Source organism: Henckelia pumila, unplaced genomic scaffold (assembly GCF_033568475.1).
Source record: "Henckelia pumila isolate YLH828 unplaced genomic scaffold, ASM3356847v2 CTG_461:::fragment_3, whole genome shotgun sequence".
NCBI classification, from domain to species: Eukaryota; Viridiplantae; Streptophyta; class Magnoliopsida; order Lamiales; family Gesneriaceae; genus Henckelia; species Henckelia pumila.
The window spans coordinates 9,349,415-9,421,503 of NW_027331831.1; the positions used below are offsets into that span (position 1 = coordinate 9,349,415).

Here is a 72,089-nt window from a genome sequence, read left to right on the forward strand (position 1 = left end):
AGATATTGAATGCTATAGATGTCATAAAACAGGTCATACAGCAAATTATTGTAGATTAAACAAAAAACTAAATGAATTAAAATTAAGTGAAGAAATTTTAGATAAAATATCTAATCTTTTAATAGATTCCTCTGATAAAGATACAGAATTTGAAAATTCTAATCATGATGAATGTTTACAAATTGATGATTTAATCACAACTAGTGAAGAATCTGAAAATCAAATTAATATGCTTTCAAAAGATCAAGTACTTCTTCTAGATGTTTTAAAAAATATTGATGATCCAAATATTCAAAAAGACTATTTAGAAAAAATTCTAAAAACATTAAAAGGAAAAGAAGAAAATAAAATTTTACCAAGTACTACTAAGAAAGCTTACGACTTAACTAATATTTTAGATAAGAAAATTAAAAATAAAAATGTGTCCATTCAAGATATACAAAGAGAGATAAAAGAAATTAAATTAGAAATAAAAGAATTAAAAGAAAATCAAGTTCAAAATACTGATGCAATAAAATTAATTCTTCAAAATATTAATACCGACAATATTTCTGAAACTGAAGAAGAAACACAAGATATTCAAAACATTGAAAAAGTTCCAGAGGATTTTCTTTTTGTATTAAGAGAAATAACTTCTAAAAAATATTTCTTAAAAATAAAAATCGTTTTCTCAGAAAAATTTGAAATTAATACTATAGCTCTTTTTGATACTGGTGCAGATTTAAATTGCATAAAATCAGAAATTGTGCCTAAAAAATTCCATAAAAAAACTCATGAAAAATTATCTACTGCTAATAATTCAAGATTAAATGTAAATTCTAAAACAGAAGCTTCGATAGTAAAAAATGGTGTTTATATAAAAACTGCTTTCATTCTTGTTAATGATATCCACCACACTGTAATCTTAGGAACACCTTTTATTAATTTAATTACCCCGTATATAGTAAATAATGATTCCATAGCTTTTGAAATTAATCATAAAAAATTAAATTTTGATTTCTTAGAAAAACCTAAACTTAGAAATGTAAATCTGATTAAAGCTTGTTCAATTTATAAAAATAGTATTAATGTAATTAGAAATAACAAAAATATTGAAACCAGCAATGATCATTTGAAAAATGATTTACAGATGAAAGACCAGCACAGCAATCCAAAAAATTGGATTCCTTCAAAAAAGCAAAAACCTTACACAGCTCCTTTCCAAGGAATTATGAGATCATTGGAAACTGCCGAACCTTACCAACCAGGTAGAAGAGGTAATTTCATTCAATTCTGCGATATTAGATTACCTATTTTTCAGCAAAATAAATTTAATTTACGTCTTGGACAACACGTAAATCATTTTCAGCAAAATATATTGGATAATATTTGGAATTTGGATAACCAAAGAACAGCAAAACTCCAAGTTTGTAATGCTTTGACAAATTATTTTATGATTGGAGAAAATTGTGGAATTAGTAACAATCCTCCAAGAATAAATTTCAGCCATTATGTAATTTTTTCTGGAAATATTCTAGGAATGTTTCATGAATGGAAAGCAATAGCCAAAAATATAAAAAATTACCCTAATCCTTTATATAAAGGATATTATTCTTACAGCGAAGCATTAGCTGCTTGCAGAAAAACCATTGGTTTAAATTTTTATATCCAGCCAGGATGTAAAGAAAAAATTTGTGAAAATCCTTTAGCCAGCACAGATTGTGCATCCACATCACACACTCAAGATACTTCCCAAAAGGTATCGACTCTTGAAAAAGAGATTGAATCATTGAGTGAAGAACTTGAAATTTTGAACCAAAAATATTCTGAACTCAATGAAAAGAACCAATACTTAAAATCCCAAAATAATTCCCTTTTTGCCCAAGGAAATTATGAAAAACAAATCATCCCTGAAAAACATCTAAAAACCAGATTGATATTAAAAACCCAAGATACCCTAAACCCACTTTTTTCTTTCGAACCTGAATTAAAAACTGTTATACAATATAAACTTGTTGATAGCTTCTTTTCAGATATAATTGAGATCCAAGATTTCATAGCCTCAGCAGCCACAAGTCCTATTCCCGGACTTTCCATTTGGCAAGATCTCAATGAATATTATTTTGAAAACAGTGAAAAAATCGAGACTATGGGACTATTAACAGTCGAGCTTGATTTAACTATTTATGACCATTCAAAAATGACTATTGGTCGTCTTATGGACTTCGGAGTAGTCCGTACTTTTAGATTTAGTAATATCTCTCAACTAGAATCATTGGGAGATAGAACTAAATTGGTTTTAAATGAATATCACAAAGCAACATATTTAAAAAACCAAAAAACTCAACTTTTCCAAGTGTTTTCTTCAGTTCCTAAAATAAAAGGGTTTGCAATAAAACCAGCGAGACACAGAATATTTATGGATAGTGCTGTTGGAGGAAGATACAAATTCCCAATAGAAAATCTGAGATACAATCATATTGAATGCCATGAATTTTATGAAATGCTCGGAGCACGCCCATACAATTACCTAGTCAACTGGTCAGATTACAGATTAATCTCGGAAACATACCTAACCCAAATTTTTGGGCCAAACAAATTCAAGATCTTGATACCACACGTACAAGATAAAGAAGATGTCTGTTACGAGGCAAATCCCTATAACAGTGATGAACATGAAGAGGTGGATTCCGATTTAGAAGAATTCATACAAGAAATGCTTGATCGATGACCAAGGCGAAGACAGTGAAAAATAAATTTTGCTTTATGAATTGTATATTTTTATTTCTTGTATTAGAAGTTGTAAATATTGTATTTTTTTTAAAAAAAAAAAAAAAAAAAAAAACGAAAATAATATAAAATAATATAATATAATATATTATATTATTCCACCTCTTTACTTTGCCTATAAATAACCACTCATCACCCCATTCTAAACCACTTGAAAAAATTGGAGATACTTAAAAACACTCCAACACTTCTAAATTCCTCTCAAACCTCTCTTCCAAATTCCCTCAACCTTTCTTCAAAACCTTTTCTTTTCTTCTCTTTCTTTCTTCATCCTTGTTCTTCATAAAACCTTTTTGATCCCTTCAACCTTCTAAATACCTTTAAAAACTTGTTTATATTATGCATCAAGTTCTTCAAGAATCTTGAAGAAAGTTGTAAATATTTGAAGATTCCAAGTGTTGTACAAATTCCAAGGTTTGTAATGAAGTTTTAATTATTATTATTCTTGTGTTATTTATATTATTTATTAAAATACCTATATAAATATATTACATGGACGGTTCTACCGCCTAAACACTATATAAATATATTATATATCTATATATATATATATATTTATGTATACTTATATCTATAAATATTATATGGTCGGTTCTACCGCCTAACGAGTCCGTTAATATTCGTGGTGTTCTTTGCAAAAGTATGCTCTGCATATAATCTTTGATTATATGTATCAGAAACTGGAGGAACCATAATATTATCTGAGACGTTTAAATTCCAGCTTTTAATTTCTGCAATTTAAATTCCAGCAATATATACATATATGTATATATCAGTGGTGTTATAAAACCCACTATATTTAAATTCCAGCATTTAAATTCCGCACTATATATATATATATATAATCATTGGATTCCTTTCATTAGGAACCATTTTAAGCTTTAATATATATATTTCTAGCTTTGTGGTGTCCTTTCAAAGGAACCATCATATTATTTTTAAAGAACTTTAAAAAGTAAACAAATAATGGAAAATACAAAGAAATAACAAATAATATGGAAGAAATAACAAATAATATGATGGTTCCTTTGAAAGGACACCACAAACTTAGAAATATATATTAAAACTTAAAATGGTTCCTAATGAAAGGAATCCAAGCATAATATATATATATCATAAAATAATATGATGGTTCCTTTGAAAGGACACGACAAAGCTAGAAATATATATATTAAAGCTTAAAATGGTTCCTAATGAAAGGAATCCAATGATTATATATATATATATATAGTGCGGAATTTAAATGCTGGAATTTAAATATAGTGGGTTTTATAACACCACTGATATATACATATATGTATATATTGCTGGAATTTAAATTGCAGAAATTAAAAGCTGGAATTTAAACGTCTCAGATAATATTATGGTTCCTCCAGTTTCTGATACATATAATCAAAGATTATATGCAGAGCATACTTTTGCAAAGAACACCACGAATATTAACGGACTCGTTAGGCGGTAGAACCGACCATATAATATTTATAGATATAAGTATACATAAATATATATATATATATATAGATATATAATATATTTATATAGTGCTTAGGCGGTAGAACCGTCCATGTAATATATTTATATAGGTATTTTAATAAATAATATAAATAACACAAGAATAATAATAATTAAAACTTCATTACAAACCTTGGAATTTGTACAACACTTGGAATCTTCAAATATTTACAACTTTCTTCAAGATTCTTGAAGAACTTGATGCATAATATAAACAAGTTTTTAAAGGTATTTAGAAGGTTGAAGGGATCAAAAAGGTTTTATGAAGAACAAGGATGAAGAAAGAAAGAGAAGAAAAGAAAAGGTTTTGAAGAAAGGTTGAGGGAATTTGGAAGAGAGGTTTGAGAGGAATTTAGAAGTGTTGGAGTGTTTTTAAGTATCTCCAATTTTTTCAAGTGGTTTAGAATGGGGTGATGAGTGGTTATTTATAGGCAAAGTAAAGAGGTGGAATAATATAATATATTATATTATATTATTTTATATTATTTTCGTTTTTTTTTTTATTTACAATTACAGGAAATTAAAAATACATAATATACAAATTTTTATACTCCACTATTTCCAAAGATCTTTTCATCTTCAAGATCGTCTTCATCGTCCAGATTGATTGAATGTTCTGGAGATTGTGGTTCTTTGGATGTTCCTGCTGAAAATTTTTCCATTACTGCTAAAACTTCTTCACGAGTATTTGCTGATGCAAGTAGTGCTGCCATCTGAGATTTTTGTGAGGAGAAAGATGTTTTTTGTAATGGCTGTAGTAATGGTTTTTTATAGATGTTTTGGATAGGAATTCTCATTTTCTTGTTATTTTGAATCCAAATTTGTATGTTAGGTGTTGAAAGGCTTTGGGGAATTTTGAACTTGTCCCACCATTTGATTCTGAACCTTCTTCTGATTTGAGAAGCATTATCATCTGAGTATTCCACTGTCCAAGAAAGTACCCATGGAAGGTAGAATTTTGTACAAAATAAAGCTAGAGGTTGGAAACGTTTTTCTTCTTCTGAGGGTTTATACTGGGATTTAAAAACCTTGAAAGAATGCTGGACTGAGTGTTGGAGAATCTCATAAGCTGAACCGAAAAATTCCCACCAAAGGTTCCACCAATTTGGGAATTGTCTAAGATCACAGGTTTTGTTATCAAAATAGAATAACCATGTGTGCTTATGCTTTTGGTTTTGTATCAAAAAGGCATTGTACCAGGCTTGTTGGTAGTCCCAATAATTAAAAGGAATATCAAAGAACGAGGCTTCTTTATATTTTTCAGTGAAAAGAATGGCTTCTGATAGATGGTGACCCCAATCAATGGGTGCTATAACTTTTAAAATTTTGCATGTAGAGTAAGCTGGATCTTCATGCTTTGCATCAATGAAGAAATGTTTGAATATTGCTGAATCCGTGGATTCTAATATTGCTTGGTAATAGACAGGATTTTTCATTTCATCCCAAGGTTTATAATATCTTCCTTTTCCAAAATAATTTTGAAGAGTATGAAAAGGATCTTGCTCAAGAAATCCTTTTTCAGTTTGTATAATTGTTTGACACATTTGTTTTTCAAAAAATTCGGAAGGGGATTTCAAAGACCTTTGGGTAAGGGCAAGCTGGGAATTTGTAGTATTTTCGGTATTTGAAATAAAGGAATCTTTGATAGAAACCTCGGTTTTGCTAGAAGTTTCTTTTTTATGAGCTTGATCTATAGCAGTTTTTACTTCCGAATTTTCCAGAAGGCTTTCCAGGAATTTAAGTCTGTTTTCGATATCACTGTTTACCTGTGGTCTTGATTGAGCAGTGTCCTTTAGTTCTTCTTCTTCTTCCTGTTTAACAATTTCATACCAAGTCTTTTTCTTGACTTGATCTGTAGAGGATTGGACAGGCTTTTTATCTTTTTTGGATGTCATTGCTGTTTTGCAAAAATTCTCGAGTAAGAAAATCAGGTAAAGAATTTGTATCTCCTTTAATAAATTCAATATTAAAATCAAATATGCTTAATATTGCTTGCCATCTTGCAAAAATTTGTTTTGAAGCTAGATTTTTTGAACGTCCTTTTGTAAAACTTCTTTTGCACTTTTACAATCTATTCTTAATAAAAAATTTTGATTTAAAAGATCGCTCTGAAATTTTTGTATACATAAAACAATGCTTAGAATTTCCTTTTTAATAGTAGAATAATTTTTCTGAGTATTATTCCAATGAGCTGATATATATATATATATATATATATATATATATATATCATGCACTGTCTTTGGATTAATCAAGAATATGGAAAATATTTCGCAATACTTCAATAGTTGAAATAATGGGAAAATATTCAATTACACAAACCTAGTTATAACCAAACTAAACAACCAAAAATATTTTGAATCAAAATGAGACAACCTTAATTAATCAGATCAACTCATGACATTCATGGTTTCTTCTCTGCAACAGCCAAGAGAGTGCTGCTCAGCTCTGTATCTCATCAGAAAACTGATCAACTTCAGTCGACGAAACCCCGAATTCATTTAGCCCATCTTTGCACTCGGAGAACGAAATGGCGGAGAGGTAAAATTTCAGCGAAGATTCGGGATCATCCTTAACAAATCCCATGCAAGATTCCACGTTGTAGATGATGTTTTCATATATCTCATCGCATGTGCTGTCCATGGATTCCTTCGACTGTGGCTGCAAATCCAAGGGCAGATTGGATCCGATGCGGTCGACTATTGGTTTGATGGATTTGGCCTTGTCTAGTGTGGCTTTGAGCACATTTGTCATGGCTTCCTCCCAGGTTTTGGCATCTTTGGCCATGGATGTGCAGAGGGATTTGTCGTCGGCCGTGTCGCAGAATGGGTTGATGGCGGCGGAGGAGAGGGTGAGGGAGGTGGCTATTATGGTCATGGCCACTGAGAAAGATATTGTGGTTCTAGTAAAATTAGCCATGTAATTCTTGAGAATTTTATAGATTTATTTGTTCTAATTGCTATAAGGATTCTTTACTTTTGTAATATATATCTGTCTTTTTTAGGTTATTTACCACTATTTCCGCTGTTTGCAATCTGTTCTTTGAGGTCGATTCAAATATTCCAAGAACGCATGCAATATCAAAAGGGGTCGTTACATTGTGTTTGTGGTATGGTTAAATAAGTTACAAGTGAATGGAGGCGCCGATATTTTCTCGTTTATCTTTGGTACTACTCTTGTCCCCAAAACAACGTATGGTACTCTTGTATTTGTTTTAAACTATAAGAATGATTATGTATAATATCCTTTGTTAAGCTTGAATCATGATAAGCCCTTCGTTTCATTGGATTAATGGAGTTGAAGGTTCCTCTTTTTTTTTTTTTTGGTAATTAAACATAATTAACTATTGGTGGGGAAAAAAAGAAGAAGTACTGAATGTGCTACATTAGTTATACTAAATACAATGTCAGCAATCCGGCGAAATAAGACAAAGCGAAAAAAAAAAAATCAAATTTGGTGCATAAAAATAAACTTTAAAAATTTAGTGAATCAAAACTCAAACAAAATAGTATAGGAACTATATAGTCTGAAAAAAAATTATTTTCTTATGATAATTTGGTTGAATGATATCATATATATTGATGCAATCCCAAAATTCCTCCCACTGCTCGTGAATTTCTCTACCTGTTTTGCTTGAAAATCTTGAAAAACCGGTTAGGGGGCGCCAGGATTTCTTCATACGTGATCCCTCCGATGCCTAAGTCAGACAGAAAAAACATGGGAGAAAGAAGAAAACGATGAGAGACATCATGAGAAAGAAAGGGCAGAAACTCTCTTCCCACGTTGTATGTGTAATCCAGAAGAAACATTATATATGGTAAAAACTTCCCTGTGATGTAGATCGTGGAAGACGTGTACCCCTAATGTCAGTCCATAACTAAGAGGGGCAAGACCCATGATTTGATAATATTGATCACAAGTCCAAGCCAAGTGTAGATCGTGAATATATATTTTGACAGACACATCCATTAATAATCACAAGACACCAACTATCATCAATAACCTGTTTATTATCACAATATTGGTCTAAATTCATACGAAAAAATATATATATCTCGAAATATCATTAGATGATATCTTGGAATATATCCCATGACATCATATATGTTCAGTATAAAACAATGGATCCATGGAGTGCAGCAAGTGGATATGGAATTCGTCATATATATCTTTCCAATTAATTTCTTCTCACACTTAGAACAAATATGAAGTATATTAAAGTCTTAAGATTTCATATCAAGTAAGAGTAGACCTTGTCATTGATGCAAGTTTTTTTTTCCTTGTAAGTTCATGCTCCGATCAGATGGATTTGTCTTATAACCCCATAAAAATAGATTGTTATAAGATCTTTACATATGGTATGATCATTTAATCATTTCGTGTATAGTTGTTGGAAAAATTGCAATTTTAATTAGTCCTTTATGGGTGTCGATTTGCAATTTTAATGATTATGGCACACATGTGCTAGTTCATTGGCACGTGCACACCTTCACGAGAAATGACTAAAATTTCAAAATTAATTAGCAAAATTAGCAAAAAAAAAATGAAACAGACATGACCAAAACTTACTTTGATAATATAACTGACCACAATCATAGAGAAAACGAACAGTTTTCTCCTTATAGTTGTATTATATAGACCGCCAAAGCCTACAATATATATATATCTATCATGAGTTCTTTTATGATGCCCAACAAGTATGCCTAACTCCGTGCCCACCATGTATAAGTCAACTCACCAATTGTGCTGGTCAACTCACCTATTGTACATGGTGGGCACGAAGTTGGGCATAGTTATTGGGCACCATTAAAAAACTCTATATATCATATATTTAAGTTAAACCTCCTATATTAATTATTTTGATGTGTTACTGAAACATTCTATAAATGTCCTTATACCTTCCAATTTTCATCAGAATTATTCTCCCTTATTTTCTATCTTTAATCTCTTCTTATATACAAATTAATTAAAGTACTCAATATATTTAGGGCATGATTGATACATTAGAATAAGATAATTAAGGAAGAAATGAAATCAAATTTAATTGGAATAGAATAATAATAGGAATGAAATGATACTTTTATTTCATTCCAATTAATGGTATCAAAAAAAATGAATAAAAAAAACGGAATGAAATTATTTTAATAATAAATATTTTTAAGCAAAAAGAAAAAAAATAATTACTACTCATATGTGTTGTTGTTGTTGTTGTTGTTGTTGTTATTATTATTATTATTATTAAATAATAAATTAATAATATTATAAAACTATTCTATTTAATTTAATTTAACTTATATATTATAAAACTATTCTATGAATAATTTATAAATTTTTTTAATACTATAATATTTTTTAAGTAATAAAAATAAATAATTATTATAATAATAAAAATAATAATAATAATATTATTTTATTAATATTAGTTATAAAAATAATAATAAATAATAGAATATATTTTTATTATAATGATAATAAATAAATAAATATTTTTTAATTAATATTTTATAAATAATAATAATAGATACATAAATAAATCATAATAGTAATAAGGATTTATACGAGATAATAATTATTATACATAATAGTAAAATAATTATATAATAATTTGTTGTTTTATATATAATATTAATTATTATTGTTATTGTTGTTATTATATATATATATATATATATATATATGTATATATATATATATATGTGTGTGTGTGGTTAGATTGTTAGAAATAAACTAAAATATTTTACAAAAATAAAAAGAGAGAGTGTGAATTATCATTCCATCCATGAACATGAGAATAGCCATACCCATGGGAATGGTCATTACCATTTCAAAGTTCATACCAAACATAACATAGGTACGAGGAATGAGATGTGAATGCTCATTCCATTCTCATTTCATTCCTTCATATTAATCATGTCCTTATAGTTATTTTTTATTTATATCATTTTGATTTATTAATTTCAAATTGAATTGCTTATATACAATTAAAAATTATAATAATATAGTATTATTTTATGTATATAAATATTATGCTTACATAACACATGTGCATTGATGTCTAGCTAGTATACATAAGTTGTATGTGTGGGTCATGCATATATGTGTATTAAATCGAGCAATATATCATTTGTAGGCTTTTGATTTTTTATTTTTTTTTGAAAACATTTGTAGGCTTTTGAATTTTGATTGAGTAGCTGATTCAAGGTAGCTAACCTCCTAAAAATGCAGGGTGATCAGATTCAGAGAGAATGCAAGATACGGAGAGAAATTGAGAGTTCATATATATTGTCAAGTATGCTTGTACAATATGAGTAATTGTTCCTTTATACCCAGTAACCATCACTAACTTTTATAACTAACTATCTCGTAATGCTAATTATCTTATCGGATTTGGTGATATATTATAATTTTTAAACTCGAACCTATTGTGAAAATCATGCATGTTAAATATCTCTAATAATTTAACTTATAAAGTTATCAGTGCACAATTTATACGGGTTCGAAGTTATTATTAATGAAAAAATAGTTCTGAAAATGTGATAATTAATCTGAACAATATGATATGCATGCATTATATATATACACACGTGTAATTCGAACGATATTTAGCCTTCAAGAAAAACCAAAAAAAAAAAAGTTCCTGGCCACGATATTTAAAACCTTCGATAACTAAACTTAAATGATGTTTATTAAGATCATAATTTATAACAAACAATTACAAATGACACGATCAAATATGACACGACTCAATAGAACAAACCCTAAAAAGACATGAAACAGAGAAAAGAAACGGCATTCAATTCTCTCCGGACATATAAATAAACCCTAACATCCATGCAGCAAACACACGAACGTATACTTAAAAGTATATATAATAATAATAGCATATCTTTTGGTTGAAACTTGATCATATTTGCTGCACAACAGCCAAACAATTATCAACCTCTTTGGCCAAGTACCCCGCGATTTTGCTCATGGGGAAGTCGGCCCCGAACTCGTTTAGCGCGTCTTCGCAGTCGCTGTTATAAGCCGCGCTCAAGTGTACTAGAAGTGTGCCCTTGTCATTCTCATCGAGAGCTTTTATGCTTACTTCGAGATCCGAAACAATGGAGTCGAAATCTTCGATGCAAGTGTCCATGATCGAGTCTCGGCTAATCTTCTGAAGGCCGGCTACGGCCGGCTTCAAGAGAGGAGCCATGGACTGGAGCCGTTTAGCCACGGCGAGAGTCGACTTCATGGCGTTGGCTGAGGCGTCGTGCCAGTTTTTGGCGCCGTTGACCATTTTTGTGCAGAGTTGGGGGTGGCTGGATGTGCGGCAGAAGGCGTTGACTTCGAAGAGTCTCCGAGCCTCCGCGGAGGGGGTCTGGGTCACACAGAGGAGAAGGGCTGCTGCAGCTAGGAAGAGATGCTTGATCTGAGCCATTTGAATTGTTTTTTTTTTGGGAGTCTTGGTCTCTGTCTCTCTTTTCTTCTCCTTGTGTTTAATGTATAAAGGGAAAAAAAGAGAAAAGAATGAATTTCTGACTAATTTTTGGATTATATATGGAGGAGGAGTTGAAGAATGAGTGGTGTTTCTTATTTCATGCAAATTTTTGTGGTGTGACGCTAGATATAAAACAAGGGCTTCCCCTTGGTTTCAGAGAAATTAGAGATGTACGTAATTTCATAGATATAGATTTAATTTATCGGGAAATAAAAATTAAAATAGGAAAACTACAATTTTTGGTAAGGTATATATATATGTTGTTTGCAAGTTTGATTCTTCCAAATTTCAATCTCAATATCCCTATAACTTTCGGTCTTTGGCAATTTGTGTTGATATGATATAGCGTATGTATGTTATTATCATGACAATGGCATCACGTTATCGTAACGTTGAAAAATGGTTAAAATTATAAAACTTAATAAATAAATAAATAAATAAATAAATAAATAAATAAATAAATAAATAAATAAAGATAACATATAGATTAAAACTGAAACTCAACAATACTAAAAACAAACAAGTATGAAAAATCACAATTATCCATTAAAATAAATAATAATACAAGCAGAAAAAAAGAAAATAAAAGAGAAAAAAGGATAGACCCGTAACGTGTTTGAATTTCGCTCAAGAGAAGTGGAACGGTAATCAAATAAATTGTCGCAAGCGATTTAGCTAAACTATTAGCAAGCAGTCTAGCTAGTTTTTAATTTTTATGCAGCATGCATGCAGCTAGGAATAAAATTATCGCGATTTTAATTTGTTTTTATGAAAACAAAGATATTATCATAATATCATTCCAATTAATTAACATATATATAACACTTCTATACAACTCATCTTAACTGATATCACATACCCGGGATGACGATACCCCGGGTGGATTGGACCCGAAAAGATGGTATTAGTCTCTCGGGACAGCGGAGCAGGTCCTAGCCCGACTATCTTTAGGAAGTGTGATGATATCACATACCCGGGATGACGATACCCCGGGTGGATTGGACCCAAAAAGATTGTATTAGTCTCTCGGGACAGCGGAGCAGGTCCTAACCCGACTATCTTTAGAAAGTGTGATGATATCATATACCCGGGATGACGATACCCCGGGTGAATTGGACTCGAGAGGATGGTGTAACTACGACATATTATAGAACCCAGGACTGGGGGGCAGTAACCTGGGATCTGCAAGAAAGGCTTAACCTGGGAGGTCTTAGCATCCGGACCGATACAGGAGATCGAAAGGAACCCGGGTAAGGGGCATGGGAGCTAGAACCTCCCGGAGTAAGCCTTCGGAAGTTAGGAAAGGAAAGGAAAACCAGTGGGGCCCCGGCCTTTCTATTTTTAGGGCCAGAAAACGGCCACGTTTATTTGAAGTATGTCAGGATCAAATCACAAATCCAATCATTACTAAACACGATCCAAAGGAATGGGCTCTGTCCGGAAATTATGGGGGTCTAAATCACACGTGATAACCATCTTATCACCCTAAAAGTTGTCAGTAAGGTCATACCCAGTAATCATTGAGGACCCGGGTGGGTGAGTATAAAAGCCCATTTTGGGGGGCAAGGTGAGGGAGAGGACGAACTCTCTAAAAAGAATGTGGGTAGAACTTCGTCTAAAAACGGATAAGATATTCATATATTTTGTATCTTCACTTACCTTTTCCGCTCGGAAATTTACCCATCCCCAAATAGTCATTTTGTGATAAACACATCATTAACCTTTTGAAATATATAGATATAGCGAGACTGCAAAGTGAAAAGGTGTTATAATTCTGATTTTATTATTTAATTTCTAATTAAATATCGCTTCAATATATATATACCAAAATCGACAGCCACCTCAACATTAAAGTTATGTAGTGCTGGGACAAGTACATATTGCTTTTATTTGGAACGTCAAATTACAATTTTTACCACCTGACTTTTTATCGTAATCAGCCAGGAAACCATTAATTAAGGAATAAAGTATGCAAATTTTTTATATTCTAGAACTTTTAGTTATAATTAATACACACAATTCTGCTGCTCTTCCTCAAATTTCTGGGACCATTCATAATTTCGTACGAAACGTATAGATGTTGAAATTCTATAATTAACTTGTTTACGTACGAGAAACTTACAATCTATTTGGACATGTGCAAGTACTTTAAAAATATTTTTAATATTTTATATATAAATGAAAAAAATTAAAATGTGTATATGGATAAGATTTTATGTAAAAAATCAAAAGTTTTTTTTAGATGTTATCCAACTATCCAAGTATAATTTTAAAAAATTTGGGTGGAATTTTTTTAATATTTTTAGAATAACCCAAAACTTTTTAAACTGGTTTTTATATAGTAGTCATTCAATACATATTTATTTTTAAAACCTTTTAAATACAAAAAAATTATAAACAAATAGTTTTATAAAACATCCTATAAGTAAGTTGTCCATATGGGAACCTAGCTAGGAGGTCTTAACGTATGAGAAAATTCTGGGGTTTTGTTTGAGTTATTAATTATACGATATATTTTTTTTAAGTCAAAATAAAATTTTATATTTTAAAAGAACGAGCAACAAAACTAAGACAGCTGTAATCAGGTTTGTTTTCAGTAATAACAATTGTATAATTTTGGTAATAAGCAAATATATATTTTGTTTTCTTGCATCGAAAGGTTATAATGAAAATTTGAGTCATGCATCGTACATGTACACTTAACTTGGGTCCTAAAGGATGACACTTTGCCTTTTCATGAAGTGTACGTAATAACGAATAAAAATATAAGATCCAAGGATATATTTGTAATTTATAATGTAAAATGTCACCATGAAGGTAACCCAGCTAAAATATACAACATGAATTTTTTTTAGGATTTATATATATAATTTTTCACATCTAATATTTTTTTTAACTGGAAACATTATGCACCATGCATATCCCCACAATATCCCCCGACCCGAGTCCATGAAATGAATGGCAAAATCGGAGGACATAATTGGCATTTGATATATATCCATGGACCGGAGTGGATCAGTGGATCTAGAAAAATTTTCGAGGGAGGACGGAGAATTAGAAATCACAAAAGTGATGTGATATTGTAGATGCATATATATTAAGAATTTTTTGTTATATATGAATGATTATACATAACACAGATTAAAATAAAATAACGAAATATAAATTAATAATATATTTTTAAAGTTCATATATATTTTAAGTTACAATATCCCCTACTACTTGAAATTTTCTTAAAATTACTAATAACAACTACATTCAACAAGATACGAAATAAAGCTATTTTAATATAAGTAATTAAAATTATTGGAAATTTATTTAAATTAAAATTTTTGAAAGAAAATTATGGATCATGAATGTGAGAGTGTCTTTTGGCTCTCCACATTCTTGAGTTAATTGAAAGATTAATTAAGTTAATTAATCTTATGACTCTTTGTGTGTTTTTTGAAGCTTATAAATAATGTGCTCATTTTCTCAATCCACACACACAATATTCAATATCTCACTCAAGTATTCTCTTGCATTTCATATTGTTAGCTTTTCATTTGTCATCTGTTAAGTTTTGGTGATAAAGTGAAGGTACGATTCAAGAATTCGCCGGAGTCAGGGACGGGGCTAAGATTTTTATGTGAGGGGACGAACTTAGTATATGTAATTATTGATTATTAAAAAAATTTAAAAAATATATACATAATAAAATAAAAAAAAGTAATTTTTTATTCATATCATTGAGAAAAGTTTATTAAAATTTTGAAAAAAAAAACTGAATTTCTTATAATGAAATTTAAAATAAAAATTAATTAAACATGTGGTTTCATATTAAAATATGTAAAAGTTAAAAATAATTATTTCAAAGTTTTTCAATATTTAGATGCTAAAATTAAAACTTTAATCACTGCAAAGAAAATATTTAACATGCAGATTAAAAATTAAAATAATATGTAATTTTTTTATTTACATTTATATTACATTCAGATAAATTAAAATGCTCGATTTTTTAATACAATTTTAAAATAAGTAGTGATTAAATTTATTATGAAATTTTGAACAAAATATGCATAAGTATAATATCAACGAATAAATGTTAAAACATTAATCTTTCATATTTAATTACAAATTTAACACCTAAAACTCCACGCTCTATGAAATTAAAATTAAAATAGTTAAATTAATCTAATTAAAATATCTATGACATACTAACATATATATTATTTTTCAATTTTTTAGAATAGTGATTATAATTTTAGTAGTTTGATACATTCAAAAATTGATGATTGTACAAAAAATCAAATAAAAAAATATAAATACATATCTAAAGGTAACTGTTTTTTATTTGTTAAATCGTCGAATACATTTGTTTCAAATTTTTTGTAATTAAATGTGATTCATATTATGTGAATTTTTGTATCAGAGTTTGATCTTGCGGGATTAATGAAAAATACATTGATCTCACAAATATAAAAAAAGTTCATTTTTAATTATTTTTATTTAATTAATTATATAATGATATATATATATATATGTATATATATATATAATTTAGAAAAATTGAGGGGCCCCCCCCCCCCCCCCCCCCCTCCTTTAGCTCCATCTTTGGCCAGAGTAGTGAATTTGTGCTTAATTTTCTAATAGTTTTTTCGTTGTATCCTGAAAAATATACGTCTGTACGTGTTGATCCTCAAACATCTTGTGGAGGCGACGAATCTATTTTAAGGAAACTGTACTTGTTACCGACCTCGGTTTGCTTTACAGTTTTCTTATTATTTCTCATTTGTTTTACTGTTAATTTCTTGCTGTTTAATCAGTTGTTTATTATTGTTCAGTATCTAAGCACTCGTTATACTGTTGTATTGTACTACAATCATTACTTGTTTTTAGTATATTGTTTCTGTTCAATTCGCGTTTAGCATTTTGACTAACAAAACTAACATTCAATTTTCATCTTTCATTCGATTAATTGATGAATTTTTTTTTTTGGAATTAATACCGACAAAGAGCAACGAAAATTAAATATAACAACAAGCAGGAAGAATTTTTTTTTTTCATTCTTCAAATATGTATTGTTGGTTAATGATGGAGGGGTTTAATTTTATAGGATATTTTATTAATTTATTAATAATAATAATTATGTGTAAAATTTATAATGCCTAAGAGTAAATTATTTTTTTTTCACATCAAAATTTAAGAGAGGGCATTAAAATCTCCAATATTGTCAATGGATTAAAAAATGAAGTTCTCTTGTACATCGGAGAAATTGAGAAAATAGACCTGAGCAAATATATATATTTTTTTAAAAAAATGATCTCATTAAAATCTCCAATGTCAATATCCACCGTCGAAAAGTAAATTAATGGGCGAGACTCGGCGATAGAGCAACATTTTTTGCCTTTCGATTTCCCTTTGAAAGTGTCGGGGCGGGCAAATCAAAGGTTACTTCTCCAACGTTATAAGCATCCGTACGTACTTGTCTCCAAAGTCAATGGATGGAACAAATGAAATTAGTTCTTTGAATATCACTGTCTAGGAAACTAGGTAGTTGTTTCTTAATTTTCACCCACTGGCCATTATTTTTCCAATTTCTCTGCAAGAAACCCGATTAACATGTCAACAACTCCCATATATATTTCCACTAGCTGTCGATAAGTAAAATAGTCAGTGAGACTCGGCGATAGCTCATCGTTTCGACCCTTTCGAATTCTCTTTGGAGTCAATTGAAGGTAATTACTTCTCCTATATACACTATATTACTCAACCTCACCCCATATTAAGAAATGGACTTGGATTTAACTCCACCCCAAAAAATAGCTCAAAGAGGGAGGTTGTTCTTGTTTATCCTCAAACATATATGGGGATCTCTAACTGTGAATATGGATCCTAATGCGATTATTAACATCCAATAAATTACATCGAATCGATGATCAACAAATCAATTTTGTCAATATTAAACCGAATTGAATGATTTGAAAATATTTATGTGTATCAAAGATAAAGGGTGAGATGACTCCGTCCGAAAGCGAAATGATTCTGACGTTCAAGTTAGTATATGATTCAACAGAAAAGAGAAGTACTATTGGAATAATTGTATATGAAATAGTATGAAAGTCGTTTAGAAGACGTATGAATTTGTACCTTAATAACGGTTATTAGTAACATTTTATTTATAGGAGTTGCTTTCTCGGCTTTGCAAAATTGTAAATACTGAGTCATGAAAGACATTAAAAAAAAAGTTACAGGTAGCGATTTATTTATTTATTTTTTATATGGCATTGTACCGGTCACCAAAAAAACCCTAGAAGAACTCCTAGTATTTGAAATGACACTGATCAGTTACAATATCTAGCAGGAGTTTTCATAAACTTAAGAGTTAAGTCCTTATTAACTACATGAGATTCTAGAACTCTCTTCTTTTTCGCGTACTTTTCTAAATTAGTTACATTAAATATTTGCCTCGGTACAGACCTTTTAACTAAATGTTTAGTTTCATATAAAAACATTACAAATTTTGATTATCAAAACAAAACCACCAAAGAAAACCTTAATTAAGGATTAAAGATTGTAATCTTATATATTTTCCGAACTTCGATATTATCATGAGCTGAATTCTAGGGTGTTTCTGAGACCCTACGTTGTGAAAATTCAGGGCTTATTCTATGCTGCACCGAGTTAAATTCACCCGGTGCAGCATCTACCATCCAAAACAGCCCGGGTCCCACATAATTATGTGGGGCCCGGGCTCCTATTCATCGGGCCCGACCCCATGAACGGCCCAAATCTATTGGGTGAAATTTACCCGGTGGATCATAAAACTTCTCGAAATTCAGTGAGCCACTTGTTTAATTTGTAAGAAACTTAATGAGCAAAGTCAATGCACGTCTCTCTAAACGATCGACATAGGATCGGCGACGAGATATTGTACTATCACCTTGCTTTATTGATCAGCACCAAAATTGATTTCAGTTGACCATTCAATAGTTATTTTTGCAAGTATAATTGATCTTTGTTTCAGAAAAAAATTAATTGAACATAAGAGAAAACCCACTGCCATCCAACAGGTTCCTCTTCGGCAAATATATGTACGAATATAATTTATAATTCTTATTATTTTCATAAGTATATAGTAAAATGTTGAGATGTGAATTTATTTTCTGAAAAATATGGGCCATGCATACGATTCCAACTTTGCAAGCATGTACGAAACCTAGAAGCACGCACGTAGAGAGTGGACACTAAATATCTTATATATTTAATAATTACTAATAATAGTTTATTGGGAACTAGAAAGATTCTGTATCCACCATGAATATCCCCCCCACCGAGCTGGCTAAACAATAAACTAAGCCAAAATAATTAAATATTGGTTATCAAATTACCATAACACCCTTAAAACACAAGAAGAAATGAAGTACATATAGAACACCTGATTAAACCTATATTTAATGCTATGGTATTAAATGAAAGGGAAAGGGTAGGTGAAAGTTTTAACAGTTTTCCTTTGTCTTTAGAGATAATTTCTCAAGTGCCGGCTTAGTAAAAAAAAATTAGCAAAATGTTAGGCTGGATTAGTGTGTAAATTAAAAGCAAGTAATAAAAATTAAAACATGACAAATGTGAAATCACATTACCTGTCAATAATTGTCACCCACAAAAATAAAAGTACTTCAATGTCACAAATACCCTCCATTGATTGCTTCGTTTCATCTAATCCTCGTGTGGTTTTCTTTATATTTTTAGGTTGTGTTTACTTAGTGAGATTAATTATATATAGATAAATAATATTAGGACTATTAAACTAATTTTATAGGATGTTGAATAATTATACATAAACAATCACATGTTTACTTTAATGGATCAATTTTATGATTGATATTATGATTAAATGACGAGTTACAATTTTGTCCTTTGTGTATAATATATAATCTTATTTTTAGTTTTTATTTATAAAATTGGGATTGTGATTTTTATTGAAAAATGTAAATTATTTTAATTGACCCAAATTATTGAGTATAAATATTATTTTTTTAAAAAAAATTAATAAATTGAGTTAAATTTTTTCCCCATGAATAAGGATAAATTTTAATGAACTGTATTAATCATATATTAAATTATTAGAAATTTTTTTCATATTTTATAATTTTTAAATGGACATTTCGTATATTTAAATTAAATGAAATGTATTAATATATCTTAAAGTATTTGAAATTTATATGCATGTTATATAATTTTTTAAAACGAGATTTTCACATATTATTTTTTTGGAAAGTAAATGAAGGATATTAGTGTAATTTTTTCAATTAAAAACATAATGATTATTTATCACATCATTTATTTGTAATAAATTATCAAGGTTTAAAATATAAATTGGATAACTATGGATTAGCTTTATGAGTTAATACGAGCCCTAAAAAAGCAAGTAAATATATTATTGCTTAAAATTATTAATATAATTTTATACTTATCGCAATAAGAAAACGCAACCTTAATCTTAGTCAATGAATCATGCATGAATGGGCAGAATGGCACAACCGGAGGACATGATTGTCATTTTACTCCATTCAAGAATATCCCATCCCAGCAAAGAATTGCTTACCAAGTCAAAAAACTGTACATTCCCTTTGGATTCTTTGTTCCAAAGTCAATGGATGAAACAAATGAATCAATCGAACGTCACTGTCCGATTGGGCAGAAAGATTTGAACTTTCACCCCACTAGCCATTAATTATCAAACTTTAGCAGCAATTTCTCCGCAAGCAACCCGCTTCACATGTCAAGAAATTCAATGTTTTCACTTCCCACCTGTCAAAAAAGAAATCAATCCATGAGACTCGGCGACAGTGTAAAATTTTTAGCCTTTTGAATTCCCTTTGTAGCCAGTTAAAGGTCACTTCTCCAACATTATAAAGATCCCCGTTCGCCCATACGGACCTGGAAAAAAGTTTTGAACTTGAATCCCGAACAGAGGTTTCTTGTTTGGACTTTAGCATCGAACATGGAGATCTCTAATGGTGGATATGAATCCGACCCGAAGAAATTTGCGCTTCCAGTGGATTCTGAGCACAAAGCCACAGAGTTCAGGCTGTTTTCAGTGGCAGCGCCTCACATGAGAGCGTTCCATCTTTCTTGGGTGTCTTTCTTCGCCTGTTTCGTCTCCACCTTCGCTGCGCCACCCCTGTTGCCGATCATACGAGACAACCTCAATCTCACGGCCACAGATATCGGAAACGCTGGAATCGCCGCCGTTTCAGGCGCGGTTTTCGCCCGAATCGCCATGGGAACGGCATGCGACTTGTTCGGGCCACGCCTGGCCTCTGCCGCTCTCACTCTCATCACTGCACCCGCAGTTTACTGCACTTCCATAGCCAGTTCTCCAGTCTCGTTCCTACTGGTTCGCTTCTTCACCGGCTTCTCTTTAGCGACTTTTGTTTCGACTCAGTTTTGGATGAGCTCTTTGTTCTCCGCCAATGTGGTCGGTACCGCCAACGGCGTGGCCGGTGGCTGGGGAAATCTTGGCGGCGGTGCAACGCAGCTCATCATGCCATTAGTATTCGATCTCATACACAACATCGGCTCCACCAAATTCACCGCTTGGAGGATCGCTTTCTTCATCCCTGCCCTGTTTCAAACTTTATCGGCATACGGCATCTTCTTTCTTGGCCAAGATTTACCCGATGGAAACTACTCCGAGCTTCACAAATCAGGAGACAAGCATAAAGACGACTTCTCCAAGGTTTTCTATAACGCCATTACGAATTACAGAGGATGGATCCTGGCACTTACCTATGGATATTGTTTCGGGGTCGAACTTACCATAGACAACATCATTGCTCAGTACTTCTATGATAGATTCGACGTGAATCTTCACACAGCTGGAATCATAGCAGCAAGTTTCGGATTAGCAAATCTTTTCTCCAGGCCAGGAGGAGGCATGCTGTCGGATCTCATGGCCAAGAAATTCGGAATGCGAGGAAGGCTGTGGTCTCTGTGGATTGTGCAGACATTGGGAGGAATATTCTGTATAATTTTGGGAAAATCGGGAACTTTGGGCTTATCAGTCGCTATAATGCTCATATTTTCCGTGTTTGTTCAAGCTGCTTGCGGGCTTACATTCGGGGTTGTTCCTTTCGTTTCAAGAAGGTATGTTTTCACTTATTCTTTTGTCTTCGTTTTCGTGAACACGCATCATATTGAAGTAAAAATCATATCTTATATCTTATATATGATCAGGTCTCTAGGCATCATATCTGGAATGACCGGAGGCGGGGGTAACGTAGGAGCGGTTGTTACTCAAGTTATATTCTTTCGAGGTTCACGATTCTCTACCGAAAAAGGATTAGAACTGATGGGGGTGATGATGATATGCTGCACTTTGGTGATCATGTTAATATACTTCCCTCAATGGGGTGGAATGTTCTGCGGGCCGTCGACTAAAGGCACAACGGAAGAAGATTACTACGTCTCCGAATGGACTTCAGCAGAAAGAGAGAAGGGCTTTCACAAGGCTAGCTTGAAATTCTCAGAAAACAGCAGAAGTGAAAGAGGCAAAAGAGTGAACTCAGCACCAACCCCTGCGAATACAACGCCAAATCCTTACGTCTGAACTCTGAACCCATTGTTTGTAGTGTTTATGTATGGGTAGAAAGTAGCTGATCAATTCATGCATGTTTTTTTGTTACATTTGATATTCTGCTTTCACTTGCATATTTGGCAAATTAATGGTGTGGAAAACGCTTGTTATAAGTTGTGTATCCCAGCTAAGTTCTCTGGTTTTTCGTCTTTTGATTGTAAGGCAGCTATGCGTGCTGATGATTTCATGAAGGTAGTTTTAAGAACAATGGTGATTTGAAAGCCTCTTCTAATATATCGACTTTGCCTTCTACTTTTGAAGTGTGTTTTTCTATCCGTGAATGTGAGAACCTGAAATTCAGTTTAGGCCATGAAATTCGGTTGAGATCCGAAATGAGTTGTCATCGAGCTAATTATGTGACACATTCAATTTTTTTTGGTTGAAGAATTTGTTAGTAGAGTTATGTTATATGTACGTTACACACAATTACATATTTTTCTTGTTATAATTAGATCTCTGAGTTACAATTAAATCTCAAACTAGAGGTTGTGCAGCTTGGATTCGCACTTGTGTTAAGATATTATGTCAAATAGAAATTAGATTAATTAATCCAAGTGGACCACCTTGAAGTCAACTTTTTAAGTAGCGGAGAATAAACGCTGGTTCAAATGAACCGACATATGGATCCCGACAAGAAACTTTTGGAAAATTTTCACTATGAACCTTTTTTCGGACTTGAGATCTTTGGAAAATAAGTTCTTGCATTAATATACGTAGTTCGAATTCTGTGTTACAACAACAAATGGCGCACCATTTCTCAGAAATTTTTGACATAAATTTCATGTATTCAGTTTCTCCAAGATCCTCTCCCGCTCTTTAACAGAGATACATAAAGCAACTCATTCCAAGTATCTGGTACACCAGGCAAGCACCAGTGGCTACAATCTTGTGCATGCACATTACCAGTTTCTGGTTTTGAATCAGGTCTGTAAACCGAAGGATGGCCGTCTTTTCGGTAATCTGTTATTCGACTGATGTTTAGATACGTTACAGGAGTTCGCATACCCTTCACCACAGATTCCAGAACTCTCATCTTTTGGGGATATTTCTCTAAATAAGTTTCATTAAATATTGGTTCGGTCTCATTGTGGCATTGTCCTCCTAAGTTCCATGGACCACCCCTACAAGCAACCACATATCAAATACCCCTCACGCTGAATCGCAATCTTAGACGACATGCATCAGAATCAGCATATAAAGGTTGATGCAACAATAGAGAGAACGATGCTTATTAACCAACCTGAAATGGGTGACGGAGTATCCTCGAAAAATAACTCGAGTTTTGTTGACATCAATATTCTTATCCACCCAATTCGCCCAAGTGGTAAGTGCCCTTTTGTAGGCTTCCAAAACTTTAAGCCTCGGGTGAACATAATTACCCTCCTGGTAATAATCTTCCCTTTAAATAGACATATAGTTTTCGTTAACACGAGACTGGTATACTTTTTTTACAAATAAATCGGAAAAACATAGGAATGACAAACCCTTGAGAATCTGTGTAATAATCTATACCTTCTTTCACTCATACACAATTTTTATGCATGCCGCCAAATAATGGTGATGTATTTCATCAGAAAAATTCGAAAAAACTCACCCACGGGAGGTCTTCTCATGAGTCCACCAGTGTCCTGTATTGAATATTATCACATCGGCATCATGATACATGGAAGTCGTCTCATCCATTAAATCCAGTCGTAGTGTCTCAAAAGAACCATTTCTCCCTTTGAAAGATGATTCCTTGACAAGAAACGGAGAACTAACAAAGTCCACAGAGCAGTTATATTCCTGCGAATAAAGCCAAACAAAAAGACGATAAGCTCGGGACAATGTTAACCGTCGTAGGTTATAGCATTTAAAAGTTACAGAGCATACCTCAAATCTGAAAGCATAAAACCCCTTCTTTTTAAATTCTCTCCTCCCGGATATCTCGTAGACTCGTTTCTTATCTCGTACACCACCATGACGAAGCATACAAACGAGTGATTCCCACATGTTCCTATTCAGAGAATCTCCAACAAAAACTAGCTTTTTCCCTCTCAAGCCCTCTAGAAAATCAGTAGCATTAAACCTGTGAAAGCATCATGATCAAATTCAAAATGGCGAGAAGCGTAAAAAAGTATCAAATTTTCTAAACCATTAACTCTTTAAACTCCTGCATCTGAGTGCTAGGCAAATGCGAGAGCAGTGACTTAAATCCCATTCTAAATGCTAAGAAATCTACGATGATGTGTATCGCCATGAAGGCTAGTCACGTGGAATTAAACGGCTTAACACACCTATTATTTTATAAACCAGATAAAACAAATATTAACGTGTAGACCTTTGAGCTTGACAAACAATCTTACTAGGCCTCCACATTATTTATCTAAAAGTTCAGTCTCAAATGATACACGGTAGAATTCATGGAGACACAACAAAAACAACACATATGATTTGTAACAAATTGAACATGTGAATACTGTTCAGGCTCTTCAACATGTATGTGTGTCCTTCAATTAAAGCCGTCATCGACATATGCATTGAAATCAAACAGGTAAAAATCCATATTAAGTTGCACAAAAGAATCAAATGACTACTTTCTAGTAGACCATATGCCTAACAAGAAACAGAACCACAAATGACACACCTTCACAAACAAATGTAAATCTTTATTCTCTAATCATAAAGAACGAGATGAACTTACATAGGGATGTCACAGTCATATGGCTGCCATCTCCATTTCACGAACTCGCTATCCATCCTCCCGTTGAGATGGCAATTGAAATCCTTATCAATATATGGGCAAGAACCAGGAGGATAATATGGCTTTGTATCATCCCTCACCCATCTACCACTAAAGATATCACATTCCTTGTAAGACCTTGCATTTGCACTCATACCCTCTACTTTATGCTCCAAGCCATCAATATCTCCATCATTAGTGTGACTTCGAATCTTACTATCTCTCAAGGCTTCATTTTTCGGTTCATGCCTGCTTGAATTTTCCGGTTCAACAATCGCTTTAAAATCATTTTCTTCAACAGAAAAACTCTCATTCTTCACATTCTCAGTGGAATCTATCAAGATTAAATTTTTATCAACCAGAGACCCATTTTTTCCATCTTTTTTCACAACACTTTCTTCTCTGATACTAAGGCCTCCATCTCTAAAATTCGCAGAGACATTCCCCACCTGGGAATCCTCAAAAACCACATCTTTCTCACCAAAATTCACAAAATCTAAATTTTTATTACTCCTCACAACGTTTGCTTCAAAGGTTTCGTTCAGACCGCCAATACGTTTCGATTTTTCTACAATAAAAGAATCATTGCTTACACCTGAAGTATTATTAAAACTAGAAGAGGGCCGAGAAACAAAAGTGTTATTACTATGAGAACTAAAACTAATCAACCCAGGAAATACAGGGTTTAAAAATGGAGTCTTGAACGAAATAACAAACATAAACAACACCACGGTCAGAAATATAAGAGACAAAACAATGCCAAAACCAAATCTTGAAACCACCTTCCTCCTAGGAGATGATAGCAACTGGTCTGAAAATACGAATTTGCTCACGTCCATGTTCGGTAAAGAAGAAGAAAAACCCATCATTTTTCATACGCATAAATTTCCCAAAAACTTTGGCAAAATTTACGCGATATTGTCCTGTAAACAAAGTATCAGGTGTTTAAATGCAGTTGTTTTTGTTTCTTTTCCCCTTGGATTTATGTAATGTACTGAGATAACAATGCAAAAGCCGGATTACATCGTTTTTAATTTCCGATAAAGTCCAAAGATTATTCAAGTTTTGACAGGTGTGCAGTGTTGTGTTTAAAGCGGTAATCTTGTCACAGAAGTTGATTCGGAGATGGAGGGAGCACAAGTGTCATTTCATATAAACCAACTTCTTCTGCCTTTTTATTTATACCAGTGATGATACACATAAAAGCCGATTATATCTTAGTATAAAATATAATTTTGTATCTAGTTCTTTTATTTTTTTCTTTCTGGAGAAAAAATTTGATAAGACAAAGACTTTAAGGGAGTGTTTGCAATCAATAAAAAAAAGTGTTTGTTAGCTTTTGACTTAAAAAAATTATTTTTGTGTGTTTTTTAAACCTAGATTATGTGTTAGCTTATGCTTAACTTAATTGAAATCCAAAAGCTAGTCATGTGGTGATTATGATTCTCCAAAAGTGATTCTAATAAGAAGGTCATTGTTAGAATCACTCTAGTCACTTATTTATCAAACACGACCAAACTTTGATTTTTTTGATTTTCACATTTGTTTCCAAACACTACCAACTTTTGATTTTTCTTAACTTTTTTATAATCTATAAATTAATCACTTTTACAAAAACACAATCTATTGCAAACATCCCTAAATCGTAGTAAGTATAGATTAACATGAAAATAATGGATTAAAATAATTAAATTTTAATGTCGTATTAATATAAAAAATATTTTATCATATATGTAATAAAAATAAATGACTAATATTTTAAAATCTTAAAAAAAATTATAATTTTTATCAATAATTGATGAAGGATGATTTTAAGAAATTTTTAGTAGATTTATCACTCTCAATTTTTAATCACTTTACACTAACATCTCTATGCACGTGACATACATACATACATACATATTAACTTTCTAATTTTAAATAATTGTGTATAAAAAAGTATAGATTATATTAAAATTAAAATTTTAAATATTTTATTTGATAATATTTCTATGTTAATATGATTATTTTAAAATTCAAAAATCTAGACAAAGAATAACATTATTTATTAGGATGATTTTAATTAATTAAGATACATATTTATCGAAAGGGGTCTTTTTTTATGTTTTATTTTTTAAAACAATATTGTTTTTTCTAATTTGAGAATAGGATATTTTTGTTTGTCAAAAAACACCACGGTACAAAGTTGGTTTTTATAAACATCTCAATTTTGTTTTTTTTTTTTTTTTTTGAAAAATATAAACCTCTCAACTTTAATAATATAGTAAGTATGATAGTAATATATCTTTCAAAATATAATATAAATTAATCAACTATGAGAGCTATTGAATTAATTCTTTTAACACAAAACTCATATAAAAATATCTCTTGTGTTAATTTGATGAGAAAAATTTTTCAGACGATCAATCTCATCAAAAAATATTAATCAAATTTCTTATAAAACTAGAATCGTTGGCTTTGATTGGGCAAAGGCTTGAAATTGGTAGCCACGTGCCTCTGTTTTGTCCGTCTAAACTCTAAATTGCGGTGCTTGCAAATATATGTGCAGACACGTTTCGTCATATTTTAGCCACGTGTCATTGCTGGGCCGTATACCACGCTTCAATGTGCCCAATTCACAATTGGGCTGGTTATTTGAAGCCCAAAGTCCAATTCCAGCTACAGCCTGCCTACACACACATACTTGGCCCAAAAACATTTTCCCCGCGTACATTTTTTTTTCCCGAAACCCGAAAGCTTATTTGGTTTTGTATTGAAAATTTTGTGGGAACACTTTTGGATTATATTTTGATGAAATAATTTATATATTTGATTGGTTTTAGAAACATAATTAAATTTTTTAAGAGTATTTTTTGAAATTGATAAACAATTCAAAACTGAAATACATGATATTCTATCGCCATAAAAAAATAGAATAAAATAAATAAGTCATGTTGAATCTCGAAATATATATATATATATATATATATAAAATTAAACCGTGAAATTATATTTCCCCCGAAAGAAAGCGTATAATGTAAGATAGCAAAGATGATGCAACTACTCATAATTTACACGTGCTGATCGTTTTTATTGTTTGAAAATGAGGGTGGGCTATGATTTGGTGGATGAGTCAACCCAATACGATTGAGTCAAACCAATGACAAATGGATACCTTGCTCAGCAAGAGACATTTTTCTTTCTTTATATTATTATTATTATTTTATCGTGAAGAAGAATACTGGCACTTGTGGAAGAAACCACATGATTCATAAGCCCACACTCCTCCTTTGGTAGGAAACAAAAAATCCTGCTCCAAACAATGACAATAGCCTGTCATGACCTAAAGTTAGTTTAACAAGGTATTTCAAAGTTTCCATTGCATAAAAATGATATCATAAGTATAAGATTTTCACTTGGTAAATATTATATATAATCTAGTTTTGATTTAAAATTTCACTAAAATTTAGTTTTACAAGATATATGCGGATGACGTATAGAGAGATAGTGCAATGTTTAGGTGATTTTGAGCTCTAATATCTATTCTAGTGTATCATGTTTTTTTTTGGAATATGTTTATTACGTTAAGATCATGAAATTCAATCATATCCAAGTTGGTATATATAGATCTCAATAACTTAATCCAACTGATGTGGAACATTGACAAACACCAAACTCATACAAAGCAAACTCATATTTCTATCATAAAAATATAAAAGTAAATAGTTTGGTTCTACTTTATTTAACATTTATATATGTTCTTCTTTTTGTTCGACGATGATTATTGCTACTGTTGTTACTATAATTACTATTATTATTATAGATGTAGACGAGGGGCTCTATCCGCCATTAGTGTCTACAAATAAAATCTTTGTTCTCCAAATACAGAAATTAGTTACCATTGTTAGGTTATTGTACTTCTTCTTTGACATATCCATTCTCAGCATTCATGGTGTTTTTTGTCAACTCTATTAAATGTGAAAACAGCCTCCATCACTGATTTTACATGTACTACTGCCATTTCTAATTAATATTCAGCCAAGAGTAGGCAAACAACCAAGTGTGAAATTCATAAATACCAAAGTAGATTAGGCGGCTATAGCCTTAGCCTACAACTAAACTATTAATGTATATATGATTCTATTCTATATTCTCATTAAGTAATTGGTTGTAAAATAACAATAATTAAAAGTAATATTTATTTTATTAATATCAAATTACTATATCCGTTTCACAAAATTTATTCATGAAATCGTCTCATTCTTGTACGAGAATTTTTGTGCATTATATATACTTATACTATTTTTTAGAATTATTTTCTTATTGCCTCCTGTTACTTATGAATTCGACCAATTTCCCCTAAATAATTTTTGAGTAGTTTATTGTTTAATGATTGCCAATTTTAGATACATAATAGTTGAAAATACAGATCGAGTTTCAATCCTATTCAACTCAATTCCAATTTTCGATTTCCTTCTCGATTTTATTTGCAATTTCGATTTAAATTTAATTTAACTTATTTTCCCACACATGCACACTAATATAGAAATAACCTGTCCGGGCTACCTCTACCTCACGATTTGATAGATAGTGTTTGAAATAATTTTTAGAAAAACTTTTTAGTTTTTTTTTCACAAATTTTGAAATTTTATAAAAGAAAACTGAGTAAAATGTCCTAAAATCTTTCTCAAACACTACTATAAAATAAAAAAGAAACAAAAAAAAACATATAGATTATATACCTCCGTTCGCTTATGAAATTGAAGAATATTCGTTGTTCGTGGGCAGCAATCCTACTGCCAACTTGCATTAATAAGCTAATTTTCAATAGTCAAATTATGGTCAAAAGCTTCCACGAAACTCTACGCAAATTCCTTCCATGTGAACAGTCAATCCTTTGGCTAAAATTCATACAACATACGTTCATATATTCTTATTAGCCGCGTATGTTTTGTTACACAATCTCACGGGTTTGCATATTATATGAAACAACCGATCGAATCAGATCCAATTTATTTGCCCTATTTCATTTGAAAACAACAATTATTTAACAAACTAGTTTTTAATCGAGCATGATCATAGTAAAAGGATTTCCCAATCCATATATATATCTCAAAATCCATAGCTTGCTTAAATTGAACTTCATGTAATAAATGGGTATCTTGGACGAGTGTATTGATGTGTTCACGCGTAATCGATTTTTCGTGCTCTCTTTTAATTAAAATTTCCTCTCACTTTCGTTTCTCAATTTAGCTTCTTCTCCAAACAAAATGGTAACATTAAAATAATGCCTTTTGATATGATGTTCCATATTCGACAGCAACAATTAATATTAAAAAAAGGGGACCAAGTTTCTAACACCCGACCAACCACTATTTACCCATGTATAAATTTATGATCTTTGCACACCTTCATTTAATTCTCAACTTCCCCTCAATTCTCTCTCCATCTCTCACCCAGCAAAAGAATCCATTTTCAAGCCTCAAACAAGGGGAAGAAAGAAAACCCATCTAAAACGGAAAAAAAGGTTTTGGAAATGCAAGGGAGATTTGAAGAAAACCTCAGCCCAGATCAAGATTCAGCTTCAGAAGCTAAGATAACTCGAGATTTACAGGAACACTTGAGATTATGCGACGATTCGTATGATTTTTGTGAAGAAGAGAGGAAAGAGATCGTAAAAGATCATGATAATGGCGAAGATGAAGAAGAGGAGGAAGAGTTTTCTTTCGTGTGTTTGGATGGAGTTTCGTCACCGATAGCGGCGGAGGATGCCTTCTTCGACGGCAAGATTAGGCCGGTCTTCCCTTTATTCAACCGGGATTTGTTCTTCTCCGGCGATGAACCCGGTTCCTTGCAGCTCGAAGACCTGCCATCGAAGCCACCGGTGAAGAAGGTCTTCGTGGAGACGAACGATAGCCGGGAGGTGACGTCATCCGCGGCGGGGAATGACGAGATCCTCGGTCCCTGTTGCGAGTGGGCGAACAGAAAGGCGGTGGAGGTGTCGCCGGAGACCTGCAAGAAGAGCAACTCAACCGGGTTCTCCAAGCTATGGCGATTCAAGGAATTGATGGGGAGGAGCAACAGCGACGGGAGGGACACGTTTGTTTTCTTAAACAACGGCGGCGGCGGCGCCACGTCGACGAAGGCGGAAAATATCGCCGTCGGCGTGAAGGTAAAGGCGGTGAAGGTGAGGAAGGGCGGCAAGAGCAAAACGGCGTCGTTGTCGGCTCACGAAGTGTATTTGAAAAGCAAGGCCAAAGAGGAAGAGAAGCGGCGGTCGTATTTACCATATCGGCCGGAGTTAATGGGCTTTTTCACAAATGCTAGTGGGCTAAGTAAAAATGTACATCCCTTCTAAGGAAAAACAAAAATATGAAAAAAACAATAATTTTTTCTTTAGATTTGTAAATATTTTTAACGACATTTTTTAAGAAAAAATTATTTGTTTCTTTGATTGGATTTTCTCAAATGATTCAAGGAACAATGGGTAATTTCTGACAAAAAATATTGTTTTTTTTTTGGGGGGGCAAATGTTAGAATTCGACACAATTCGTTAAGTAGGTTATTTTATGAAAATATCCTCCAAAATAATATTTTACTAGAAAACATGATCAAAAAGCTTTCGTGTCTAAAGAATTTTACTTTATATATAGTTAAACTGGTAGAAGATAAAATTAATGTTTAAAAAATTAAATATTGTTATGTTAACATTTTTTGACTAAACGAATGTATAATTAATGGAGAAACCTAAATTTTTTGGTGAAGTTTATTTTGTCAAGAATTTGGTTATGACAATTAGTTCTATTTACTTTGAGATTGTATTAAGTAGCCCTACAAAATTGATATAATTCGAAAAATAAAAAACAAAATATAGAATAAATTAACTGAAAATTACATGTTTCATCATGCATGTATTTTCCCTCAAGTGTTATGGCCTTCACTATGATCAGATTTCAATATTACTCGTGTGTCTTCTAAATTTGAAAATTTAATAATTTTTTGTTGAAAGAGTGTTAACATCTTAAGATATATGTCCACATTATATCAACATCATATCTGAAAAATGACGAAATATGCACACACAAAATTAAGAGAGTGAACTAAAATTGCAATTTGACATATTGAAATCATAAATAAACAAATAGAAAGAATCCAAATATAATTTCATTGTATAATTAATGCGTGAGAAGATAGGAAATTGCATAGCAAAGAGGCAACTGCGTTATGTACGTGCACCTTTCATGGATGGTGCGTATTTGATTGTCAAAATCAATTGTTTTTTTTTATAAAAAAAAAAATTTGTTTAAAAAGAGAATGTTCCTGTCTATTTCCTTTGCAATAATTACCTCTATCCTACACTGCGATTAACAAAAACCGATTAATTTAAGATATAATAATTAAGTATTATCATGTTATAGCAACATGAGACGTATCTTGTTTTTTTATGGGCGCGTACACCCTAAAACCACCGAATCAAGATTCCTTTCATCCGAAATATTTAAATTCAACGTTATTATGTGGCACAAATCATTTTGATATAAATAAAAGATACACCTTTATTTAGAGGATGTTTGGTTAAACTTATTAAAAACAACTTATAAGTTGTAGGAGTTTATAAGCTGTTTTAGGAGCTTATAAGCTGTCAAGTCTTATTTTAAAAATAAGCTGTTAAAGTGTTTGAGTGAACTTATTTTAAACAACTTAAATATTGTGATGTGTTTGGTATTATAAGATCTTTTTATTTTAAAATTAACAAAAGGGTATAATATTACGAAAGTAATGTAAAATAGTAATATATACAAAAATATTTTAAAATTTATTATAAATGTTAAAAATATATTAAAAACATTAAATTATTTTTAATTTTAATTTTAAATTTTTTTGATAAATTATGTACAAAAAATGGACAAAGGGCAGGGTGAGAATTTAATAAAATATATAATTAATAATATGAACGATTTTAAAATATATATTCAAAACTTAAAAGCAAAATCTAAATGTGTAAACCCGATTTACCCTTAAAATAATTATATGTTTCAATTTTGTTTTTAAATTGAACAACTATTATGTGGGCCACCAATTAAGCCAACTTGCCCACCCGTACTATTTACTTATAATAAATATTAGTAAACGTGTTTTGCGTTTTTAACAAAATATTTTCAGTTACGATCACTTTTTTTATTTATTTTTTTTTTTTACTTCTTATTAATATGTTATTGGAAAAAAAATCATACGAAAAATAAAAAATAGAAGCCAAATGAAAAATATGATGAAAATTGAAAAGCCTTGAAGATGATTGGAGTTCGTGCCTAGTGGGGTAGTTAATTGATATAAGTTTTTTTCCATAAAAAAAATATGGAAAAGATAGTGGGCAAAAATTAATGACTAATTGACTATTTTTATAAAGAGATAATCAAGAGTATATTTGAAAACTCATTAAAAATATCAAAAACAGTTTTTCTATGGGATTATCTGTTATTATATAATAAAGATAATAAAAATATATATATATTTAAAAATAGTAATACAAATCTATCCGGTTCAATGTATAAAGTACAAGCGTGAGAAAAATGACAAACCCAAAAAAAAAAAGGAGAAACTTGCCGAGCTTAAGATGCAGTTTACTAAAATTCAAAGGGCATATATGATTTTGAAAGGATATTGAAAATTTTGTTTGATGGCACTGTTCAAGTATTTAAGCACGTTCGCATATAGTGAGAGGTTCATTTTACTTTTAGGATTCAATTGGTTTAGATTATACAACGAAATATGCATCATTCTGCATAACGTAGAGGACGAATGAAAGGATATACTCGAATATCATGATTTCTCAGCTAGAGACGATGAATATGTGCTACTAAATGTTGTCCCTTCAAGAAACTTTTCTGGAACGACGTGTCGATATTCAGAACTGAGAATTGCACCACAGACATAAAAAAACCCGATCGAACATATTAGAAAATTACATGGGGATGTATAATGAAACTCGTCCACTTTTATTTATCTGGATCAATTTTACTTCATAAATATATATTTTTTAAAAAAATTATCTTGAGTTGAGTTAACAATTCAAAATGAGTTAAACTCGATAACTCAACTATCTTGAGGTACTAAATAAGTGGGTTAGATAGACATCTCCAAATACATCTCACCCTACTTAACATAACCGAAGACGACTATTACAATACATCGAACAAATAAACGAGTCGAGTTAACAAATTTTTGGACCGCACAAGGCTCTTTAATGAGATTGGTCGATGTTATTCCATTGGAGTAGTGCTCAATGGGTATCCAACGTCCCATATTTTTTGTATGCGAGATTTCATTGCTGATATGCTTCATCCAACGACCCATCTTTTTTTAAGAGGCAAGATGTTCATATTTGTTATATCCAACAACACTTTTTTTTTTATGCAAATTAGATGTTCAATGCCCATATAGAAGATTTTGAGAAATTGGGACTTAGAAGTAGGCATGCTTAACGGACCGGTTCGGACCGGAACTGGTTTGATAAACCCGGGATCGTGACCGGTACGGAAGAATCGGATATGGAACCGGCTTCAATCCATTATTTAATGGATTGAACTGGTTCTCTGTTTTGGGAACCGGTTCAACCGGTTTCGGTTTCGGTTTCGGTTTTGGAATCGGATCCAGCCCAACGTCGGATCCGACCCGGATCCGGTATTTAAATTTTTTTTGAGGTTTTTTAATAATTTTATATTACAGATTTTAAATTGTGTGTATGAAACCGGTTCGATCCTAACATGAACTGGTCTATAACTTATAGAACCGGTCCGTAGTTCGGATTGGTTCCAAGGTGACCCAACCAATCCAGAACCGGTCGGAATCGGAACGGTGGAACCGATGAGCATGCCTTCAGTCAGAAGGGCATGAAGAAGGCGGCGTTTCATTTCCGCCTCGTTACTCTCTTCCATCCGTCTTTTTTTCTGCTCATTTTGTATCAGAGTATGTTTGTTCAAAAATTGATATTCACTTACACCCATTATAAATTGGTCCTTGAGAAGGCTTGGTTCCTTTTCTCGAGTGAAAATTATTAAAATTTTCTCCTTGATATCTACCCTTTGGATTATTTCTGGAGATTTAATTTTTTTCTTTCTTAATGGTTTGGAAACCTTGAAATTGCTCTATTTGGGAATCTACTCTTGAATCCTTCTTCATGTATTTCGACTACTGTTGTAGGCATGCATTCGTGAATACTTGGATTGTGGTTGTCGGGTTATGCATTCTTGAATTTTGAATTGCTCTGTCTTGATTGATATTTCTGAATTCATGTTCTTTATCATGTATTCTTGAACTGTCCTTTTTTGGGGCATATTGATTTTGTAAGTGGTTAAAGCTCTTCCAGGAAAAAAAATTATGCTTGATAAACTTGTAATCCGTCGCTTGAAAAAAAAAAAAAAGCTGGATGGAGAATTGTTGGATGCATAAGGTGCATCCAGGTATCATGATATGAATTTCAAATCCTTCGAAGTTATGAGCTTGACAAAATATCAATTTTGTTATGCAATAAATTTGCTTTCACGATAGTTTGCTATCCAATCTCCGGTGTTTTCTACAAAAAGAAAAAAAAAAGAAGAAAAAAGCAATAGTTCCATAGCTACAAAAACACTTGGATAATTTATCAGCTGATCTTTCTCCGTTGTGAGCTCTTTCCCCCTGTTTTAAACATTCCTTCATCAATTTATTACCACACATTGCCTTACAAGAATCATCTGTCTCCGTCCCCTATACCGTAAGCTCTTCCAATATGTCGGAGAGTTCCTTTTGGCTTTTATCACCTTTGGAGCTGATTTCTAGTTTAGTTCCATGATTCTTTAGTTCTACTGATTTCTGTTTTCCATTTGTAGGTGGTGGAGCGATTGGTTTAACGTCTTTCCCTGTTGCAGATGGAAACTTTGTCCATGTTTCCGTTTCAGGGTTGTCATACTCGAGTTCTAGTTCAGCATCATCATCCTTGAGTTCTTTGGATGTCAGTTTCTTGTTCGTCGGAGGTGGTGCTGTTGATTTAGCATCATTCCCTTTAGTAGGTGGAACCGTTGGGGACAATTCCGCATCAAGGTCGTAATCCAATGCAGCTAGTTCAGCTTCGTCATTCTCGAGTCCGTTGGGTGTCTCTTTCCCGTGTGTTGGAGGTGGTGCTCCTGGGTTAGCACCTTTCCCTTTAGTAGATGGATCTTTTGAAGGTAAATTCATATCAGGGTACCCTTGTTCAGCACTGCCTTTGGCTGTCTGTTTCCCTTTCATTGGAGGTTGTGCTGTTGGTGCAGCACTCTTTCCTTTGGTAGTCGGAACCAGGGGCAGTTCCATTTCAGGGTCTTCATCCTCAGGTGGTTGTTCAGCATCGCCTTTGGCGGTCTGTTTCCCGTTCACTGGAGGTGGTGTAGTTGGTTTAGCACCTGCCCCTTTGGTAGTTGGAACCTGTGGCAGTTCCATATCAGGGTCATCATCCTCGGATTCTCGTTCCACATCACCATTCTCGAGTTCTTTCGGTATCTGTTTCCCATTTGTAGGTGATGCTGCCACTGATTTGGCACCTTTCCCTTTCGTAGACGGAACATTTGGAGGCAAATCCTTTTCGAGGTCGTCGGCACCCTCGGGTGCTTGTACAGCATCACCATCCTCGAGTTCTTTAGGTACTTGTTTCCCATTTGTAGGTGCTGGTGCCATTGATTTAGCGCCATTTCCTTTATTAGGCTGGACCTTAGGAGGAAAGTCCATTTCAGGGTCATCACTATCGGGTGCTTGTGCAAAATCACCATCATCTTGTTCTTCTGGTGTCTGTTTTCTGTTAGTAGGTGGTGGTGCGGTTGATTTAGCATCCTTGGATTTTGCAGCTGGAGCCTTTGGAGGCGGTGCCATTTCAAAATCATCACCACAAGAAGGGCCGTCACAATTCTCAGGTGGTGCCTGTTTAGCGCTACCATTCTTACTGGGAGTTGGTGCCATTGGTTTAGTTGCCTTCCCTTTTCCAGGCGGAGGAGCGGTTGGTGGCGATGCCATTTCAGAATCATCAAGACACGTAGGTCCATCACATTTCTTTGGTGCTTGTTTCGCATTGCCATTCTTGGTTTCTTTGGATTCTGGTTTCTTCTCTGTGGGAGTGGGAGGAGGGGAACTTTTATCACCACCACCATCATCATCATTCTTGGTTTCTTCGGATTCTGGTTCCTTCTCTGTGGGAGGAGGGGAACTTTTATCACCATCATCATCATCATCATCGCCATTCTTGGTTTCTTTGGATTCTGGTTCCTTCTCTGTGGGAGAAGGAGAACTGTCATCGTCATTGTCACCACCATCACGATCACCATCATCGCCTTTCTTGGTTTCTTTGGATTCTGGCTTCTTCTCTGTGGGAGGAGAGGAACTTTCATCTTCATCGCCGTCGCCATCGTCTTCATCTTCATCGTCGCCATCATCACCATCTTTGTCATTTAGAGTACCATCAACATCATCATCTGCATCTTTTTCATCTGATTTTGAGTTCTCTTTTGTAGGTTGTGGTTCTGCAGCCTCTCCATCACAAGAAGAACCAGTACATTCCGTGGACTCACTAGATTTTTCCTTTTTCTTCTTTGGAGGTGAGCTTTCATCATCTTCGTCTGCGCAAGAATCGCCCTCACATTCTTTGGTTTCTATGGGTTTTGATTCATCTTTTGTAGACTTTGATGATTCATCGTCCTCATCGGACGAATCTTGATCATCATAGTCTTCGCAAGAATCACAAGGCTCACATTGATCTCCCTCTTCTTCTTCTGTCATTTCTTGTTTCCCTTCCCCTGTTGCAGGAAGTGAATTCGTTTCCGGATCATCATCAGAAACCGCTATCTTTTCCTCCAGTGTTCTTCTTGGAATCGGGCGTGTTGCATTAGAAAAATTAACAGTAATTATTAAAACGATAAGCAAACAGTGAAGAAATTTCATGTTTATCAGTGTGTCTTTGAGTGCTGATAATTCTCACATATGGCAGATTTTGTTTTGGACTCGGTGATAATATATAATGTACTTTGTGCTACGGTGGAAATGTAATTAAGACATTAAATAGTCAGTTTTAATGAAGCATTTATAAAGAACACATTTCGGTTTCTTATCTTTTCTAGTATTAATTAATTAATTTTTGTCGATGTCTTTAATTTATTATAGATCAAAATTCCTACCCGTTTTAAATTTTTAATATATCATGTTCTTTTGATCATATGATTTTTTTGATTTTATGTTTCGAATCGAATGTACATAAATAAAATCCAATATGTAGAGAATTTCGTTTATGTTGTAATAGTAACTGCAGCAAGAAATTTTTACATCCCTTGACTACTTTAGGTACATTGCATAAAACCAAACAGTACCAAATTTATATCATTTTATATATTTATGCGTTACACACCAAACACAAAACGTAGGCCAAGTGGCCTACAAAACAGTAGATATTAGGACAACATAGTGATAGGGTTACACCCAATTTCAAAGTTCCAAAACACAATCAAATCCTCGCTCATATTATGTAAGATTTATGCAGCAGATGGTGCAGGAATGTATGACACAGCAGGCTCAGGCATGGAAGCCAAGATAGATGTCTTGGAGAAATCTTCGCCCTTGTAGTCGAGCGACTCGTCGTCGTAAACATCCCACCATTTCTTGACCAGTATTTTGATATCGGCTCTGTCCATGTTCTCTTCGACACCAGTGTACCTCCATGGTTTTGATCCCTGCATTTTTCATGTCATTTGATCAAAATGTGAATGAACTCATGTACTTGTTACTAAGTATTTTGAAGTTGAATGACTAGATCTTACAGCAGCACAGTAGTGAACAACTTTGATCTTTTCAAGATCGACATTCTCAGGGTGGCGCCATATGTTGGCCAGAACAAGGTTGTACACATTGGGGATTGGCTTGTAGACGCTGTTGAAGAACATGTTCAAGAAATCCTGTCGTTTTCGTCGCAAAAAAAGGATTTCAGAACGCGGACGACACATCACATCGAGCCACATGACTGGAAAACAGAATGTGAAGTTATATATACCTGCTCGGCAAATGGAGTGGGAGGAGTGATGCGCAGAGTCTCGAGCAGGTTCTCGTAGGTCTCTTTGTTAGGCTCATACACGAACATGCCAGCATTGAAGTAGAGTGGAGGAGGCGATCCCATTTCAGCAGGCCAAGTCACCTTGTTGGGGACCTGTTGGCAGTAGCCAATAGAGTACTGTTTCGAGTGGCTCCATGTCTTCTCACAGAAGCAGTCCATCACAGCGTAGAAGTAGCCGTCGGCCAAGTCGAACAGATGGTCGATGTTCTCGTAAACTTGGATGTCTGCATCAAGGTACACCATCTTGTTGTACTCCAAGAACTGCAAAACAAATGTGATTCACCAAATATATATTAATATCATGCAGTCAGTATAAAAGACTTCAACCATCTCACCCACTGCTTGATATTTTTTGGGGCAATTTGGTCACATAATATGTTTAATCAGCGCGCAGGTGAACCCCTGAGCTAACACAATAGAATTTTAAGACGTTTCTTGAAGAATGTAGAAGCACGTTCTGAAGAGGGTAAAAATGGAAAATATATTTTGCATGAGCCAATATATATGTTGTCTTCTTCCCCCTCTTTTCTTGACTGGTTGATTTGGACAGTCGGTTTTTGAATTGATTTTTTTATATATATATAATCTTATGTTTATTTTTTATGAAGGGTATGCTTTTGCATAACTTAAATACATTAAACTGTTTCCAAAACTAAATTTCTTGCTTCAAATTATCAAGAACTTCTGCATGCTGGGGAAAAAAATTCAATGGGAAAGATATGATTTTTTCCCCTGAAAAATATGCATATGTAGGGAAAACGGTCCCTACCATACATCTCCCTCTTTCAGTCTGATTCATTAATACACAATTATAATTCTTAGCACCAAAAACTGTATACTAAATCGATAATAGTCCATAATAATATTATAATGAAGAAGAAGACACAATAAGCTTACGTTCCATATGCGGAGCTTGGAGTAGTTGATAACATAATAAGCCATGGCGAACTGAATCTGATTCTCCGGGGGATAAATGGGCTCGATCTCCTTGACAATGCAACCTTGTTCTCTGAGAATCTCACGATGTTCTTCAGGAACATCAGGCAAGATGGCCACCACAAGAGGGTAGGCAGTGTTCACCTTCCTTAGGCCCTTAGCCAATCCAACCACCCCTTTCACATAATCACCACTGCCAGCAAGAAACGTCACGTATGCCCGTTTCGAGTCGAGGGTCGGAGCTACTTTTCCAGGGAAGTAATCTGCGGGGATTTGGGGAGCCATTTCAGATGACAAAAAAATATATCGGGTGCGGGTTTGAGGAGAGTTTTTGTAGGAAAAGTAAAAGTAAGCAACACTTTGCAAAACCCCTACTTTGCCTTTGTTTGCTCCTGAGCTTCAATGGCAACTTCTGCTGCCTTTAAATAGATGGCAAATGAATGGTTGATGCTGCCTAAATGAAATTCAAATCTAAATGCAATATTCCTTTTTTCTATATTTTATTTTTTCAAAGAAATTAAATAAAATAATTTACGTGTGGATTAAGATATGCATGGGGTGTGTGTGTGTGGAGAGAATAATGCATAGATATATATATATATGTTATATAATTAATGAGCTAGCTAGCTACGTGATACCGACTCATTTGTTTTGTGTCTTTCATGGCTTTTCTCCATGAAAGAATTGTTTTGATGGACAGTACTGAAAGACCTCAGGGCTTGAAGGGCATTAGTGACAGGGAAAAATATATGCATGCTTGATATAGACAGTTTTATTTACTATTATTATATTGTACAAAACAAATCAAAACCACAATATAATCATAATATAATTTAATGCATGAAGTGAAAATATATAAGCATGCCATTAAGTATTTAGGAAAAAAAATTTAATTTTACTCCTATAATTAAGTTTAGAGGTGGAAAATATTCTCGAAATCCCGACATTTTCCGAATCCAGTCTCATTTCCGTCCCTAAAAAATATCAACCCGAAATTTTTCCGACCCGAATTTTTGGGATTTTTTCCATCCCGATTAATATCGGAAGAGAGATAGGGAATAAAACTTTATCCCGACGGAATTTTCGACCCGTCACGAAATAATATTATAATATATTTTATTAATAATTTTTTAATAGATTGAACTAAATATTATTGGGTTTGAACTCATATAACAATTAATTGTGAACTTAATTCACATAATTGTTTATTCTTGGAACGATCGAAATAAGAAATATTGTATAGTCACGAAATGATATTTTATTTTTGTATATTTTTTTTAAAAAATAAATTTAAATTTTAATTAATTCATATTTATAATTATCTAATTCACAAAATTATCTAGTAATTTGTATCCGAACATTTTATTAATAATTATTTGCTGCACAGTATGATAAGATGTTCTTCTCTTGACAAAACCTTGAAACATTATCTGGAATATTTTAATATTATATATGTTATAAGTTGAATATTTATTTTTTATTTAGAAATATAAGTTTCTAAATAATATTTTTAAAATAAAATAATCAATTTTTTTTTGTTTTTTGAACGAAATCTTAAACATTAAAAAAAATTCGGGATTCTTTCTCCCTACCCGACATATCTCAAAATGTGTCGGGTACGGGATCGGAAGAAAAAAAGTTATCCGATTGTTTTCGGGACGGGAACTGGGTAGGAGGGTTACGGGACGGGTCCCGACCCTATTCTACTCCTAATTAAGTTTATCTCATTACGATTTGGTTACTCTAGCTATATTGTCAAAATTGAATTTCAATGGTGCATTTTCCAATTTTTGGCGATTTTAACTTCTCGAGAATACTGATATGATACTACACAAATGAACGTCGCGTTGACATGAGATGAGTGTCATGTTATAAAAATGAAACTTAACAGCACAAAAATTATGAAAGATTAAATGAGATTCCACCATAATTATTATTTCTGGAAGATAAAATGTATTATATCAAAGTATGATAAAATGTATTATATCAAAGTACGCTCAACTCCTCCAATATTTCAAATTAAATAAGAGAGAAAATAAATAAATTACCAAAATCATCATGTGATCGAGGCTTTTGTCTATGTTGCTCCATTCAAATAGTGTTCGAATGAGAATCTAACGGTCCAATTTTTATTTTTATTTTTTTGCATTTGAGATGTTCACATGAACATCTTAAATGCAAAATACAAGAGTCGTTGGATGCAGCACATGGGCAATGCTCATGTGCTGGCATAGACAGACCCGTGATTGGGATGATTTTTGATATGTTAGTCGAATTTAACGTCGTGTTAACGATACTTGACGTCATATCAATGATGTCCAATACCATGTCAGTATTCCAATTAAATATAAAGTAAAAAGAAAAGAAAAACCAACTTACAAGAACGAAGACCAAATTAACCACTTAATTAAAAATAAAAACCAAAAATAGCTAAATTTATGTTTATAAAATGTTTAATCAAACAAAAATTCTTGTAAGCCACGCGTGTTGCTTGTAGCTATGCCGAGTTAGAAGGAAGAACGGTACATCAAAACAAGCTAGCTAACCCTAAAAGCAGATGGAATATGCATTGCTTTTATATCAGAATAAATTCGAATATATCATCCCTTTTCGAGTTTGTGGAATTCCAAAAGGAAACTAAATAATTCAAAGTATGAAATATAAATAATTATTCATTGGTTAAAGGCATGTGGGAACTAGAATAATAATAAGTTTGAAAAGAATCTCATGAATTTCTACTGTGAATCTATATGGAATGCAAGAAGAAGTGGTCCTCTTGGCTAGCTCTGCATTTGCATATACTATTCTATCCGTCCACGTTCCAACCCTTCGTGTTTCCATTTACATTCCCTTATCCAACATTTTACGTGTAACCATGAAAAAAAATATTTAGTACATCATGTCGAATCCAAAGGAAACGTTGTTTTAACAGGGACGGAGAAAGAAAATTCAATTAGTTAAGGAGGCGAAAATGACTTTTATTGGATGAGAGGGGCGTCGTCGATTAATCATTTAGAAAATCATGAACTACTACTGTAAATTTGGAGTATATAATTATGACAAAAGCTCTTATGAGACGGTCTCAAGGATTATTTTTTTTGAGACGAGTCTTTTATATGGGTTATTCATTAAAAAGTATTAAATTTTATGCCAAAAATATTACTTGTTATTATAAATATGAGTATGGTTGACCCGTCTCATGGATGAGACTGTCTCACAAGAGTGTTACTCATTAATTATATACTATTGAGGGGTGACGAGTGCAACCACTGAGCCCTGTTGGCTCCGTCTCTGGTTGTTTTTGCATTTTCAAATTAGAAATCAATTATTTGCGCATAGTTAATAATGAGAGAGCTTTTGATCATGTTTCAGGAACAAATATTATACTTCTTTTTTCTTTTTCCTTTGTTTTTGAAGAGCAAATATTAGTACTACTTGTTCTTGGATTTTTACGGTGAAAAAAAGAGGGAAAACATCAGAACTAGACATTGATTGAAAATAATAGTGAAAATCTGAAAACTTTTTGTATTGTGTTTAATAAATAAGTGATTCGTATGCTAGATTTTTAATAAAATTGCGTAAATACAGTTATTAGAGAAAATATCTCTCTTCACTTATTTGAATGAATTTAAAGGATAATTTTGTATTAGACAAAAATATTGGGGGTGAGAGTGACTAGAAGAAGTTTCGTCGACTTAAGAAAATATCAAATCACTTTTGAAAAATCGTTCATATAACTAGCTTTTGAGTTTTGGTTAAATTAAGTAGATGTAGAAGCAAATTTTGGGTTGAGAAACAACAAAAACTAATTTTTTAAAGTGAAAAGTGAATAAACACTCTGTTTTTTTTTGAATTGCAAACATTCTCTAAATTATGTGAATTGAAACAATTCTAAGATGTATCAAATCACAAAAGAAATAATTTTGGGTCTTAAAGAATATGTTTAGTTTGAAAACCTTGGTTAGTAAAGCTATAAAATTTGATATTATTGAGAGAGCTAACCCCAAATTCATGTGGACCATAACAAAATGGCAAATGGTACTGGTACAAAGTCGCAATCTTGGATGGACAAATAGTTCCCATGCACGTTCTTTGCTATCCCTACTAGCTAGCTAAGCTAATACTTACACATTCTTTTAACTACGTATACGTACATGAATCTCAAAACAAAACAAAATTCGATAAAAAGACAATTTTTCCGAAAGGCAATAATATATTTTGAGGTAGAATCCGATCCCTACTTTTTGAGGGCCCTAATTAGCTTTGGAGATTCATAGGTGGGGACAAAGCGAATAAAAGAATTTGGGTCGTATTTGGCACTTATAGACTTATAGTTGATATTTCCTTAATTATTTGACAGCTTAATTAGTCATTGGTTAATTTCTATCCGATGGATCGAACAAGTGATTTTGGCTTTGCATTAATTACATAATTGATTGTCATTTTACTAGAAAATATAATCGCTGATAATATGTGCAAAATAAATCTTTTATATATATGTCTCACGTTAGTCCAAACGACATGTATCGATCAAACTTTCAGAAAAAACAATTTTTGCGTCCCAACATAAGGTATATACTTTATAGACATACGGACATACGGTTTATATTTTCATGAGAGATACTATAAGTCTATAATGATGTGCTCGAGAATAAAAAATAAAACAAAACAAAATTCATTTAAACGACGTTGAAGACCTTGATTATTCGATGGTCTGTGTTTGTCCTGCATGATGGAATATGCTTGTAGAATATATGTTTAGTCTGTGTAAATTAATTTGTGAATTTAATAATTGTGGTGTGGATTGATTTGCAGAATGTGATTGAGAAGGGACTTATCATATTTATATGTGTACCACACGAAGAGGCGTCTCGTAGCCTCAGGCAACATTTATATAATATCTTTTTTGTTGATTAATAACTATCTAGATTTTAAATCATTTCCATTGTTTTTGTTTCATTATATTATATATTAATTGATGATAACAGATATTAATTACTATTCATTTGAATTTATAAAAAATAACTAATTTAATATTTTTTAAAAGGGATTAAAAGCTCTAATTCGTGCAACTTACAGCATTTTGTGGAGATTATAACTTTGTCCTTGTTTATTGTTATTAATCGACAAAATTTAGGAACTTTTTTTCAATTTATTGCTACTCGATTTTCAAATAATGTCTCAACTCTAGAACGAATTCAACTGGATTAAAAGTCACGTGGAATAACCCCACTACTAGATGACATGCTGGAGCTATATCTGACCCAACTTGATCCAATAGAGGATTTGAATTTGTAAGTGAGGCCCAAGTTAACGCATGGGCCTCGTGTGTACCAACATTGATCCAATTATTTAATTTAATTTCATAACAGTAGCATTACACTAAAAACATCATAGTTCAAAAAAAGGAGCAAAAAAAAACACGCAAACTAAGAACATAACTTTGGAACATATATAACAGACAATTGAAATCTCCCAACTCTCGAAAACAACCATTTTCTAAGGAAAAATCTATGGTCACAACTCACAAGCACAAGACTACACAAAAACCAGAAGCATACAGCAACAACTCACATAAACTCCATAAAGCTTTTACGCCTGTAAAATAAAAATGGAGCATAGTAAGAAATACATCATACAACTATTGATATAAATTAAATAAAAAAAGGAAAAGAAAAGTTTAGGCAATGTTTGCTAGCTTCTTCCCAGAATGTTACCATTCTCCAAAAACAAGCAAGCATACATACATCAGTCTCCCAATTTATCTACCAGAATGTATTTTTCTCAAAACGTTATTGTCGATGAATGTTATATCAAGTACTTGCCTTGTTAGCTATGTTGTTAGAAAGCCAGTCCAGCCCCTCATAAAGCCCCTCCCCTGAGGTAGCACATGTGCTCTGAATGTACCTGGAAAAGGGAAACCAGGTTCAAATTTGCACAAATCTAAATGAACAACACATACGAGTAGTTATATACAAGGAATCCATGCCAAGAATGTTTACCAGTGGCGTTGCCTGAGTGAGTGAAGGCCAAGCTTGTCAGTTATTTCAGCAGCATTCATAGCATTAGGCAGATCTTGTTTGTTTGCAAAAACGAGTAACACAGCATCTCTCAGCTCATCCTGAAAGAATGGCCAATAATTCGGACCAAGGAGTCGGTTTCATCTTTAACTTCAGGAAATTTGAAGGAATAATAACCAAACAACAGAATATATATCAATCATGTAAAATAAAACTCTTTCATAAAGAAAACTCATACCAACCACCGGGTAGACTGATACCTTTCAACTATCCTAAATTCAGAGTATAGTCCACTATTGTTTGGGTAAGTAAGGTCAGTGGAGAAATAGAACTAATGTTCCAAGAATCAGTCTAGGCGGAAGCCTAGGCGCAAGCCACAGGCCGACCGCATTGAAAAAGTGCTAGTCGGCCAGCCTAGGCCGCCTATGCGCTGACTAATCAGTTTAGGCGGCCCTAGGCGCCCAGGAAGGCTTTTAATTTGAGCTTTTAATTTAGAAGCCCAATACAAAAATAACTCTTGAGCTAATTTTTTTTGTTTTTTAAACCTATATATTTTTTGTGTTGGCCTTAAACAATACCCGGTTTTACAGGCCCTAAATTAATGCCCAACAAGAAAACCTATTTGTTGGCTCGCCCTAACACCAAACTTCATCATCATCTTTCGATTTTCGATTTTCGATTGTCTCAAGGTTCTAAAATTCGCTAGGCGCTAGTCGGGTGCCAGACCAACGCCTAGCGCCTAGGCGAGGACTAGGCGCCGCTAGCGGATTCCTCGGGGCTCGGTATAACATAATAAATCAAATATTATAACTCCAACACGATAACATCAAATTTAATATGAGTTAAAAATCACATAACTAATAAAATTCCACAAATTTGCTCTACTTCTTCTTCTCCATAAATTTCTCTACTTATTATTCTCTATATTTTTCTTCTCTTTTATTTGGAAACGACGTTGAAAGGATTTTTGTGGAAGGGTAGCAAAATTTTTTTGTCATTTTTTTTACTGGGCTTATGATTTAAAAGCAAAAAAAAATAACAATAATAAAAAAATAAAAAATAAAATCATTTTCGCCTAGAGCATGCCTAAGGCCGCCTAGTGCCCGCCTAGGCTGGCTGACTAGCACTTTTTCGATGCGGTCGGCCGGCGCCTAGGCCGATTTTTAGAACACTGTATAGTCTTAACTTTCGAAGCAAGGGGGAGAAATCGATTTGTATGTACACATGGGTGGGGTGGTGTGTGTGTGTGTGTGTGTGTGTGTGTGTGTGTGTGTATGCATAGTAAAATCGATAATGTCATATTAATGCTTCAATTTCTACTTAATCCATGGAATCCGCGTAGGAAGCCTAGCCGCTGGTCTGCCACCCGACTAGTGCCTAGCGAATTTTAGAACCTTGATAGAACTACAAGACATTCATAATTCGCACCAATGGTTCTGTATAATGGCCAATGGGTAGATTGCAATAGTACGTCTCTAAGTTCTAACCCACAAATATCACAGATGCAAGGAAGTGAAATTGATAAATATTCCTTCACTCAACTTGCGCGCACAATAGCATTCAACCCCAGTTGCAATTCACATTTCAATTTATTGACATGCTCACATGATTATAGCTTGTAGATACATATGGCTAAGAGGTACAGAAATTGTGGCAAAATTATCACTATGTTGTGTTTCCTATCTTTAGGTCAAAGTGTCTACACGTTAATTGGTAATTTCTAATAGCAGCAGCAACATTTTGAGATGCAAAAAATCTTGCACAAATATACTGTGAATCAATCATCACGTGATGCAAGAACTTTAACCAAATCGATACTATTCCTCATGGCTAGTATATAATTATTCCAGAGTTCTTGAAAAATTTTAAACATTGTTAAAAAAATCAGTAAGCAGTTTTCACTGGGTAACATGTGGAACACAGTGAACAAGGAATTATCACCTCATTCAGCATCCTATGCAATTCGTCTCGTGCCTCAACAACCCGATCCCTATCATTGCTATCCACAACGAATATGAGGCCCTGTGTGTTCTGGAAGTAGTGCCTCCACAACGGGCGGATCTATAAATGAAAACAGCGAATTTAGGATATAGATAGTTGTCACAAGCATGAGAGTTTCATCAAATAGCCAAAATCATTTTAGCATCCAATGGGATGAAAAATACTAGAAACCGAAGGTGCATAAAGTCATTAAGTAAATTTGACTATTTGAGAGTTGAGATTTTTAAGATAAAACCATTTATTGGTCATGGAATATCACCTTGTCCTGACCTCCGACATCCCAAACGGTGAAGCTGATGTTCTTGTACTCGACAGTCTCGACATTGAAACCTGCACTCCAATTTAAAGCCAGAAAAAAATGAATACTGGGAAGCAGATTTAAAATTCAAAAACAACATGATTGACTATTAAATTTTGGGAAATCAGGGAGAGCGCAAAAGATAGAAATCAGAGTAGTTGAAAAGGGAGGGCATACCAATGGTTGGGATTGTAGTTACAATCTCTCCGAGTTTGAGTTTGTACAGGATTGTCGTCTTACCAGCAGCATCAAGACCAACCATAAGAATGCGCATTTCCCTCTTGGCAAAAAGCCGGCTAAAGAGCTTGGTGAATGTTAGCCCCATTTCAATTTCTTGATTTGAATCCTTTGTCATCACAAAACATAGTCAACTTTATAGCAAAATATTTATGTAACAATTCAAAGGACAGCTAAAATTCCCAGCGCATCACACATATGAAATTCTTGTAGAAAGATGATACCATGTAAGTGCATTGAGATTCCATTAGTATACAAAGCAACATGGCATCATCACTATGTTTTTGTGACATTTCCTTTCTTATCTAAGCATCTCAAATTGTAACGAACCATAAATAATCCCAAACCAAATGCATGTGGGACAACAGTCATGAACATATATCTAAACAAATCAACATCTTTTGGAAATCTGAAAAACTATGCCGCAAACAGTAGGATCATTTATTTCACAGACAATTTGTTTAATCAATCACGAATATATACACTCCAACATAAGCGAAGCCACAATGTAAATGATAAATTCAACAGACAACAATAAATAAATAAATAAATAAAAGTATTCTGTTTCGAAATGCACACATCAATTGCCAGCATATAAAAAGGTAATATTAGTATGATAATCTAATAAAATATCTTACAAAAAGTTCCATCAGATCAAAACATAAGGAGAATTTTCAGATCAGATAATTGAAGATACCAAACAAGAAATCACGAACCCACAAAAAATGCTCAAACCTAATAAATCGATTTTTCTATGAAATCACTTCCATTAAACAAAAAAAAAAGGGGAAAATGCAAAAAATCCAAGCAAAACAAAAATAATCCAATCATAAACAATGGAATCACAATGACCTCAATACAAATACATGAAAATCCGACGAGCAAATCAGCAAATGATGTAATCTAAATCTAAGCGCCATAAAATAATGAGATTTCATACCTGGAAGCGCTAGATTTGACTAAGCGCAAACACTGCGGAGACGCCTGGGAACAACGCGAGAAAAGAGAGTGAAAATATCTTTTCTCCTTTTCTTTTAAATGAATATCACCATTGTTGACCAGTGGATATTTATAGGAAGATAGATGCGTGCGTACCTCCACCAGGCAATTTTTATGTTATACATATGCCATCGGTTCTTCACTAAAATAACGATATTGCCCCTTAAGGAATGACGCTAAATCCTGCGTTTCCCGCCGTCGGATTTCTTCACGTTTTAGGTTGACGGTGACGATGATGATGATGTGCACTTGTGCTTCGCTGCTCGGTGAATCTTCTACCGTTAGATATCGACGGTGTGATTCTGGCTAGACAAGGAGATCTTGCCACGTCATTTATTTCCATCATCAAGATAATAATAACTCGAGAATTTATTAACGTAATTGAGAGACATTGTCGTTGTATTTTGAGATGAATTGTATAAGGGTGGGTTTTACCCCAGTCTCTATGTGATAGGTAAAAACACATGATTGGTCAAATTATGTGGGACCAATATAATTGATGTGGGGCCCCATGGTTTAGATCAATGAAAGAGTTTCACCTACCCCATGGGGTAATGTCCATGGGGTAGGATCGAAGTAACCTGCTATATGTATATAGACTTTTACATAGAGGTGTACACGCCCTATTAAATTAGAAAAGAATTTCAAATTTTTTTTAAAAAAAAAATTTCAACCTACAATTTTTTGTTTTACTCAAAAAACTTTTTAAGAAAATATTATTATTTTTTATTACTTACTTATAGAATTAATTTTACTTAGTTTCACAAAAATAATTATTTTATAAAATTTTAAAATATAATTATGAAAATATAATTATTAATTGATTTAAAAAATAATAATTGTCTATTTTTTTATAGAAAATATATTTTAAATTTTTAAAATTAAAATTTTAAATTTAAATCATATATAAGCGAGATTTATTATTATATATTTAAATTTATTATGGATAAAATATATATTTAAACTAAAATATATTTAATATTATTATGTGTAATAATTAATTATTTTGTTAAAAAAATAAAAAATAAAATCATATATGTTTATGTTGATCGTGTTAGTCGAGTTCGAGTCGATCGCTATTAATTTATTCGGATTTGTTTGAGAAATTTATAAAAAAAATTTGTACTTATTTCTAGAATTAAGAAATAATTACTATATTTTTATATATTGTATGTTTGAAAAAAAATATTGTATATTGTATCATATATTTTTAACATATAATAATTATTTTGTAAAACATTGATTTTTAAAAATAATTTTTATTGTGTGTAGTAAGTTTATTTTAAATTTTGTATACTTGAACTTTCAAATTTAAGTTATATAGAACTATATAAGTGAGATTTTGTTATTATGTATTTAAATCAAAATATATTAATTATTATTATGTGTATTTAATTATTTTGTTAAAAATTTATAAAAAATCAAATATTTTGTGTCTAACCTGAACCCCAAAAATCAATCTTAATCTGATAGTAACTGATCAACTTGGGTCGGGTTCAATTTTGACACCCCTAAAATTTCACAATAAATAATTAAATTAATAATAATAATATTTTCGTTAAGAGTTTTTTTCAAAAAGATAAACAATTGTAAGTTGAAAATAAAAATATTTTAAAAGAATTTGATATATTTTTTTGAGCAAGAAAAAAATTGTAGGTTGAAAAAAAATAAATATTAAAAGAATTTGAAATTCTTTCCTAATTTAATAGGGCGTGTACACCTCTATGTAAGAGTCTATGTGCATATAGCATTGTCATATATTTGCATTAAAAACTAATATTTGTATAGAATGTTATATTTTTATGGATCAAATTGGTTGTGTTCATAATTTTTTTCTCATATCATAATATTTGTATTTTGTGTTGTATTTTTATAATCTTAATTCAAAAATATGATTTGTATTTGTTACCATGTAAATTAGTTAAAGGTGTTGAAAATATATATAAATATATATTATTATTTATTGTTGAATGTTGAAAGTTGAAAGTTGAAAATTGAGTTGTAAAATATTGAAAATTAGTGTGTGATGATGTAATTAATGATGTATTAATTTTTGACTAATCTCCAATTGAGATCTATAAATAGGTCTCTCCATTTGTGTAGAAAAACACAATTGTGAAGAGAGAAAAATTTTATAAAGTGTAGAATTTGATAAATTTTGAGTTTTTGAGTTTTTACTTTTTACCGTAAATTTTTACGTTTTCACAACACGTTATCAGCACGATCGCTCGAAGGTTCTCTATATTTTCCGACGCTCCAAAATACAAGAAGAAGTCAAAAATATTCAACAAATAAGAATTTTTATTTTACTGTTTATATATTTTTATTGTGTATATATTAATATATAATATCATGTTATGAAAAAATAAGTTTTTTTCAAAACTTGTTATAAATCCTGGGAGGATGTTAAGACGACATCCCACACTCCCGGTAAGGGATACGACAAGTATAAAAGCCTCTAAGGTTTTTAAACAATAACGTGATATATATTTATTATGTATATATATATTAACTATATTAATATATAATTTCATGTTATTATATAAAAGGTTGTCTATGACACTGACCTTATAATAACGTGATATGATATATATTATTGTGTATTTATATACTAACCATATTTGTATAATCTCATGTTATTATATAAAAGGTTGTATACGACACCGATCTTATAATAATGTGATATGATATACTATACCTGACTTTATACTAACTATATTGGTATAATTTCACAACATTATAAAAGGCTGTCTACGACACTGACCTTATAATAATGTGATATGATATACATAATTATTTAATTATGATTATCATTATATGCATTACATGATTATCACGAATTTTTATTCAACACATACTCAATTTTTTCTTTACCCCCAACAGTCACAAACGGTAACAAAACGGCTAGTTTTTGCCCTATAAATATGTTCACTCAAACTCATTTTCAATCACACCAAATTCATTCTTTCTCTCAAAATATTTTATCCTCGGTTTTTTCGAAGATGGAGATGATGACATTTATAAGGATATTTTTCATAACGACTATGATCATCATGCTCACGAGTCTTTTACTCACCAGTGATTTTCCAACACATATTTTTTTTCTATTTGTATACGCACTTGTAATTTACGTTCTTCCATTATTTTGTATTGTCATATTTATGGAAATTAACTAATAAAATGCATTGTTATTTTCTAGTACCACCATGTCGAACTTGGCGAAACTCGAATTCATTGCACTTGATATAACCGGAAAGAATTATATGCCATGGACCCTCGATGTAGAAATGCATCTCGAGTCATTGGGTCTTAACGAAACTATCAAAGAAAATAACATATCATCCTCACAAGATAAAGCAAAAGCAATGATATTTTTACGCAGACATCTTGATGAGGGGTTGAAATGTGAATATTTGACCGAAAAAGACCCAATGATTTTGTGGAAAGGGTTAAAAGAACGTTTTGAGCATATACGGGAAGTTATACTTCCGACCGCACGAGATGAATGGAATACTTTAAGATTCCAATATTTTAAAAAGGTGAGTGATTATAATTTTGCGATGTATCGAATTGTCTCACAGCTGAAATTTTGTGGGCATAATATTACTGAGATTAAAATGCTTGAAAAGACATTTTTCACATTCCACGCATCAAATATAACTCTACAACAGCAATATAGAGTGCGTGGATTTTCAAGATACTCAGAACTCATCGCATGTTTACTCGTGGCGGAAAAGAATAATGAATTGCTCATGAGAAATCATTAGTCCAGACCTACTGGTTCAACGGCATTTCCTGAAGCAAATGTCGTAAGTAAAAATGAAAACCAAAATCAAAGATATAGACAAGATTTTGGTCGAGGTCGTGGACGAGGACGTGGACGTGGGCGTAGAAATGATCGCGGTCGTGGTCGAGGCCGTGGATTTGAAAATAAAAGAGATAGTTATTTCAATAACTCATCTCAAAGGAACGTCACGAACCACCCACAAAAGAGGCAGCATGATAATACGGGTGAAAATGAAAATCATCCAAAAAGAACTGAGAGTGTTTGTTATAGATGTGGCACTCCAGGACATTGGTCAAGAACTTGTCGAGCCCCTGAGCATCTGTGTAAGCTCTATAAAGATTCAATAAAGGGGAAAGAAAAAAAGACCAATTTTACTGAAAACATTGACCATGCAAGTGGTTCAATGAATTTAGATGCTGCCTACTTTTTGAATGATTTCGAAGATATTGATTAAATGTACTGGTGGGAAAAGAATGTAACAATGTAATTTTTATATTATAAAACATATTATATTTTGCATGTATTGTTTTATTCTGCAATTAAATTGTAACATATTATAATTTGCATGTATCTTTCTTAATTCATTTTATTGCATATTGTTATTGAAGATCATTATGGAAAATGCTATGATCAAAGATGGAAATAATGCACTGGAAGTTTGCATACCAGATAGTGGTACAACGCACACTATACTCAGAAATGAAAAATATTTCTTGGAATTAAAACCAACAAAAACAATGGTGAATACAATATCAGGTCCTGTAGACTTGATTGAAGGATGTGGCAAAGCACAATTTTTGTTACCTAATGGTACAAAATTTTTGATAAATAGTGCTTTATATTCACCACGATCACAAAGAAATTTGTTGAGTTTTAATGATATATATTCTCATGGTTATGATACGGAAACAATAACCGAAGGAAATGAGAAATATATGTGTCTTACTACATATAAATCAGGAAAGAAATATGTAGTTGAGAAATTATCAATGCTCCCTACTGGATTGCATTATACACATATAAGTCCAATCGAATCAAATATGGTTATTGGAAATTCTTCAATACTAACAAATTGGCATGATCGATTGGGACATCCTGGTTCAATAATGATGCGAAGGATTATAGAAAATACAAGTGGTCATCCACTGAAAGACCAAAAGATCTTTCAGAATAATAAGTTTCAGTGTAAGGCATGTTCTCTGGGGAAACTTATTATAAGACCATCACCAGCTAAATCCAAAAGGAATCACCCATATTTCTTGAACGTATTCAAGGTGATATTTGTGGGCCAATTCATCCACCATGTGGACCATTTCGATACTTTATGGTATTGATCGATGCCTCTAGCAGATGGTCACATGTATGTTTATTGTCCACTCGGAATGTGGCATTTGCAAAATTGATGGCTCAAATAATAAAATTACGGAATCAATTTCCCGAATATACGATCAAGAAAATAAGACTTGATAATGCTGGAGAATTTACTTCCCAGACTTTTAACGACTATTGTATGTCGATGGGAATTACTGTTGAACATCCTGTAGCTTATGTTCATACACAAAATGGATTAGCTGAATCATTGATTAAACGTCTGCAGTTGATTGCTAGACCAATGATTATGAGAACGAAACTCCCTATTTCTATATGGGGACATGCAATTTTACATGCTGCTGCATTGATTCGCATCAGGCCAAGTGCATATCATAAACACTCCCCATTGCAGCTTGTATTTGGCAAAGAACCAGATATTTCTCATTTGAGAATTTTTGGATGTATGGTATATGTGCCTATTGCACCACCTCAAAGAACAAAAATGGGACCTCAAAGAAAGAATGGTATTTATATCGGCTATGATAGTCCATCAATCATTAGATATCTTGAGGTTCAGACAGGCGATGTGTTTACAGCACGGTTTGCTGATTGTCATTTTGATGAAAATAACTTCCCAATGTTAGGGGGAGAAAAGAAACACATCGAAAAAGAAATCACATGGTATGTACCATCATTATTACATTTGGATCCTAGAACTAAACAATGTGATAAAGATGTACAGCAAATTGTGCATTTGCAAAGAATAGCAAATCAAATGCCAGATGCATTTGCAGACACAAAAGGGGTAACAAAATCATATATACCTGCTGTAAATGCCCCTGCTCGAGTTGAAATTCCAAAGAAACAAAATGAAGACATTCATGATGTCATAAAACGCCTGAAGCGTGGAAGGCCAATCGGTTCAAAGGATAAAAATCCTCGGAAAAGAAAATACATAGAGAAAAATGATGATCAGAAAATAGAAAATGGTGTTCCAGAAGAAACACACGATGATGAAAATATTTTGTCAGAACCACAAACTGACGAGAATCATGAAATCTCTATCAATTATATTAATACTGGAAAAATATGGAACCGAAAGAATGTACAAGATATTGATGAGATATTTTCGTACAATGTGGCATGTGACATCGTAAATGAAGATAATGAACCAAAATCTTTTGGTGAATGCAAAACTCGAAAGGATTGGTCAAAATGGAAAGATGCCATCCAGGTTGAATTAAATTCGCTAAATAAACGTAGTGTTTTTGGACCTATAGTCCTTACACCTAAAGGTGTTAAACCTGTTGGGTACAAATGGGTTTTTATTCGAAAGAGAAATGAGAAAAATGAAATAGTGAGATATAAAGCTCGACTTGTTGCACAAGGTTTTTCTCAAAGACTAGGAATTGATTATGAAGAAACATATTCTCCTGTTATGGATGCAATTACGTTTCGGTATTTGATCAGTTTAGCAGTGTCTGAAAACTTGAACATGCGTCTAATGGATGTTGTTACAGCTTATTTATACGGATCACTTGATAGTGATATATACATGAAAATCCCTGAAGGATTTAAGATGCTAGAAGCACAAAGTTCAGAACCCAGAGAATTTTATTCTGTGAAATTACAAAGATCATTGTATGGGTTAAAGCAATCCGGCCGAATGTGGTATAATCGGCTAAGTGAACACCTGATGAAAAAGGGATATGTAAATGATCCAATATGCCCTTGTGTTTTCATCAAGAAAACAACATCGGGATGCGTGATTATTGCTGTATATGTTGATGATTTAAACATCATTGGAACGAATAAAGAAATTCAAGAAGTGATGTTATACTTGAAGGAACAATTTGAAATGAAAGACCTTGGAAAAACCAAGTATTGTCTTGGTTTACAAATTGAACAAAAAGAATGTGGAATTTTTGTTCACCAGTCTAATTATACAGAGAAGGTCCTTAAACGTTTCAATATGGATCAATCAAATCCTTTAAGTACTCCAATGGTTGTCAGATCATTGAATATAGAAAAGGATCCATTTCGTCCATGTGAAGATGATGAAGTTGTTCTTGGTCCTGAAGTACCATATCTAAGTGCCATTGGTGCCCTTATGTATCTTGCAAATTGCACTAGACCAGACATATCTTTTGCAGTAAATTTATTGGCAAGATTCAGTTCATGTCCAACGAAGAGGCACTGGAACGGAATTAAACATATATTCCATTATTTACGAGGAACAACGGATTTGGGACTTTTGTATCCAAAAGATACAAATCAGAGAATAACTGGTTATGCTGATGCTGGATACTTATCTGATCCACATAAGGCACGTTCCCAAACCGGATATGTATTTACTCGTGGAGGCACTACAATCTCTTGGCGATCACAGAAACAAACACTTGTTACAACTTCATCAAATCATGCCGAGATTATTGCACTACATGAAGCAAGCCGTGAATGTGTCTGGCTTAAATCAATGACTCGGCATATCCAAACTTCTTGCGGATTATCAGTGGACAAGAATCCAATCACACTGTATGAAGATAATGCCGCATGTGTTGCCCAAATGAAAGAAGGATACATCAAAAGTGACAGAACTAAACATATTCCTCCTAAATTCTTTGCATACACTCAAGAGCTGGAGAAAAATAAAGATATTGATATCTGTTACATTCAATCAAGTGAGAACTCATCCGATCTCTTCACAAAGGCACTTCCCACGGCGATATTCAAAAAAACACATTTATAATATTGGGATGCGCAATCTACGAAATATGTGAAGAATCATTCATGTTGACATCAGGGGGAGTTTACGTGGCTGCACTCTTTTTTCCTTACTATGGTTTTTGTCCCAATGGGTTTTTTCTAGTAAGGTTTTTAACGAGGCAGTATACAACACGTAATGGAGATAGTCATTCTATCATGATCATCATCACAAGGGGGAGTGTTGAAAATATATATAAATATATATTATTATTTATTGTTGAATGTTGAATGTTGAAAGTTGAAAATTGAGTTGTAAAATATTGAAAATTAGTGTGTGATGATGTAATTAATGATGTATTAATTTTTGACTAATCTCCAATTGAGATCTATAAATAGGTCTCTCCATTTGTGTAGAAAAACACAATTGTGAAGAGAGAAAAATTTTATAAAGTGTAGAATTTGATAAATTTTGAGTTTTTGAGTTTTTACTTTTTACCGTAAATTTTTACTTTTTCACAACAAAAGGTTTATTATTTGACTTATTCATATTGGCTGCTAAGTTGTGGAAGATTTAGGAACATGGGGGTGGGCCCACTTAATGAAATTCCCGTAAATTGTGGAGAGTAACGCTTACGTGACACGTTTTTATTCGTAACACGAGTCAACCCTATCCATATTTATAATAATAAGTAATATTTTTGACATAAAATGTAATACTTTTTAATGGATAACTCATATAAGAGACTCGTCTCAAAAAATGATCATTGAGACTGTCACGCCCCGAGACCGAGACGTGCCACCGGCGTTGTTTCAAATTCACAAAAATTATAAAACAACCAGCCTCGTAGTACAGTAGATACCAAACCGGTCTATTATCATAAATAAACTCCAAAACATTGTCTTTACAACTCGATAAATCCAAAATAACAAAACAAATGCGAAAGCGTCTAAAAACTTAATAATAAAACATAAATGCCAAAATCCCGAAAATAAACATAACGAAATTTAGTCTTAATAATATCTCTATCACCATCCCCAAAACATATCTTGCTCACGAACTTCTACATCATCATCTTCATAATCTGGGAGGGAAAAGTAAGGGGTGAGTGTTTTGGGAAACACTCAGCAAGTGGGGGCCGATCGATCATACCAAAATATATACATATATATATATATATATTTATTTCAAAAACTCATGAATTAATTTAAATTATAAACATTTCATATCATGTCTCAACATAGCATAGCATAAATAACATCATAACATATTTGACATGACATAACATAATCTTTGACAAGACACTGAAATTCCTCTCATTACCCGTGGCTAACTGATCAGTCCCCTATATGTAATCCCTCTAAGGGGTGAGGTCATAGAACGGTTATTATACCCACCGTATCAGGGCCATAACATAACATGGTTCGGAAATTCCCTTTCCACTCATAATTTGAGTCCTAACAGTGTCAAAACATATTTTCAATAAAACACCATCATGAACAATATTAAATAACAAACTTCCAACGATTAACATGAACGATCGAAATTTTAAAGCATACATATTATTTTAAAACGTAAGCCCACTTACCGAAATTATTTGCGCGATTAGCAGGCGAAACCTTGACAGCAAGTTAGGAGCAAGACCCTCGAAAATTCAGATTTGACTTTTCGAAAATTCAATCGATCTCTAAGCAATCTTTCTCCACAAAATCCTAATCCACTAATCTTATAGATTAGGGGTAAAATGGCAGATTAGTTACTTAATTAGTACAACAGGTTTTCGAAAATGGCAAGGGAAAAGGACAAAGGCTGACATACCTCTCAAGCCAAAAACAAAGTGCTTTCCCAATTCCTACACGTGACCAAGAAGAAAGGTGATCCAATCACAAGTCTTCTTTCTCCTCAAACTCTTTAGCCTTATCCTTCGAGATTAAAGGAAGAAAATCTGCCTTCATAAATCTTGATTTAGATGCTGCCAATAACAAGATTCGGGTCCAAGGTTTCCGCTATTACCGAGTATTCACGAGAATGTAAGATGCTTGTTTCCATGTGGAGAGTTATTCTTTGCATAATCTGAGAGATCTTCCATATTTGTGAAATCTTGCTGACCAAGTTTCGGGATTTTACATCCCTCCCTCCTTATGAGAAGTTTCGTCCTCGAAACTTGAATTAACTTGCTCTTCAAATAAATAGGGATACTTCTCCTGCATCTTTTCTTTCAATTCCCATGTAGCTTCTCTTTCAGTGTGATTTGACCATTGTACTTTGACATAAGGAATCGTCCTTCGCCTAAGAACTTGGTCCATGGTATCCACTATTCGAATAGGGACTTCTTCATATTTCAGCTCTTCATTCAGATTCCCATCAGTCACTAGTGGCTCTGCTTCCAAGATATGACTTGAGTTGGGAACATATTTTCTTAGCTGCGACACATGGAACACATTGTGAACTCTTGACATAGCAGGTGGTAAAGCTAGTCGATAAGCCAATGTTCCCACTTTGTCGAGAATCTCAAATGGTCCCACATATCTCGGGTTCAATTTTCCAGCTCTGCAAAATCTCACGACTCCTTTCATAGGTGAAAGTTTGACATAAGCCTTTTCGTCAACTTCAAATTCCAAAGGTCTCCTTTTTAAGTCCGCCCAACTTTTCTGGCGATCTTGTGCCACTTTAAGTTTCTCCTTGATTATTGCAACCTTTCCCACTGTTTCTTGAATAATTTCGGGTCCAATAACAGCCTTCTCTCCGACTTCATCCCAATAAAGAGGAGAACGGCATTTTCTCCCATACAGCGCTTCATACGGAGCCATTCCAATGTTGCTATGGTAGCTGTTGTTGTAAGCAAACTCAATTAAAGGTAAATGTTCGCTCCAATTGCTGCTAAAATCCAGGGCACATGCCCGCAGCATATCTTCAAGGGTTTGGATTGTCCGATCAGTTTGGCCATCGGTTTGAGGGTGATAAGCCGTACTGAGTGTAACTTTACTCCCCATAGCTTCCTGAAAGCTCTTCCAAAAGCGCGATACAAATCTTGGATCTCTGTCAGACAAGATACTGACTGGAACCCCATGTAGCCGTACTATGTTATCCATATATAGCGTAGCTAATTTGTCCAAACTATACTTCATGCGTACTGGTAGGAAATGCGCAGATTTTGTGAGTCTATCTACGATCACCCAAATACCATCATGCCTCTGCTTTGATTCAGGGAGTCCTACTACAAAATCCATGAAAATGTGCTCCCATTTCCATTCCGGGATTTTTAATGGTTGGAGTAGCCCTCCAGGTCGCTGATGTTCTGCTTTAACCTGTTGGCATACTTGACACTTAGAGACGAATTCTGCGACATCCTTCTTCATTCCATTCCACCAAAAATTCCCTTTTAGATCTCTATACATCTTTGTACTCCCCGGATGTACTGAAAACTTTGACTTGTGTGCTTCAGACATGACTTCATTCCGAAGATCATTGACGTCCGGTACCCATAAACGTTCTTTCATCCATAGGACTCCTTTTTCATCCACTTGAAAGTCTGGTAATTTTCCCTCCTTGATTTGTTCCTTGAAATTGGTCAACGACGGATCTATCTCTTGACTCAATTTGATTGTTTCTCGGAGACACGGTTGAGCCGTTAATGAAGCTAGAATATTTTTGCTCATGTTCTTTCGACTCAAGGCGTCGGCCACTTTATTGGCCTTACCTGGATGGTAGCTTATGATTAGATCATAATCTTTTAAGAGTTCGATCCATCTTCTTTGTCTCATATTCAGCTCCTTTTGCGTGAATAAATACTTGAGACTTTGGTGATCAGTGAAAATTTCATACTTGGCACCGTAGAGGTAATGTCTCCAAATTTTCAGTGCGAACACCACTGCTGCTAACTCAAGATCATGAGTGAGGTAGTTTTTCTCATGAGGTTTCAATTGTCTAGATGCGTAGGGGATCACTCTCCCTTCTTGCATTAGCACGCATCCCAAACCTTCCTTTGATGCATCACTATAAATTGCAAAATCTTTTCCTTCCTCGGGTAGCACTAGTACTGGTGTAGATGCTAACCTTTCTTTCAAGGTCCCGAAACTCTTTTCACAGTCTTCATTCCAATCGAACTTTACGTTCTTTTGGTGAGTTTTGTAAGAGGTATAGCTATTGAGGAAAATCCTTCTACAAATTTTCGATAATAGCCAGCCAACCCCAGGAAGCTTCGAATTTCGGTCACTGACTTGGGTCTGGGCCAGTCTGTTATTGCTTCAACTTTCTTGGGATCCACTGAGACTCCGGCTGCTGAGATAATATGTCCCAAGAATGCCACACTCCTTAACCAAAATTCACACTTCTTGAATTTGGCATAGAGTTTATTCTCCCTTAAGGTTTGCAGTGTAATACGAAGATGTTCTTTGTGATCCTCTTCACTAGGTGAGTATACGAGGATATCATCAATAAAAACCACCACGAACCTATCAAGAAACTGTTTGAACACTCGGTTCATGAGGTCCATGAATGCTGCAGGGGCATTTGTCAAGCCGAACGGCATTACTAAAAATTCGTAGTGCCCATATCTTGTTCGGAAAGCCGTCTTTGGAATATCTTCTGTCTTGACCTTTAACTGGTGATAGCCCGACCGCAGATCTAGTTTGGAGAAAACAGTAGCTCCTTTAAGTTGATCGAACAAGTCATCTATCCTTGGAAGTGGATACTTGTTCTTGATTGTGATCTTGTTGAGCTCTCTATAATCTATACACGTTCTCATGCTTCCAACTTTTTTCTTGACAAATAAGACTGGGGCTCCCCATGGGGATGCACTCGGTCTAATTTGCTTTTTGTCCAGAAGCTCTTGTAGTTGCTCCTTCAATTCCTTGAGTTCCGCTGGTGCCATTCGGTAAGGAGCTTTCGAAATTGGAGTAGCTCCAGGCTCTAGCTGAATCTCAAATTCAATCTATCGATCTGGAACCATTCCGGGTAGTTCCTCTGGAAAGACATCCGGAAACTCTCGTACAATCGGAAGGTCTTCTAGTTTGAGCTCTGGCTCTTCTTTTACCTCGCTCACCATAGCTAGGTAAACTTCTTCGCGACCTTTTATCGCCTTCCATGCTTGGGAGGCCGACAAGAGGGGTTTTCGCGTCTTGGTCTTGCCTTGGAATGTAATTTCTTCGAGGTTTGAGGTTCGAAGTTTAACATTCTTATCCCGACAGTTAACCACTGCATGATTTCTAGATAACCAATCCATCCCAAGGATGACATCAAATTCTACCATGTTGAGTTCAACCAAATTCGCATCAAAGATTTGTTCACAGACACACATCTTACATTTTCTATGTATCTTGAGTGTCTCAATTATCTTGTTAGTAGGGGTTGCTACTCTCAGTGGTTCAGTTAGATTCTCAGAGATAAGCCCTATCTTTTTAGTGAATCTCTTAGATATAAACGAATGAGTGGCACCACAATCAAATAAAACATACGCAGACTTAGTATTGATTAAAATGGTACCTGCCACGACTTCATTCGTATCATCTTCCTCTTCTTGTGTGATAGCAAACACACGGGCGTTGGGCTTCGTCTCTTTCGGTTGGGCCTGTGCAGCACTACCATTTGGCCCGGTCCTTGGTTTCACAGGATCAGGACAATCAGACATTCGGTGTCCCAATTTGCCACAGTTAAAACAAGCTCCAGTCTTCCGACGACACTCCCCTTCGTGTCGGAAATTGCAGGTAGGACATGGTTTGATCATTGGTCGATTAGGCACTGAGGCAGTTCCCTTAAACGATCCACCAGATTGGTTAGGGCGCTTGGGTGTTGTCCCGGTAGCAGAAGATTGACCAGACAAAGGTCGTTTTTTCTTGAAGTCGTCTTCCCGACGTTTGATATCCGATTCAGCTCGGATAGCTGCTCCCATCAAGTCTGCAAAATTGGCAGGTTGAAAAACTGCTAATGCCGACTGGATTCGGCTATTCAACCCCTTTTTGAAACGATGCAGCTTCAGTTCATCATCTCCCATAATAGTAGGGGCATAAGACCCTAGCTCATTGAACTTAGAAGTGTACTCCACTACTGTCATATCTGAAGTTTGCGTGAGGTTTTCAAATTCACTTAGCTTCTGAATTCGAACCTCAGCTGGAAAATATTGCTTCAGGAACGCAGTGCGAAACTGTTGCCATGTGATTGCTCCAGCAGCTAACATAGCAGGCGAGACAGCTTCCCACCATTTCCTTGCTTTATCCACTAGAAAAGGAATTGTTACCTCCACTTTAAGTGCTTCAGGTACTTCAAGTAAACGCAATTGGTCCTCTATTTTCTTCATCCAATTTCTTCCCACCTCTGGGTCAGCATCTCCCTTAAACATTTCAGTTCGGTTCTTACGGAGCGATTCATAATGGAATTTGACTCCGTTCTGAGCAGGTGGGGGAGGTGGCGGATTGCCGTTGCCATTGGTATTTCCCATCCCTTGGAGGGTCGTTGCTACAATTACTGCGATAGCCGCAAGATCTTCTCGGCTCAGATTGATTCCTGGAGGTGGATTTGCATTATCCCCACGATTGTTGTTGCGTGTTCTTGGGAGTTCTCCGGCCATTTCCTACAGTAAGGGAGTTCTAAGAGTTTGTCAAAACATGATACTTAAAAAGAAAGGAAATAGCAAAATAAAATGAATCAATAAATAATCCCAAGAATAAAATTTATTTTATTGATTCCCAAAATGTCACGAAGATAAGTGAAGCAAAATAAACCAAGTCTCAAAACATTAAGGTATCATGCTGAATCAAACAAAAACAATGCTGAATAAAAGGACTAAGCTAGATGAAAGCCTAATCTATGATTTCTCCATCGCCCGAGGCTTCATCTTCTGCCGGAACATCTTCGGGGTTCTCTTCTGCCACCATGTCTACTTGTTGTAGGTGATTGATATGCTCGAGCAGGGCTGCGTTAAATTCATCACGAGCTTGCACCGAGTTTTGCAACTCTTTCACTTGGTGTTGGAGCTCTAACGTTGCCATCATTCTTTGGTTGCTTAGGTCTTCGAGTAAAGTGATGGTAGCTAGGGACGACTACAACTTCTTTTTCGTCTCCTCATGTTCCTTCTCTTCCTTATCAAGATAAAATGCAAGCCTTTCGACGTCGGCTTCGAGGTGGTCTCGATGCTTCTCTATCTCACTTTTGTTCGCCTTTAGCTTTTTCATTTCTTCCATCATCTCCTCTTTCTCGTATTGCTCCACATATAATGAAGTCCTCAATGACTCGATCACTTGATCCTTGCTTCGAACTACGTTTTTGCGAGCCGTAACTTTGGTGCGAGCCATCTTCCTAAATTAAAGAGGAATGAGTTCAAGTTAAAACTTCAGATTGATGAAAATTCAAGCAGAATTGATATAGAACAAGGTTTTTAGGCGAATTTTCCAAAAATAGAAATTTTTGAGATTTTTCTCAAGGATTGAACTACTGATCATAAGGAGTATGGGACAATCGACGGAATCGAATTTCGAGTTTCCCACAAAAAGTTATAGGTAGAACAAACATTTCCAGAAATAGCAAAAACGCGAATTTGAGGGCTCAAACGGCCGAATTTGGGCTAAAAGCGTCACTGTTCATACTATGTATGCGTTTGACTCAGAGGATCGTTTCGGGTCAGGATACGCTGGGCTTGGGTCAAAATTTGACAACGTCAAATTTTTTGGTACAGAATCTCATCCGGATTTATGAACCTGGCGGCTTTGATACCACTAAAATGTCACACCTCGAGACCGAGACGTGCCACCGGCGTTGTTTTAAATTCACAAAAATTATAAAACAACCAGCCTCGTAGTACAGTAGATACCAAACCAGTCTATTATCATAAATAAACTCCAAAACATTGTCTTTACAACTCGATAAATCCAAAATAACAAAACAAATGCGAAAGCGTCTAAAAACTTAATAATAAAACATAAATGCCAAAATCCCGAAAATAAACATAACGAAATTTAGTCTTAATAATATCTCTATCACCATCCCCAAAACATATCTTGCTCACGAACTTCTACATCATCATCTTCATAATCTGGGAGGGAAAAGTAAGGGGTGAGTGTTTTGGGAAACACTCAGCAAGTGGGGGCCGATCGATCATACCAAAATATATACATATATATATATATTTATTTCAAAAACTCATGAATTAATTTAAATTATAAACATTTCATATCATGTCTCAATATAGCATAGCATAAATAACATCATAACATATTTGACATGACATAACATAATCTTTGACAAGACACTGAAATTCCTCTCATTACCCGTGGCTAACTGATCAGTCCCCTATATGTAATCCCTCTAAGGGGTGAGGTCATAGAACGGTTATTATACCCACCGTATCAGGGCCATAACATAACATGGTTCGGAAATTCCCTTTCCACTCATAATTTGAGTCCTAACAGTGTCAAAACATATTTTCAATAAAACACTATCATGAACAATATTAAATAACAAACTTCCAATGATTAACATGAACGATCAAAATTTTAAAGCATACATATTATTTTAAAACGTAAGCCCACTTACCGAAATTATTTGTGCGATTAGCAGGCGAAACCTTGACAGCAAGTTAGGAGCAAGACCCTCGAAAATTCAGATTTGACTTTTCGAAAATTCAATCGATCTCTAAGCAATCTTTCTCCACAAAATCCTAATCCACTAATCTTATAGATTAGGGGTAAAATGGCAGATTAGTTACTTAATTAGTACAACAGGTTTTCGAAAATGGCAAGGGAAAAGGACAAAGGCTGACATACCTCTCAAGCCAAAAACAAAGTGCTTTCCCAATCCTACACGTGACCAAGAAGAAAGGTGATCCAATCACAAGTCTTCTTTCTCCTCAAACTCTTTAGCCTTATCCTTCGAGATTAAAGGAAGAAAATCTGCCTTCATAAATCTTGATTTAGATGCTGCCAATAACAAGATTCGGGTCCAAGGTTTCCGCTATTACCGAGTATTCACGAGAATGTAAGATGCTTGTTTCCATGTGGAGAGTTATTCTTTGCATAATCTGAGAGATCTTCCATATTTGTGAAATCTTGCTGACCAAGTTTCGGGATTTCACAGAGACCGTCTCATAGAAGTTTTTGTTAATTGTTTAATAGTTAGAAACTGTAGGCTGAATTGGATGGATAAATTTAGGGATGTTCATTTTGGTCGAACCGCCCGAATCGAATCGAACCGAATCGAACCGAAATTTTGGTTTTTCGAAACTCCGAACTGAAAATCGAACCAAATTGAACGGTTCGGTTTGTTTTTAACGAAATTATTTCGGTTTTTTGGTTAACCGGTTTTTTAAAATATAAAGAAACTTTTTTTAATTTTTTTTTTAAAAAATAAATATTTTTAGTTATTCTGTTAATAAATAATTTTTTGGAAAAAATTAACAATTGATTCAAGGGCAACTTGTAGATAACTCCCTAAATCAAACATAACTTTCAATTTACTCCCTATATTTGTCTTTCCGAAAATGCCCTTGTCGTTATTTTAATCTTTATTATTTCTTGAATTATCAAATGTGGAATCGGATTCAAAATCTGATTCACTTGATTCATCAAGATAATAAATATTTTCATCATCGGATGAAAATTCAATTGTTTCTACGGGATAGAATCCAATAGTATATATTTATTCAAAAAGTTTAATTTTATTTTTCTTTTCGTTTCGTTTTGGACATTCATTCGCATAATGTCCTTCTTCGTTGCACAACCAACATTTGCAATTCTTTTCTTTACCCTTTGGGCAAGCTGGTTTTTTGTTATCAAACTTTTTATAAAATTTTCTTTTATAAGGTTTTCTGAAAAAATTCTTTTTAAATTTCTTTTTCTTATAGGGAATAAATTTCTTATTAAAAGATTTATAAGGTTTATTAAATTTATTCTGTTTCTGTCGTTTTAAATATTTGTGTGACATGTTCGTTTTGCAACCGTATTCTTTTACTGTGAATTTCATTTTGTCACAACAAAGTTTATTGTTTTGTTTGTAGGATTTAGAGATTCTTTTATTTAGTTTTACTTCATGACATTTCTTTGTTATTATGTCTTTGATGAATTTATTAGCTCCTCCTAAAGTTTTAGCATAAGGACTAGTTAAGAATTCATCTTTACTGTGTATAGGTATATTAGGTATCTTATTAAAGATACTTAGTTTATAATGTTCCTTTTTATCAGCATCTATTAATTGATAATAGTTTGTTTCATAATCACAAATAAATTCTTTTAAGTAACATAAATTGCATAATTTAATATTATCTAATATAAAGATTGCTCTATTTTGTTCTATATTCTTAGCTACCAAATTAGCATCATTATTAGAAACTCCTAAAAATTCTTGGTACAAGGCATCAACAAATAGTTCGAAATATCGATGTCTTGTCATTCCTTGTGGTAGATTAGTAATTACTAGGTTTTCAGCCCAAGTTCTTACTGCTCCTACCAGTGTCATTTTTATCATCCCATGAGTTAAAACTTGAATATTCTCACTTTTGTCTAATACTGGTGTTAATTGAATTTGTACTGATAGTTCATTTGCCCAATGATCTATCTTTGATTTTCTTTCTTTGGCTGTTGAACATCCTAAATCTAAGATATTTTGTTTCACAAATCCTGATGTTTTTGATTCTCTAAGAATATCTCTAACATCTTTATAAGATCCAGAGTATTGGTCTCTGTTATATTTAAATTCTTCATTATCTCTTTCACCACTACCTTCTACATTCGTTCGTAGATTTAATCGTGGTCTAGAATCATCTTCAGATTCTGATTCTGAAATATCCATATCTCTGTATTGTTTTGAGTCCTGATGTGAATGATATAATTCTTCTGTATTTACTCTTATTTGTTCAAAATCAGATGAGTCGCTTTCACTAAACATCTCCATACTTATGTTTGCCATAACTAAGGGGATTTCTATATCATGATTCAATTTTGAATGGTGGTTCTTCTTCCATTTTTCTTTTTTCTTTATCTATTGGAAGAACTTCCTTAAGATAGTTTAATATTTCATTACTATGTCTTTCTTGTTCAATTATTAATCTAGTCGTTGCTAAATCAATATATTCTTTGAAATTCTTCTCTAATTCTTGTATTGATAGATTGATCTTATTAATATTATTTTCTAAATCTCCTAGATCTTTTTCTAATTTTATTAAGAACGTCATTGCGATGAGGTTGACTCATTAACAATAGCTTGTTTAATTTTAAGAATATTTTGATTCATGGTTCCAATCTTATCAAGAATATCTTCATCATTTCTAGCAAATGATAATGATCTTCTTGGTACAGACTGTTTTGTGATTTGGAGGTCATCTGAACTCCATCTTTTATAGGGATTTATTTCTTCAATAAATGCTTTTCGAGGGTGTTCAATTCTTGTAATATTTTCAAACATTCTTTCAACAGAAATAGTTGGTTTTGTTGAAATTATTCCTGTTTGAGAATTATTACTTATTGCTAAACCGACAACATAGTTTATATTGATCGGATGGTTTCCTGTTAACATAAGATTATTTCTATAAAAGTAATAATCTAATGTTAAAACGTCATTTATGTTTTTATCAAAAAGAGATATATTGTATTGTGGATAAATACAAAATTTCATCTTTTTTGTAACATAAATTTCCTTCAATTTTCCCAAGGATAGAATCCTCGAAATTACGTATTTTTTTGTCACGAACTGTTATTTCAATTGGTGTATCTATTCCTTCTCGGTAGTGAGTTGATATTATTATTTTAATTCCTCCGATATGAACATATTTCAGTTCAGATCATTCTTTTTCACTGGATTTTGCCATGATGGTATTAATATCTTGAGTTGTTAATAACTTCAGAGTATTAGACCTTGATTCGTTATTTATTTTACAAGATCGTTCTTTTGTACGAATCGAATAATAAATTAAATTTTTTCTGGGATTAATAAAATTTGAAATTTTACTTAGTATTCCTGGTTGGTCTATTAGATTTGTTTTTGAATTAGAAAACCCTGTTTTCTGTATTTCAGCAAACTTGCTTTGATTGAATATAATATTCAAATTATACTCTTGGTTTTCTTCAGATTCTTCAGATTCATCGACCAGGTTGTTTTGATTTGGAATTGTTACTTCTGTCATTTTAACAGATGATAGAACTTCTTAATTTTCTTAAGGCTATTAAAAGCCTTTTTGTCGAATCTATCTGTTCTAATAAATTCTGAAAATCTTCGAAACTATCAATTGAAGATTGACAATTTTTAAGATGTTTCAAATTGTTTTCACAATTTTCTATATCAAAATTTATATTTTGAGAATATAAATTAAAGATATTCATTTTTGTATTTTCATACATTTTCCATTTAGTAAAAATTGTTACTTTTATTATTTTGTTTTTGTTAATCGGATTTCGATAACAAAGTTTGTTCTTATTCATAACATATTGTTGTGTCTTCAATTTCATCGTTTTCAGAAATTTGAATTATCATTTTCCAGTTGCTTGAAAAATGTTCTTTTTTATGATTTTTGAAATAAAAGGTTTGGAGATCTTTTATTTTATTCCATAATTGATCTATTTGACGTAAATCTATTAGTAAGATTATTTTATCAAATAAATTTTTAATCTCAATATCTAAAGTTAATCCAGGCATTAATAATTTGTTTTATTTAAGCTTTGATACCAGGTTGCGGAATTCTTCAAATTCTTATGAATTTTCGTATTAATGAGTTTACAGATCTGATTCATGGATTTTCAGATCTGATTCATTTATAACAGATAAATGTTTTCATATTAGTTTGGTTCCATTCATGGATTATTAATACAAATTTTAGTTGATAAATTGATTCAAATATGGTTAAATCAGAAGTATTTAAACGATATTCACGAAATGTATCATATTCATGATCATCTTCTATTTCGAACCAGTTTTTTTATTATTAATCTTCCATTTCTTATAATGGATGATGACATGATTAATGTATTTTGACTATTTCTTTGAATTAAGGGCTGCAGGAGGTTTAGGAAGGTTACCTTATTTGAATGAATCTTGGTTTTGAGCAGAGGCCAAATCCTTGCTTTTCCTTAACGATCACTTGATCAACTGGTACTTGCTCTATGGATCTCCAGGTTTACTCTTAACCATGAATATTCAATGATTGGTTTCCAACCTTATCTTCCTTACGCCCTGCTTGTTTAGTTATTAGCCATAAGACTTATTTTGTTTCTGATTTTATGTTTCTTAGTTTCTGATAGTTTTCATACGTCTTGTATGAACCAGATTGTAAGAAACTTTAAGAAGAGAGAGATACTCAAACTTCACTTACTTCTTTACAACACAAAACATCTCCTTTTATAGACGTGGAGAAACGCATACATAATTAAAAATAAAAGAAAAGATGGGGACCACCCGACACTACATAATGGAAACAGCTCATTTTACATCTGAGTGGATGCCTTTAACATGTGGTGTGGTCCACGATTTCATTTGTTTTTATATTGTGTCACTCTCTGAATCACTGGTGCATTCGGACCATTTCTTTATTGGTTTGTCTTCTTTGACAGCTGGTTTGTCCTATTTGACATCTGCTTCTTCTGTCTGAATGGGTTGGCAATGTCCACATTTGTGAGTGGATATCATTGTTCTTAGTCTTTGATATAACATTTGTTGGGTTTCTCGGGTCATGTCAACTCTTGCTTCATAGATTGGAGCTTCGAATTGAGCTAACATGGCTTGTTCTTTCTTTTGGATTGTCTCCTTGTGTCCAGTGGTTAATAAAATTTTACTGGTTGCAAAATTTATTTTAACCTTTGAGTTTCCATCAATTTTTCCTGTCTTTGAGATCATATCAATCAATGTCTTTATTCTTATCTCAGGAAGTGTTGAGATATTCATTACTGGTTTCTCTTCATTTGATCCTTCGAATAATAACTTGTCTTTTTGTTTTCGACATTGAATATATATCATTGGTTGATAGAATTTGTTATCATCTCAATCTGGAAGGGTTGAGTGAATACTCAATGTTAATACTGGATTGTCCTTAAAGACTGCTTTTTTGAACTGGATGATACTATTTCTCAACTGATATAGAAATAGTTCTATTTCTTGATTGTTGGGACTGACTTCCAATCCACTTAATAATCCATTTGAAAAAAATCTTGCGACTTCATGCGCTGGAGCACCTTGCATTGTTCTTGCTCTTGATATGCTCTGTGTGTCACAAGTTTGTAGCCAAGATTCTGCAGATGGTTTGGCTATTCTCAAATAGTTTAGTGTTTCAAAGAATTCAGTCTTGAGTTTTTCTGAAAAATTTGTTGTCTCAAAAATTGGTTTTTGTGGTCTCAGATTGACCATCTTTCTTTCTTTCTTTTCAAGGGCACTTTTAAACGTCCTTTCTTCTTTTTTATTTTTCTCGGTGCTGGCTGTGTCCACCGGTTCTTTTTTCTTTTCTTTTTCTTTGTCAGTGTTGGCTGTGACCACTGACTGTTTCTCTTTTATCTCCATTATTTTGTCAAATGAAGTTGCCATTTTGATTGGTGTTCTTGGTGAGGATGATGATGATGAAGTTATCATCTTTTCTTCTGTTCTTTGAATTTTTCTACTCAAATTCCTTTCTTTTAGTTGAAGAATTTGAATTTCTTCCTGCAATT

The 72,089-nt window shown here is 33.3% G+C and overlaps 6 protein-coding genes and 1 pseudogene across 7 annotated transcripts; 2 read left to right on the forward strand and 5 right to left on the reverse strand.

Moving 5' to 3' along the window:
* Window positions 1-10,948: 10,948 nt before the first annotated feature.
* On the reverse strand, window positions 10,949-11,763 carry LOC140872335 (uncharacterized). Its single transcript, XM_073275157.1, has one exon. It carries the CDS (start codon window positions 11,699-11,701, stop codon window positions 11,186-11,188), a length of 516 nt encoding a protein of 171 aa, XP_073131258.1. The 5' UTR covers window positions 11,702-11,763; the 3' UTR covers window positions 10,949-11,185.
* An 8,804-nt stretch (window positions 11,764-20,567) lies between these two features.
* On the forward strand, window positions 20,568-22,614 carry LOC140871550 (high affinity nitrate transporter 2.5). Its single transcript, XM_073274101.1, has 2 exons — window positions 20,568-21,892; window positions 21,983-22,614. The coding sequence occupies exons 1-2, from the start codon at window positions 20,748-20,750 to the stop codon at window positions 22,353-22,355; spliced, it is 1,518 nt and encodes a 505-aa protein (XP_073130202.1). The 5' UTR covers window positions 20,568-20,747; the 3' UTR covers window positions 22,356-22,614.
* A 499-nt stretch (window positions 22,615-23,113) lies between these two features.
* LOC140872116 (protein trichome birefringence-like 2) lies at window positions 23,114-26,092 on the reverse strand. Its single transcript, XM_073274873.1, has 5 exons — window positions 25,066-26,092; window positions 24,255-24,450; window positions 23,977-24,167; window positions 23,623-23,781; window positions 23,114-23,503 (listed from the first exon to the last, which is right to left on the reverse strand). Exons 1-5 carry the CDS (start codon window positions 25,971-25,973, stop codon window positions 23,170-23,172), a joined length of 1,788 nt encoding a protein of 595 aa, XP_073130974.1. The 5' UTR covers window positions 25,974-26,092; the 3' UTR covers window positions 23,114-23,169.
* A 4,336-nt stretch (window positions 26,093-30,428) lies between these two features.
* Window positions 30,429-31,532, forward strand: LOC140872199 (uncharacterized). Its single transcript, XM_073274993.1, has one exon. It carries the CDS (start codon window positions 30,620-30,622, stop codon window positions 31,439-31,441), a length of 822 nt encoding a protein of 273 aa, XP_073131094.1. The 5' UTR covers window positions 30,429-30,619; the 3' UTR covers window positions 31,442-31,532.
* Window positions 31,533-38,431: 6,899 nt separating this feature from the next.
* On the reverse strand, window positions 38,432-40,521 carry LOC140872359 (galactinol synthase 1). Its single transcript, XM_073275177.1, has 4 exons — window positions 40,082-40,521; window positions 39,125-39,445; window positions 38,895-39,029; window positions 38,432-38,807 (listed from the first exon to the last, which is right to left on the reverse strand). Exons 1-4 carry the CDS (start codon window positions 40,403-40,405, stop codon window positions 38,610-38,612), a joined length of 978 nt encoding a protein of 325 aa, XP_073131278.1. The 5' UTR covers window positions 40,406-40,521; the 3' UTR covers window positions 38,432-38,609.
* Window positions 40,522-45,459: 4,938 nt separating this feature from the next.
* On the reverse strand, window positions 45,460-49,748 carry LOC140872367 (ADP-ribosylation factor 2-like). Of its 2 annotated transcripts, XM_073275185.1 has the most exons (7): window positions 49,617-49,748; window positions 48,617-48,785; window positions 48,401-48,471; window positions 48,082-48,201; window positions 46,123-46,241; window positions 45,946-46,027; window positions 45,460-45,718 (listed from the first exon to the last, which is right to left on the reverse strand). In XM_073275185.1, the coding sequence occupies exons 2-7, from the start codon at window positions 48,762-48,764 to the stop codon at window positions 45,713-45,715; spliced, it is 546 nt and encodes a 181-aa protein (XP_073131286.1). In that variant the 5' UTR covers window positions 48,765-48,785; window positions 49,617-49,748; the 3' UTR covers window positions 45,460-45,712. The 2 variants fall into 2 exon arrangements, with proteins under 2 accessions (XP_073131286.1, XP_073131285.1); XM_073275184.1 differs by lacking the exon at window positions 45,460-45,718 and having other exon boundaries at window positions 45,934-46,027.
* A 9,852-nt stretch (window positions 49,749-59,600) lies between these two features.
* On the reverse strand, window positions 59,601-64,042 carry LOC140871964 (uncharacterized; annotated as a pseudogene).
* Window positions 64,043-72,089: the final 8,047 nt, after the last annotated feature.

What these genes read in the sequence shown, in the direction of transcription:
- LOC140872335 (XM_073275157.1), bottom strand. Translation starts at nt 11,701, where the DNA reads ATGGCTCAGATCAAGCATCTCTTCCTAGCTGCAGCAGCCCTTCTCCTC.
- LOC140871550 (XM_073274101.1), top strand. Translation starts at nt 20,748, where the DNA reads ATGGAGATCTCTAATGGTGGATATGAATCCGACCCGAAGAAATTTGCG. An exon ending in GTTCCTTTCGTTTCAAGAAG is followed by an intron (nt 21,893 to 21,982) that starts GTATGTTTTCAC and finishes ATATATGATCAG; the next exon opens with GTCTCTAGGCATCATATCTG.
- LOC140872116 (XM_073274873.1), bottom strand. Translation starts at nt 25,973, where the DNA reads ATGATGGGTTTTTCTTCTTCTTTACCGAACATGGACGTGAGCAAATTC. An exon ending in TATGACTGTGACATCCCTAT is followed by an intron (nt 24,451 to 25,065) that starts GTAAGTTCATCT and finishes ATGCTTTCACAG; the next exon opens with GTTTAATGCTACTGATTTTC. An exon ending in TTTATGCTTTCAGATTTGAG is followed by an intron (nt 24,168 to 24,254) that starts GTATGCTCTGTA and finishes CTTTATTCGCAG; the next exon opens with GAATATAACTGCTCTGTGGA.
- LOC140872199 (XM_073274993.1), top strand. Translation starts at nt 30,620, where the DNA reads ATGCAAGGGAGATTTGAAGAAAACCTCAGCCCAGATCAAGATTCAGCT.
- LOC140872359 (XM_073275177.1), bottom strand. Translation starts at nt 40,405, where the DNA reads ATGGCTCCCCAAATCCCCGCAGATTACTTCCCTGGAAAAGTAGCTCCG. An exon ending in CCACTCCATTTGCCGAGCAG is followed by an intron (nt 39,030 to 39,124) that starts GTATATATAACT and finishes CGAAAACGACAG; the next exon opens with GATTTCTTGAACATGTTCTT. An exon ending in TTGTTCACTACTGTGCTGCT is followed by an intron (nt 38,808 to 38,894) that starts GTAAGATCTAGT and finishes TGAAAAATGCAG; the next exon opens with GGATCAAAACCATGGAGGTA.
- LOC140872367 (XM_073275184.1), bottom strand. Translation starts at nt 48,764, where the DNA reads ATGGGGCTAACATTCACCAAGCTCTTTAGCCGGCTTTTTGCCAAGAGG. An exon ending in AACTACAATCCCAACCATTG is followed by an intron (nt 48,472 to 48,616) that starts GTATGCCCTCCC and finishes ATTGGAGTGCAG; the next exon opens with GTTTCAATGTCGAGACTGTC. An exon ending in ATGTCGGAGGTCAGGACAAG is followed by an intron (nt 48,202 to 48,400) that starts GTGATATTCCAT and finishes TTTCATTTATAG; the next exon opens with ATCCGCCCGTTGTGGAGGCA.